This window comes from Zingiber officinale, chromosome 9A (assembly GCF_018446385.1).
Source record: "Zingiber officinale cultivar Zhangliang chromosome 9A, Zo_v1.1, whole genome shotgun sequence".
NCBI lineage: Eukaryota > Viridiplantae > Streptophyta > Magnoliopsida > Zingiberales > Zingiberaceae > Zingiber > Zingiber officinale.
In genome coordinates this window covers 7191399-7263487 of record NC_056002.1, presented here as the reverse complement: position 1 = coordinate 7263487, position 72089 = coordinate 7191399, and the positions used below count along the sequence as shown (strand labels likewise).

At 40.3% G+C, this 72089-nt stretch overlaps 1 protein-coding gene across 7 annotated transcripts; it reads right to left on the bottom strand.

Moving 5' to 3' along the window:
• Positions 1-28485: 28485 nt before the first annotated feature.
• LOC122021955 (protein MEI2-like 4) lies at positions 28486-42880 on the bottom strand. 7 transcript variants are annotated; one of them, XM_042580140.1, is made up of 15 exons: positions 42570-42880; positions 42289-42488; positions 39757-40096; positions 39130-39551; positions 38863-39021; positions 37188-37304; positions 36943-37094; positions 32793-32884; positions 32232-32669; positions 31296-31950; positions 30926-31022; positions 30764-30832; positions 30344-30523; positions 28888-29093; positions 28486-28634 (listed from the first exon to the last, which is right to left on the bottom strand). In XM_042580140.1, exons 3-14 carry the CDS (start codon positions 39944-39946, stop codon positions 28926-28928), a joined length of 2739 nt encoding a protein of 912 aa, XP_042436074.1. In that variant the 5' UTR covers positions 39947-40096; positions 42289-42488; positions 42570-42880; the 3' UTR covers positions 28486-28634; positions 28888-28925. The 7 variants fall into 7 exon arrangements, with proteins under 7 accessions (XP_042436074.1, XP_042436076.1, XP_042436071.1 ...); XM_042580142.1 differs by having other exon boundaries at positions 28486-28808; positions 36946-37094; XM_042580137.1 differs by having other exon boundaries at positions 28486-28808; positions 42570-42879.
• Positions 42881-72089: the final 29209 nt, after the last annotated feature.

Here is a 72089-nt window from a genome sequence, read left to right as displayed (position 1 = left end):
TATTACCAGTCGAGCACTCAGACAAGTCGGTCGACGAGGCAGGCGAAAGCCGAGAGGCAGCCAATGAGGCAGGAGGAAACCGAGCATCGATTAGCAAGGCAACCACTCATATTAGCGAGCTACAGCCTAAGCGCCCATCCATGGTGCCGATTACGGTCCCATCCGAGTCGGCCACTTCTGGTGAACCATTGATCCAACGTCGCAAGCAGCACCGAGTGGAATGGTCTTCCTGTCTGGTGACCTTGGCTCTTCAAGCCCGCCCTCAAGCACCGGCTTCCTGATCTTCTTCTGAGCGGGGGGAATCCTCCATTTCCATGATTCCTGAGAGGGAGGTTGCGCTGTCAACTCCTCCTTCTTCCGACCAGACCCCCTCACTGTCCGCTGTTGGTTGCTACTCGGAAAGCCTAGAGGTTCCACTGTACAAAAATTTTGTACAAAGGTCTGAACCTTTTCCTATCTACCATGTGTTCTTTTAAATTAAATTTTGGATCGCCTGCGGAACTTAACACGTTTGATCCAAAACTTAATCTATTTGTTCTTTTAGGTTTTGACTTGGATCTCCTGCGGAACTTAACACGTTCGACCCAAATCACCTTAAGTTATTAATTTCATTAAATATTAATTTCCATAATTGGTTCCCAGTACTGACGTGGCGAGGCACATGGCCTTCTTGGATATGGGAGCAACCACCACCGACTAGACAAAACCTTTTATAGAAATCTAATATTTAATTTCCTAAAATAACTTTAGGTTAACCGAAAAGAACAATCAAATCATAAGGAAAAATAAAACAAAAAAAAACACAACTCCAAAAAATATATTCGAAATACTAGAACGTAACCCTTTTGTATTTGGTATTATTTCCAAAAATAACTAGTATGATGCGGAAAGTAAAATTACTAGTTATACCTTTTAGAAAAACCTCTTGATCTTCTACCGTATTCCTCTTCTAACCTCGGACGTTGTGTGGGCAACGATCTTCCGAGATGAGAAACCACCAATGAACCTTCTTCTCCTCCTAGCTAGGTTCGGCCAACACAAAGAAAGCTTCACCAAGGATGAAAGAAAAACACCAACCAAGCTCCAAGGGATGCAAGCTTTCTCTCCTTCTTCTTCTTCTTCTCCAAGTAGTATCCGGCCACCACAAAAGCTCCAAAGGAAGAGAGAGAGGTTCGGCCACCACAAAGAGGAAGAGGAAAAGAGAGGATGGCCGGCCACACCAAGGAATAAGAGAGGGAGAGAAATAATAGAAGTTGTACCTCATGAAGGCACCCCTACCCCTTCTTTTATATTCCTTGGCTTTGTCAAATAAGGAAATTTATTTATAATAAAATTTTCTTAACTTTATTTGACAATAATTAATTAATAAAATTTCCTAATTAATTGAATTGTGGCCGGCCACCTCATGGAGAACAAATAAGCCAATTTTTAATCAACAATTAAAACTTCCTTATTTGTCTTTGGAAATTTTAAAAAATAAAATTTCCCTTTAAAATCCCTTCATGGTTGATAAAAAGAAATTTCTATAATTTTAATTTTCAATCATGTGAATAATTTTTAAAGAGAAAAAAAAATATCTTTCCAATCTACAAATAAGGAAAGAGATCTAATCTCTTTCTTTAATCTTTTGTAGATCCTTTTAAGAGAGATATTTTAATTTTAATTCTCTTTAATAAATTATATCTTTCACATAACAAAAATTAAAATTAAAAATCCTTTTTAATTTAATTATGGCCGGCCCTCTCTAGCTTGGGTTCAAGCTAGGGCCGGCCACCCTAAACCATGCTTAGGTCGGCCCTAGCTTGATTCCAAGCTAGCTTGGCCGGCCCCCTTTAGGTGGGTATAGAAGGTGGGTATAGTACTCTATAAATAAGTGGCTACGATAGGGACCGAGAGGAGGAATTGGTTTTGGTCTCCCGATAAAATTAAGCATCCCGTGTTCGCCCCGAACACACAACTTAATTTTATCAATAATAATTCATTCCACTAGAGAACTATTATTGAACTACCGCACTAATCCCAAATTACATTTTTGGGCTCCTTCTTATTATGAGTGTGTTAGTCTCCCTGTGTTTAAGATATCGAATGTCCACTAATTAAGTGAGTTACTGACAACTCATTTAATTAATATCTTAGTCCAAGAGTAGTACCACTCAACCTTATCGTCATGTCGGACTAAGTCCACCTGAAGGGTTTAACATGACAATCCTTATGAGCTCCTCTTGGGGACATTATCAACCTAGTATCTCTAGGACACAGTTTCCTTCTATAATCAACAACACACACTATAAGTGATATCATTTCCCAACTTATCGGGTTTATTGATTCATCGAACTAAATCTCACCCATTGATAAATTAAAGAAATAAATATCAAATATATGTGCTTGTTATTGTATTAGGATTAAGAACACACACTTCCATAATAACCGAGGTATTTGTTCCTTTATAAAGTCAGTATAAAAGAAACAACCTCAAATGGTCCTACTCAATACACTTTAAGTGTACTAGTGTAATTATATAGTCAAGATAAACTAATTCCTAATTACACTACGACCTTCCAATGGTTTGTTCCTTTCCATTTTGGTTGTGAGCTTCTGTTTATAATTTATAAGGTACTGATAATATCATCTTCTATATGTGACACCACATACTATGTTATCTACAATATAAATTAATTGAACAACTACAAACAAATGTAGATAAATTGACCAAATGTGATTCTTTATTTAACATAAATGTTTACAAAAGCTTAGGCTTTCAGTATACACTCCAACAATCTCCCACTTATACTAATGACTAAGCTGCCATATCTTCTACCATACATCTGATTCTCATTCCCTCCACATGTTTCGCCGGAAGGGCCTTAGTGAAAGGATCTGCCAAGTTATCCGCTGATGCAATCTTGGCGATGACAACTTCTCCTCGCTTCACGATATCTCGTATCAGGTGGTACTTGTGCTCTATATGTTTACTTGCCTTATGAGCTCGTGGTTTCTTCGAGTTTGCAACTGCACCGCTATTATCACAATAAATTGTGATGATTTTGGGCAAACCAGGAATCACATCTAAGTCCATTAGAAAGTTCCTGAGCCATACTGCTTCTTTAGCTGCCTCAGAGGCTGCTACATATTGAGTCCGAAACGCATTTCTGCTTAACACTCCTCCATGAAATGGCTCCACCTCCTAAAGTAAACACATAGCCTGATGTAGACTTACTGTTGTCCCTATCTGATTGGAAATCTGAATCCGTGTAACCCACAGGGAGCAAATCGTCTGCTTGGTAAACTAGCATATAATCTCTAGTCCTTCTCAGGTACTTTAATATATGCTTTACCGCAGTCCAATGTCCTTGTCCAGGGTTACTCTGATATCTGCTGACCATGCCCACGACAAAACAAATATCAGGTCTCGTACATATCATTGCATACATAAGGCTTCCTACAGCCGAGGCATAAGGAACTACTTTAATGTCTTCTATCTCCTTTGATGTCTTAGGAGACATCTCTTTAGATAGAGCTATTCCATGCCTAAAAGGTAAGAAACCTTTCTTGGAATCCTGCATGCTAAAACGAGCAAGGATTGTATCTATATATGAAGCTTGGGACAGACACAACATTCTTTTCTTGCGATCCCTTATTACTTTGATCCCAAGAATGTGTGCACACTCTCCTAAGTCCTTCATATCAAATTGTTTGGACAACCATACCCTTACGTCTGATAATACCTTGACATTGTTGCCAATTAACAAAATATCATCTACGTATAGTACAAGAAATACCACCACGTTTCCGTTACACTTCTTATATACACAAGACTCATCCAGACTTTGAATAAATCCATATGACTGGATTACTTCATTAAACCGGATGTTCCAAGATCTTGAAGCTTGCTTCAGTCCATAAATGGACCGATTGAGCTTGCACACTAGATGCTCTTTGCCTTTTTCAATGAACCCTTCTGGTTGCTTCATATGGATGTTCTCTTCAAAACTTCCATTAAGGAAAGCTGTCTTGACATCCATTTGCCAAATCTTATAATCTATATGAGCAGCAATGGATAAGAGTATCCGAATAGACTTAAGCATGGCTACCGGTGAAAAGGTTTCCTCATAATCGATTCCCTCTTTCTGAGTGTACCCTTTCGCAACAAGCCTAGCTTTGAAGGTTTCTACCTTCCCATCTGTCCCTCTTTTCCTTTTGTAGATCCACTTACATCCAACGGCTTTTACACCATCAGGTGGTTCTACAAGCTCCCAGACCTTATTAGAGTACATAGACTCTATTTCAGAATTCATCGCCTTTTGCCAAGATGCTGCATCTATATCTTGGAGTGCTTCGTCACATGTCCGGGGATCAGGTTCATGTTTACCCGGGATCAAGTCCGAAGACTCTCCTAAAAACATGAATCTCTCAGGCTGCCTTACAACCCTCCCACTACGAGGAGGCACTGTCTGCGGTTGTGTATCATGTGTGACACGTGTTGCAGTTTCTTGTGGTACTTCATCTTGTACTGTTGGTACTAAAGTAGACGTGTCCTCTCTTAGTTCTTCTAAAACAACTTTACTACTGGACTTGTGATCCATTATATAGTCTTCTTCTAAAAACTGGGCATTGGTGCTAACAATGACCTTTTGGTCTTTAGGACTATAAAATAAACCACCTTTCATTCCTTTGAGATATCCTACAAACACACGAACTTCTGTACGGGATTCTAACTTATCAGCATCTGGTTTCAGCACATGTGATGGACTACCCCAAATCCGAATATGTCTTAGACTGGGTTTTCGCCCATTCCACAATTTTATGGGAGTAGAAGAAACTGATTTAGAAGGTACTAAGTGCAGAACATACACTGCTGTTTCCAGAGCATATCCCCAAAACGAATTTGGTAATTCTGAATAACTCATCATCGATCTAATCATCTCCATAAGAGTCATATTCCTTCGTTCTGCTACACCATTCTGTTAGGGTGTTCCAGGTGCAGACAATTGGGATTGAATCCTGGCCTCTGATAAGTAATTCCTAAATTCTCCTAAGAGGTATTCGCCACCACGATCAGATCGTAGTGTCTTGATACTTTTACCTAATCGTTTCTCCACATCAGCCTTGTATTCTTTGAACTTATCAAAGCACTCAGATTTGCGGCGCATTAGGTAAATATATCCGTATCTTGAATAATCATCTATAAAAGAGACAAAATATTCAAAACCACCTCTTGCCTGGATAGACATAGGACCACACAAATCAGAATGAACCAATTCCAACATTTCTTTGGCTCTATACCCCTTGGCCTTGAATGGTCTCTTGGTCATTTTTCCTTCCAAGCAAGATTCACAAGTTGGAAAATTTTCCAACTCCACCGAACTCAAAAGTCCATCAGCTATAAGCCTCTGAATCCTACTTAAGTTAATATGACCAAACCTTAGATGTCAAAGATATGCTTGGTTTATTTCCGAAGGTTCTTTTCTCTTATTAGAGTTAGAAGATGAGTTACAAATTTTCATGTTTTGCTTTGTGGAAGAAATTGGATTTAAAGTATACAAATTGTCAACTAATGTACCAGAACAGATAATCACTTTATTTCTTTTAATAACTACATCGTTACTGAAAGAAACTGAATATCCATCTAAAAACAGTTTAGAAACTGAAATTAAATTCTTTCTAAAACTGGGTACATAAAGACAATTTCTTAAAACCAATTTTCTATTTCTACTAAAAGATAAGTAGACGTCTCCCACTGCAACAGCTGTCACCTTAGTAGCATTGCCCATGTATACGGTAATTTCTCCTTCAGATAGTCGTCGGGTTTCCTGGAACCCCTGCAAGGAATTGCAGACATGATCAGTGGCTCCCGTATTTACACACCAGGTGCTGGTAGATAACACCGCTAAACATGTTTCAACAACTAGAGCATGAGATATACCTTTGTTTTGGTTCCTACGAGGACAGTCCGCCTTCCAATGTCCTGCCTGCTTGCAGATGAAGCACTTGCCCTTCGGCTTCTTCACTCCAACTCTGAGACTTATTCACTATCTTTGCTGAACCGACTTGTTTCTTCTTCTTCTTTCCTCTCGGTTTAAAAGTAGAACCATTTTCAGCATAGTGAATTTGAGCATTGTGACGAAATAATCCTTCTGCTGCTTGAAGTTCTGTCAGTAGTTCCGCTAATGAATAAATCCTCTTATTCATATTATAGTTCAGGCGAAACTGCTCAAAACTTCTCGGTAGCGTTTGGAGGATCATATCGATCTGGGTTTCCCCATCAATTTCTCCTCCAAGGATCTGTATCTCGTTCAGATAAGCCATCATCTTTAGGATATGATCCCCTCTTGCATGGTGGCTGTCATTATCTTTCTCATGGCTTCTTGTCTAGAATCCCTATCCTGATGACCAAAGAGTTCCTTGAGATTGTTCATAATATCATAAGCTGTTGGTAAATCTTGATGCTTATGTTGCAATACATTTGACATTGAAGCCAAAATGTAACACTGCGCCATCTCATCTGCTTTTACCCATTTCCTATGATATTCAATCTCCTCTTGGGTAGATTCACCAGTAGGTGCTTCAGGGCAAGGCTCAGTCAGTACAAATTTATAGCTTTCAGCAGTAAGAACAATGTCCAGGTTCCTTTTCCAATCTATGTAATTAGGTCCAGTAAGTCTATTCTGTTGAAGTATGATGGGCAATGGGTTGAAAGTCATCCTAAGAATCACAAATAACTTTTGGTCAGAACTCTAAATTTAGAATAATATTGATTCCTCAAACAATACTATTTTAAATTAACCAACACCTCAAAACACCGTGAATTTTGTATGCCACGTTAGTGTGAACGTATACAAATTCAACATTTGTAAAAGGAGGGTTTTATCCCATTAATTTTATTATCTTGTCAACCTAACTTTTTGACAAATAAAATTAATAGTTGGTGTCTTTTGGTCACACAAATAATAGCAGTGACTCCGATGGGGAGGATACTATTAGATGTGTCTAAGTGTATACCATTACTTGACACTAAGTCCATTAATAAGATTATGCCCCTTCCGTTGGGGAAGATCACATGCTCTTAATTAACTTCCTATAGTCATCCAAAAATGGAAGTCTGTTCTAGTGATCCACAAACAAGCTCATCCGTTATGGAGGAAGGCACTCAGAGCCAACGCGCAAGCTTGTTTGCATCACTTACAAACCAGTAATGGAGACCATGGGATTTATTTAAAAATCCCTCTCCCACTTAGTTATTTATAAATGAGGAATTTTAACTATGCTAGCCTACTAGTCGTGTATACTAACATGCACACACAGCACAATATAAAAGCAATAAATAGAAAATCTAATTTTCAACTATTATGGCTTTTATCTATAGTTGTCCTCTGTATGTTGGCATCCCAAGCTGCTGCCATATTTGGCCACCGCCACCGGGTCTAGTTGTCGCATCCATCTTGCTCCTAGTTTCGCTGCGCCTCTGGTCCTTAGAAGGTTCCACGCTTTGCAAGATTTGATCCGCGACATAAATAGAATTTTATATTTTTGATCCTATATTCCATAAAAGGAATGTACATGTATCTAGATCAAAAATAAAATCCTAATTAAAACTAAATACAGCTCCTGCTGTATTTTTAATACAATCATGCACACACATATAAATGCCCTTGACATGTCCAAGGGGTCAATCACACACATAAAACTATAAGCCATAATAGTTGGATCCTGCATCCACAAAGTTAGCACATCCTACTATTATCCTGCCGAAATTATGTATGACATGTGCATAATTAAACTAATACCAAATACACAGAGGTAAAACCCTAGCTCTGATACCAATTGTTGGTTGCTACTCGGAAAGTCTAGAGGTTCCACTGTACAAAAATTTTGTACAAAGGTCTGAACCTTTTCCTAGCTACCATGTATTCTTTTCAATTAAATTTTGGATCGCCTACTGAACTTAACACGTTTGATCCAAAACTTAATCTATTTGTTCTTTTAGGTTTTGACTTGGATCTCCTGCGGAACTTAACACGTTCGACCCAAATCACCTTAAGTTATTAATTCCATTAAATATTAATTTCCATAATTGGTTCCCAGTACTGACGTAGCGAGGCACATGACCTTCTTGGATATGGGAGCAACCACCACCGACTAGACAAAACCTTTTATAGAAATCTAATATTTAATTTTCTAAAATAACTTTAGGTTAACCGAAAAGAACAATCAAATCACAAGGAAAAATAAAACAAAAAAAAACACAACTCCGAAAAACATATTCGAAATACTAGAACGTAAGCATCTTGTATTTGGTATTATTTCCAAAAATAACTAGTATGATGCGGAAAGTAAAATTACTAGTTATACCTTTTAGAAAACCTCTTGATCTTCTACCGTAATCCTCTTCTAACCTCGGACGTTGTGTGGGCAACGATCTTCCGAGATGAGAAACCACCAATGAATCTTCTGTTAGGATCTTAGATGGCTAGAGGGGGGGTGAATAGCCTCTTCAAATTGTTCACGTTTCTTTCTACAAACTAGAGTTAGCGCAGTGGAAATAAGAACAAGAAACGAAAACAAGAAGATCAAACCTCAACGCGTCGATGTAACGAGGTTCGGAGATAAACTCCTACTCCTCGGCGTGTCCGTAAGGTGGACGAGCCCTATCAATCCGTCGGTGGATGAGTCCCCGGAGAACCGGCTAATAATCACTCCTTCTGGGTGGAGAAACCTCGCCACAATAACTTGCAACAACAAGATAGAAATACAGCAAGAAATACAAACGATATGAATGTAAAACGCCTTGCTTGCCTTCGACTGGTTTCCGTTGACGAAGCAGCAACTTCACGGAAGAACAGCAGCAGTTGACCAGCCGGGGAAGCTCACACGAAGCTTTAGAAACAAAGAGCTCAAAGCTCAAGAGCACAGCAGCACTCAGCAGGAAGAACAGGAAGAAGAGGAAGGGAACAGTAGCTCCTCAATCCCTTTTATAACCTGCGAAGAAGACACAGAAGAAACTAGCCGTTGCTACGCAACGGCTAGGACGTGGACCGATCAGGCTGAAGCCTGATCGGTCTGGGCCTTGCCTGATCGGTCGTGGGGACCGATCAGGCCCTGTGCTGATCGGTCCCCAGACCGATTAGAAGGCTTCACAGAGAGTTTGCCCAACTCTCTGTGTGGAATTTGATCGGTCCCTGGACCGATCCCACCTATCCCTGATCGGTCCCGGGGACCGATCAGGCTCCATGCTGATCGTTCCCCACAATCAATCCACTGATCGATTGTTCGGAGGTCTGTCGCGAAGACACACCCAATCGATCGGCTGATCGATCCAGCTTGATTTTGCCCAAACCAAGTCCCAAGTCTCCCAAACCAACATCCGGTCAACCTTGACTTGTTGGTACATCATGCTTAGCATCCGGTCACCCTTGACCAGCTAGGACTCTCTCACCAAGTGTCCGGTCAATCCCTTTGACCCACTTGGACTTTTCTCTTCGTGTCAAGTATCCGGTCACTCCCTTGACCTACTTGACCTTCTCAACACCAGATGTCCGATCATCCTTGATCCATCTGGATTTTCCCTTGCCCGGCTTCACTCACCAGGACTTTCACCTAGCTTCACTCACTAGGGTTTTCACACTGCCTAACATCCTAGTTAGGACTTTCTCACTGCCAGGCTCCACTCACCAGGACTTTCCAACTGCCTAACATCCCAGTTAGGACTTTCCCACTGCCTGGCTTCACTCACCAGGACTTTCCACACTGCCTAACATCCCAGTTAGGACTTTCTCACTGCCTGGCTTCACTCACCAGGACTTTCCAGCTGCCTAACATCCCAGTTAGGACTTTCCCACTGCCTGGCTTCACTCACCAGGACTTTCCACACTGCCTAACATCCCAGTTAGGACTTTTCCCGTGCCAAGTCTCCATACTTGGACTTTCCGCGTGCCAAGCTACCTGCTTGGACTTTTCCCCGTGCCAAGTCTCCGTACTTGGACTTTTCCAGTGCCAAGTCTCCATACTTGGACTTTTCGCGTGCCAAGCTACCTGCTTGGACTTTTCCGAGTCAGGTCAACCTTGACCTAAGGTTGCACCAACACTCTCCCATCAAAATACAACTCTTCTGGTTTTGTCAAACATCAAAATACAACTCGAGTCAGGTCAACTCAAGTCGGGTCAACCAGGTCAACCTTGACCTAAGGTTGCACCAACAATCTCCCCCTTTTTGATGTTTGACAATACCTTTTAAGTTAGGCTAATCCAATAGCCTCAACTTTCCTCATGCCACTAGGTAATGAAACATAAGTTACAACCTTACATTCTCCTTCTAAGAAGGCAACCTCCTTCTTAGATAATTAAGGTCTAACTTAAACCTTCATTCTCCCCCTATTGGCACACATCAACAAACTCTCCCCCTGAAGAGTAAGTTATCGTTGTTCACAACTTCACTCGTCGTGATCAACAACCTCTCCCACTAACTCCAATGTTCTTCCTTGAACATTCTCTAGACATTCTCCATTCTCCTTTTTGACACACACCAAAAGGAGTGAATCAAGGTCAAGAGTTTCTTCCTAATGAAAGTCCCATACCTTTCATTGAAACTCTTAATTTCCCCCTTGACACTAGAGTCAACAATTAACTTAGTGATAATCCCATATCACTTAAGTCTTTAGAGTAAAAACTCCCCCTAAAAGTCAACTCCCCCTTGACTAATAGATAAAACTCCCCCTAAAGGTCAACTCCCCCTTGACCATTGCACCAACAATGTCTTGGAGAGTTTCAAACCTTTAGAACTCTAATACACCACTTCCATAGCTGCAATTTCAGACAAAACAGTCGAAATTCAGCAGGTTGGCACGCCCTGATCGGTCACCAGACCGATCAAGGATTCCCTGGATCGGTCACAGTGACCGATCCAGCATCCCCTGGACCGATCAGGCAACCTCCTGATCGGTCCACAAGTCTGATATCAGATTTCTGATTTCTTCTCCCGAAATTCAGAAACCTCTAGAAAATCACAGAAAATTCAAAAAATTGTGAAATTTTGAGGATACATTCCTCATACTACATACTATCAAGGAAAAATAGTTTTCTATGAAAATAGCTTCCATTTTTAAATCTTGATACAAAGTTCAAAAACTTTGAAATAGTTCAAGTTTAAGTCATCTTTGTATCACTTAGCTCAATGATGAATGCTATCACTAGAAAAGCTTCATCAAGGTTTTTCAAATCAATTTTAAAATGATTTTAAACCATTTAATTTAGGACCATAATCTTAGGGCTAAATGTACATGACTTGTACAAATGCTTTCCCTATGATCCTCAATTTAGAATTAGGCTCATCTAGGTACAAGAGCTATGCACCTTGATCCTAACTCATCATCCTAATATCTCACACACATCTAAAGTGTATCAAACACATCCAAGTCAATTTTGATGTGAGATATGGGTTTAGATATCTTAGACTAAGGTCTCATGCATTTTCTAAACACAAATTTGATCTCAATATCAAAATATGTTTTTCATCCTTAAATCAATTCAATTGATTATTAATGCAAGAGATGATGACATGGCATAAAATGGTATCATAAATGAAAACATGTGCCAATGTCATGATGTCATGGCATAAAGTTTGAAACTTAAATAAACATGACATAAAAACTAGCCCAAGCATTATCATGACACTTCAAATGATAATAAAACTAAACATGATGTCATGACATGTGAGGGCAAACAATCATGGCAAGATTTAGCATAAATAAATATACCTAGATTACCTATCTAAGTATCCTTAACCACTTGGCTAACTTCAAATTTAATCCTAGATTGCCCCAAAATGCCAAAATCCTAATTTTGACACTTCTTGAACTCTAGATTAATTCATGTCACTTAAAGATCAAATTTATCCTCAAAACTTGGCATGTTTCATTTTTCCTCGAGAGTTCTCTAGATTTTCCCAAATTGTGCCAATTGAGATTAAAAATGAAATTTCCAATCTTTAGGCACATTTAACTCTTCAAAGGAGTAAATGATAATTCCATTTCATTTTCAAAAGTTCTCAAAACCTTGAAAATGCTCCTTGAGTGTCAATTTCCTCAAAGTTGGGTTAACTACCCTTCTAATCGGAGTTGACACTCTCTAACCCATTTATGGGGTAGAGAAGATGCTCCTAGGAACCCAATACCTATTTGAGCTCATTGGGTTCACTAAATATTCACTAGGGATAACTTCCCTAGCAACCCTCCTAATGACCCTCTTAGGCTTTAAAGCCTTGGTCATTTGGGACTCATCAAGATCAACTCTAGGGGTGACTCCCCTTGTGACCTTGGTGATGGTCTTCCTAGCCCTAGATTTTGTTCCATAATCGAATGGAACATTATGATAAGTGGGCTTGACCACTTGGGACTTAGGTTTGTGACCCAAACCTTTCTTGTCCTTGGGCTTTGAAATTTGACCCTTAGACCCTAGAGTTGACTTCTCCAAGTTCTTAAGAGCCTTTTCCAAAGTATCAAGTCTTGACCTCAAGACTTGATTCTCCTTCTCTAATACCTCAAGTTTTAATTTGTCATTGTTCTTTGAGGCATTCCTAGGCATGTGTCTAGATGATTTGGGATTTCTACCTAGGTTCTCCTTAACCTTAGATGAGTTAATCCTAGTGTTATCATTTCTAGCATTGTCCTTACCTAGACTAACATGCTTGGCACCTAAGCACATATATCGATTCCTACGATTATCATGTTTATCATTCTTGACAATTGCAATAAGACTACTAGCATGTATCTTATTAGAAGTGCAAGAATGAACCTTAGAGGATACCTTAGGGTTTGCCTTCGCTCCCCCTTTACACGTGCTTGGTCTTTTGTCCTTGTGAGATTGCCTCTCCCTCGGACATTGACTCCGATAATGTCTCCTTCGCTTGCATTGAAAGCACACCACGTGCTCCTTGCCCTTGCGTTTTGGGACTCCGACTTCCTTGATCTTTGGCGCCAGTGGAGTCTTCTTAGTCTTCTTTGAACACTTACTCTTATAGTGCCCAAATTCCCTACACTCAAAACACATTATATGCAATTTACTTGAATTTAAAGTGTTTGAGTTACCTAGGATTGAGGATGGATGGAGATGAGCTTTCTTCTTCATCCCTTCCGGAGGTAGATGCCTCTTCTTGCTCCGATCTTGAACAAGAGCTCTCCTCCTCTTCTTCCTTGGATGTTGAGTAGCCCTCAACTCCCAATTTGCTTCCTCCATAATGTGAGCTACTTGGCTCACTAGGCTCCTCTTCATGGAATTTTTCCAAATTGTTCCACAATTCCTTGGCGTTGTTGTACCTATCTATCTTGCACAAAACATTATTAGGTAAAGCAAATTCAATAATTTTTGTTACCTCGTCATTGATTTCGGATTGTCGGATTTGCTCTTTCGTCCACTCCTTCTTCTTGATAGGTTTTCCTTCCTCATCCATCGGGGGGGAAAACTCTTCTTGTACACAAAACCAATTTAACATATTAGTCCTAAGAAAATACATCATCCTTACCTTCCAATATGTGAAGTTGTCGTGAGACTCGTAGAAAGGTTGAATCGTGACATCTTCTCCATAGAGATCCATCTCTAGCCCGTGCTCCCCCGGGTGTTGATCCGTCGAAGAGCGGCCTCGCTCTGATACCACTTGTTAGGATCTTAGATGGCTAGAGGGGGGGTGAATAGCCTCTTCAAATTGTTCGCGTTTCTTTCTACAAACTAGAGTTAGCGCAGCGGAAATAAGAACAAGAAACGAAAACAAGAAGATCAAACCTCAACGCGTCGATGTAACGAGGTTCGGAGATAAACTCCTACTCCTCGGCGTGTCCGTAAGGTGGACGAGCCCTATCAATCCGTCGGTGGATGAGTCCCCGGAGAACCGGCTAATAATCACTCCTTCTGGGTGGAGAAACCTCGCCACAATAACTTGCAACAACAAGATAGAAATACAGCAAGAAATACAAATGATATGAATGTAAAACACCTTGCTTGCCTTCGACTGGTTTCCGTTGACGAAGCAGCAACTTCACGGAAGAACAGCAGCAGCTGACCAGCCGGGGAAGCTCACACGAAGCTTTAGAAACAAAGAGCTCAAAGCTCAAGAGCACAGCAGCACTCAGCAGGAAGAACAGGAAGAAGAGGAAGGGAACAGTAGCTCCTCAATCCCTTTTATAACCTGCGAAGAAGACACAGAAGAAACTAGCCGTTGCTACGCAACGGCTAGGACGTGGACCGATCAGGCTGAAGCCTGATCGGTGCAGGCCTGCGATGGTCGTGGGGACCGATCGCCTGTGCTGATCGGTCCCGCCGATTAGAAGGCTTCACGAGTTTGCCCAACTCTCGTGGAATCTGATCGGTCCTGGACCGATCCCACTCCGATCGGTCCGGGGACCGATCAGCCTCATCTTGATCGTTCCCGGCATCGATCAATAAGCCTGACCTTACATTTTTTATCCGATTGGTCACGGACCGATCGGATACACAACGTATCACCTTTGGATCGGTCGCAAGCCGATCCGAGCTTGGTTTTGCCCAACCAAGTCCCAAGTCTCCCAAACCAACATCCGGTCAACCTTGACCTGTTGGTACATCATGCTTAGCATCCGGTCACTCCCTTGACCTGCTAAGACTCTCCACCAAGTGTCCGGTCAATCTCTTTGACCCACTTGGACTTTTCTCTTCGTGTCAAGTATCCGGTCACTCCCTTGACCTACTTGACCTTCTCAACACCAGATGTCCGATCATCCTTGATCCATCTGGATTTTCCCTTGCCCGGCTTCACTCACCAGGACTTTCACCTAGCTTCACTCACTAGGGTTTTCACACTGCCTAACATCCTAGTTAGGACTTTCTCACTGCTTGGCTCCACTCACCAGGACTTTCCAATTGCCTAACATCCCAGTTAGGACTTTCCCACTGCCTGGCTTCACTCACCAGGACTTTCCCACTGCCTGGCTTCACTCACCAGGACTTTCCACACTGCCTAACATCCCAGTTAGGACTTTCTCACTGCCTGGCTTCACTCACCAGGACTTTCCAACTGCCTAACATCCCAGTTAGGACTTTCCCACTGCCTGGCTTCACTCACCAGGACTTTCCACACTGCCTAACATCCCAGTTAGGACTTTCCCCATGCCAAGTCTCCATACTTGGACTTTCCGCGTGCCAAGCTACCTGCTTGGACTTTTCCCCGTGCCAAGTCTCCGTACTTGGACTTTTCCAGTGCCAAGTCTCCATACTTGGACTTTTCGCGTGCCAAGCTACCTGCTTGGACTTTTCCGAGTCAGGTCAACCTTGACCTAAGGTTGCACCAACACTCTCCCATCAAAATACAACTCTTCTAGTTTTGTCAAACATCAAAATACAACTCGAGTCAGGTCAACTCGAGTCGGGTCAACCAGGTCAACCTTGACCTAAGGTTGTGTAACGGCCACCCTTCTATCTACTCTCTAGGGTGAACATTACTTATCTACTATCTACACATAACTGGTATTACCTACTTTTAACACTAGAAATGCTTTAATCCATTTGTATAAAACATATCACATATCTAATAGAACTTTAAACTGCTCTGATATTTTAATTTCTCTTTTTTTTTTTCTTACTATTTAAACATGCAAATAAGTGAAGCAACAAGCAAGTATAACATATAGACAAATGAAGCTTAAGTAACTCTACTGTTTGCTACATCCTTTAATTATCTTGCATTCATTTCATTCTATATCTTAACAGGAATGAAAAGGAATTAATCAACCCTACTGCTCATTCCTTTCAACAAGAACCGAACAGCACACATTGAATCATCTTCACTACAGCATAAATAAATACTGGATAGCAACAGTTAATACTACAGCAGAATATTGCTAATGGTAGATTTCCATTTAAGCTAAACTCATATCAGATACCAATATGCACATAAAAAATACTAATCTTATATCCACCGAATCATCCCCATGCCAATTTCCTACATAAAGCAAACTCATACAACATACCAGCAATCACATAAGGCTACTGAGCAGTCAAAACCGAATTTTCATATGTATTTTCTTCCATAAACAAACCTATATAAAATTTCCAGCATGCATAAAGACTTCTGAGCATTTAACCAAGCATTTAACCATCCGAATAATCCCAGCAACTTAACCTTCCAGCAGTTTAACATTCCAGCAGAGTAAGAAGATGGTAATGAGCATAAGCATTTACCAATTTATTGATTCTAACACATAAATGAAGCAATTTAAACACAACCTAGCATTTCAGAATAATTCTCTCTTTGCAGAAATTAAAAGAGCACTAGCAGGTATAACAATTCAGCAAAAATCCCAAGCTTCCATAAACAGCCCCCCCCCCCCCCCCCCACACACACACATCATCAACGTCTCCTTGTCGCCTTCCTCTATAACACTTTAGCTTTTCCTTTATTTTTATCTATATCTGCAGTAGGAGGAAAAGTAGTATCTATAAGCTAAAAGCTTAGTAAGTGCTTTCTACTCACAAAATCTGATAAGGAATGCATAAACATAAAAGAAAACAGGGAGTACATGCTCAACATGAAAATAGCAGATAGAACTACATCATGCATCTCTAAAGGAAACAACCATTTAACTTGCTAGAATTTGCAACTGAGATAAAAAGAGCTTGTTCTGTTTGTTTCCAAGGTAATTCTTATATACTTTAAAATAATATTCAACTTTACTTGGGCCCGGCATTGTACCACTTTGCGCGCCTTTCTTAATGAGAATTGAGGTAGCTAATCCCAAAACCATTAAGACACTTCTAGACCTTATGTCTAGGGGCAACTTGGAGCCCATCCCTTTGACCTTGTGTCCGGTACATGCCCTTTAAAAGTAAAATACTTTTCTTGATATCCTTCTTTAAATACTTCTTCTAATAACATGCCTTGGCATTTATTTATGTGCTTTGATTCTAAATTCTGGAATTTAGGATCAGATTGTGACTTAGTCTTTCTTTACTTGCACTTCTCTCATTTATTCATTGCACAAGAGATTCTAAAGCATATATCACTAATATAAGCCAGTACTTATTCAAACTAATCTCCACAGAGTTTTAAAAACAACTGTACTACTGGTAAATAACATGGTATATTGCAACCGAATTTTAACGGTCCATAACAAAACTGCATGGAAAAGTTTTCCCTAGTTAGGCTCATGGCAGTAAAAGTTTTCACATCTCAAGCTTGTATAGACTAACCCTATTTCGAGTCTTAACAGACCTTTAATCATGCTGTAACTTGAAGGGAAATCTAACTACTTAATCATGCTTGAATTGTAAGGTAACCCATCTAATTAGCATGTTGTGGTAATCAAGGAAAACCCTCAAAAATTTCTGTCCGTGCACTAAAAACACATCAACAGATTGAAACCAACTTAAACCAATTTGCTAAAGCAAGGGTCAAAAATCCGAAACATATGCTAGCATGAAAAAGGTTACTTTTGTTCATTTCACAACAAAATGCAAAACAAAACCCCGAGAGCTACTCCTACCGCAGGTGAGAAGCACTTACAATGGGTTCTTGGACTTACAACCGGAGAAAGAGATCTAGGGTTCGAATGAAGTGAAGGTTTCGGCTATCCTTTCCTATCCGCGTGTTCTCCTTGACGAGGAGACCACGAATCCGCGAATAACTCCCGAAGAGAAGTCCTCGCCGGTCACCGGAAATGAGCCCTAGCGTCGTCGCCCCCTTTTCGCCCGAGGAAGAAGAATCGCGCCGTCGGGAGAGAAAAGGAGAGGAAAGCTTTGGTTTAGGTCACGGGAACAACACTTAACCCTTTATAACCTAGGTGATTCGGTTCCACCTATAACTTAAATATATTTGTTCACACACTTGGTTAATAAAACGAGCTCAGCTCGGTTGGTTGGGCCGATTACGGCTTGGGCCCGAGAAGCTGGGTTCGAATCCTAGCTCTTGCACTTTGTGTTGTTTTTTTTTTTTTAAACCTCCTCCTCCCGGTAAAAATGCTAACCGGACTCCAAAAATTGCATAAAAATACTCTAAAAATTTCTAAAAATCCCTAGAATATTTTAAAAGTATTTTCAGACATTTTCAAAGATATTTAGAACTCAAAGTAAGGAAAATTTGGGTCGTTACAGGTTGCACCAACACCTTCTTCTCCTCCTAGCTAGGTTCGGCCAACACAAAGAAAGCTTCACCAAGGATGAAAGAAAAACACCAACCAAGCTCCAAGAGATGCAAGCTTTCTCTCCTTCTTCTTCTTCTTCTCCAAGTAGTATCCGGCCACCACAAAAGCTCCAAAGGAAGAGAGAGAGGTTCGGCCACCACAAAGAGGAAGAGGAAAAGAGAGGATGGTCGGCCACACCAAAGAATAAGAGAGGGAGAGAAATAATAGAAGTTGTACCTCATGAAGGCACCCCTACCCCTTCTTTTATATTCCTTGGCTTTGTCAAATAAGGAAATTTATTTATAATAAAATTTCCTTAACTTTATTTGACAATAATTAATTAATAAAATTTCCTAATTAATTGAATTGTGGACGGCCACCTCATGGAGAACAAATAAGCCAATTTTTAATCAACAATTAAAACTTCCTTATTTGTCTTTGAAAATTTTAAAAAATAAAATTTTCCTTTAAAATCCCTTCATGGTTGATAAAAAGAAATTTCTATAATTTTAATTTTCAATCATGTGAATAATTTTTAAAGAGAAAAAAATAAAATATCTTTCCAATCTACAAATAAGGAAAGAGATCTAATCTCTTTCTTTAATCTTTTGTAGATCCTTTTAAGAGAGATATTTTAATTTTAATTCTCTTTAATAAATTATATCTTCCATATAACAAAAATTAAAATTAAAAATCCTTTTTAATTTAATTATGGCCGGCCCTCTCTAGCTTGGGTTCAAGCTAGGGCCGGCCACCCTAAACCATGCTTAGGCCGGCCCTAGCTTGATTCCAAGCTAGCTTGGCCGGCCCCCTTTAGGTGGGTATAGAAGGTGGGTATAGGTGGGTATAGTACTCTATAAATAAGTGGCTACGATAGGGACCGAGAGGAGGAATTGGTTTTGGTCTCCCGATAAAATTAAGCATCTCGTGTTCGCCCCGAACACACAACTTAATTTTATCAATAATAATTCATTCCACTAGAGAACTATTATTGAACTACCGCACCAATCTCAAATTACATTTTTGGGCTCCTTCTTATTATGAGTGTTTTAGTCTCCCTATGTTTAAGATATCGAATGTCCACTAATTAAGTGAGTTACTGACAACTCATTTAATTAATATCTTAGTCCAAGAGTAGTACCACTCAACCTTATCGTCATGTCGGACTAAGTCCACCTGCAGGGTTTAACATGACAATCCTTATGAGCTCCTCTTAGGGGACATTATCAACCTAGTATCTCTAGGACACAGTTTCCTTCTATAATCAACAACACACACTATAAGTGATATCATTTCCCAACTTATCGGGTTTATTGATTTATCGAACTAAATCTCACCCATTGATAAATTAAAGAAATAAATATCAAATATATGTGTTTGTTATTGTATTAGGATTAAGAGCACACACTTCCATAATAACCGAGGTATTTGTTCCTTTATAAAGTCAGTATAAAAGAAACAACCTCAAATGGTCCTACTCAATACACTCTAAGTGTACTAGTGTAATTATATAGTCAAGATAAACTAATTCCTAATTACACTACGACCTTCCAATGGTTTATTCCTTTCCATTTTGGTCGTGAGCTTCTGTTTACAATTTATAAGGTACTGATAATATCATCTTCTATATGTGACACCACATACTATGTTATCTATAATATAAATTAGTTGAACAACTACAAACAAATGTAGATAAATTGACCAAATGTGATTCTTTATTTAACATAAATGTTTACAAAAGCTTAGGCTTTCAGTATACACTCTAACATCCGCAATGTAGTCCGGGACCATAATCACATCGTCGGTTTCCTATTTTTCACCCCCACCGCACCACTGTCCATTATTCACTCCTCCCTGATGTCCAAATCTAAGGGTCCGGCTACTTCAGTGCCCTCAACTCCGAGCGGTGGTAGACACATCAAGGTTATCCTCCATCTGTCAATCAACGAGTGTCGCCAACTAGACGACGTCGCACCATGCTCCCCGTAGCATCAAATCACCATCCAAGGTCCTCTAGCACAAGTCTGAGTAGATGCTAGAGCCCGAGCATCGACAATCTTGCCCGGGGAGCTTGCTAATAGTTTCTCCCATAAATCGACTGGTAAGTTCATTAAAGTATTTTCTTTGCTTTTCCCGATCGACACTAACTAACTCCATTTGGCTTGCAATTTTGGGTGGAGAGTATGGTTATGTGTCAGCGGTTGGCCTTCCTCGAGCATGAGAACCAGCAGCTTCAAGTGTCGGTCGAGCAATCGAACACCTAACGGAGTCAAGTTGAGTAGTTAACCGCTGAGGTTGCCCAACTAAAAAAGACTTGGACATGAGATCCAAGCAACTGTTGGGGTTCGAGCAGACGCTTTCAGTTGAAAAGAACAAAAGTCATGATCAAGCACTCTAACTCGACCAGCTAACCAAGCAAGCCCATCACTTCAAGTTGAAGATAAATTCTGTCAATGCCAGAAAACTCTGAGCCATTGAAGATCTAGAAATCAAGAACAATGAGGCTCGGGTCTTGGCATAAAAACTAAAAGAGGCAGAAGAATCCCTTGCGGCCGAGCAGGTCAGTCGAACAGCGGAGCAAGCAGCGAGTGAGCTCCAGCTCGAGGAGGAAAAATGAACAATCGATGAGCAAGCTACCAAGCTAGTTGCACTGAAGGCTGAGTTGCAGGCGTCCCAGGCTGCTTTTAACCCGATCTGCAAGAATCTTTCTGGATGAAGTACCTTTGCTCCTCGGAATTCAACGAAATGTTTATCGACCAGACACTCCGCCTTTTTTACTATAGTATCGATAGGACCCTCCAACAGTTGAAGGATAGTGGCTACATCTCCCCTGATTTACCAAACAAAATTATAAAGAGGGAGAAGATATCATATTCGCTTCCCAAAGACGTGCTTGACTACTTGGCATAATTTCTTATTTAAGTTTTTCACCCTTTTCTTGTACTGCCAAGCGCAACTTGTAAAAATTTTCTAAATATGAATCAATGCATTTCTGTTTGGCTCTCTAGAGCTCTTTGTTTTTTAAACTTATCCTTCACATAAGAGACTTGGCTTTGTATACCTATCTATGTAACATGTAGAACGTAAGTTGAGCTCGCCCATACTACGATCAAACGGCTTGCGAGTCTTCGACACTTAGCGCGAGGGCTCCGCTCGCTTATAACACGGTCGAACGACACGTGAGTTTTTTACACTTAGCATGAGTTATTAGCTCACTTATAACTCACCAGAAAGGGTCGAGAGTTTTTGACACTTAGCACAAGGACTTTGCAAGCTTATAACTCGCCCAACCGGGTCGAGAGTCTTTGACACCTAGTGTGAGGGCTTTGCTCGTTTATAACTCGCCCGACCGGGTCAAGAGTCTTTGACACTTTAGCACGAGGGCTTCATTCGCTAAAACATGGCCAAACGGCACATGAGTCTTTGACACTTTAGTGCAAGGGCTTCGCTTGCTTATAACACGGCCGAACAGCTCGTGAGTCTTTGACACTTTAGTGTGAGGATTTCGCTCACTTATAATATGGCCGAACTGCTTGTGAGTTTTTGACACTTTAGCGGGAGGGCTTCACTCGCTTATAATACGGCCAAACGGCTCATAAGTCTTTGACACTTTAGAACGAGGGCTTCACTCGCTTATAACACGGTCGAACGACATGTGAGTCTTTAACACTTTAGCACGAGGACTTTGCTCACTTATAACACAGCCAAACGACGCGTGAGTCTTTGACACTTAATAATTTTTCTTCAAAAACTTCCTGCATTCATTGAACTAATATTCTTACATATTACATAAATTTATTCATAAACTTACTACCCGGTCCGATAAGGCTATAGATGGTTCGTGCTCCATAATAATAAGATCCTGAGCTGGGCTTCAAATTGCTTTGTACGGTTCATCCCATGGGGTCTCCAGCTTGGTTACGTCGCCGACCAGCTCCAAACTAAATTGCTGACCTGGAAAGATCTTGGAATCACCCTCCGATTGTAGTTCTGTTTCATCCTCTATCGGTACACCATTAGCCGAATGGTCGCTTTATCTCTAACTTTGTATATTAAGTCTAACTCCATGAGACGCCGCTCGGGATTTTCTTCATTTTAGTAACACACCCGATCGAACTCAATTCCCATCTTGACAGGCACTAATGCTCCCCCCCCCCCTCCCGCGCGCGCGAGTATAGTAGGTGGAATGGGGTTATGCCAGTAGCTTCCCTAGGCATTGTGCAGTAAGCCCGCAGTATGCTCGGCAGTTCATCTACCTATCTTCCCCCTACGTGGTCGAGTCGAGTCTAGAGTCCTCTGAGGATCTCTCTATTGGTGACTTCCGCCTGGCCATTGCTTTCTAGGTAAGTTACTGAAGTGAAGGTCTGCGTAATATCATTGCTGGCACACCATTCTCTGAGCCTCCGTCCTTGAAATTGACTTCCGTTGTCGAAGACAAGTTTGTGTGGGACGTCAAACTGACATATAATGTTTTGCCACAAGAACTTGATGACAATCTGATCGGTTATCTTGGCAAGCGGCTCGGCCTCTACCCATTTAGAAAAGTAATCTACTACCACAAGAAGGAATTTTCTCTGTCTAGTCACCATGGGGAAGGGTCCGACAATGTCCATACTTCACTGGTCGAATGAGCAAGAGACCACAAATGCCTTTAGCTCCTCAGTGGGCCTATGTGATATATTCTAATATTTTTGATAAGATAAGCAGGTTGCTACCGTCCGAGCAATGCCCACTTGCAAAGTATGCCAGAAATACCCTGCCAATAGGATTTTCCTTCCCAACGAGAGGTCGCCCAAATGACTGCCATAAGAGCCTTGGTGAGCTTCTTGCAAGATGTACTGAATGTCCTTTGCCTCGATGCACTTCAACAGGGTCTCAAGATAGCCCTTTATATAAGTGATCTCCAACTAATGTAAATTGTCCGACTCTCTTTTTTATTAACCGAGTCTACTCCCGGTCGACTGGCACGCTGCCCGATCGGAGGGACTCAATCATAGGAGTCTGCCAATCACTAGAAGTCTCCCCTTCGGTTAGCCTCTCAATGTGAGCTACCAACATTATTTGCTTGATCATCTTATCCAGGACTATAGGGGTTAAGGAACTTGCCAATTTTGCCAACTCATCCACATATTGATTCTTCGCTTGGAGGATTTTTTAGATAATTACTTTTTGAAATCTGGCTTTTAATTTTTCATAAGCCTCCACAGATAGCCTTACCTAGGCATTGCTTATTTCAAAAGTTCCCGATAACTGCCGTGTTGCTAGTTGCGAGTCTGAGTGGATAAGGATTCGGGTGGCTCCCACGTGCCAAGCTGCTTGCAGTCTGGCGATCAACGCTTCGTACTCTGCCTTGTTGTTTGTGGCTCAATAGCCCAGTTGAACAGATGGTTGCATTCGATCTTCACGTGATGATATCAGAAGTATGCCAACGTCGCTGCCTTACCGAGTAGACAACTCATCCACGTATACCTTCCAAGTTGCCTCTGGCTCGGTATTCTGTACCTCAGTCACAAAATCGCCTAAGGCTTGCGCCTTGATCACTGACCTATGCTGATACTATATGTTGAACTCGCTCAACTCCGTGGTCCATTTGATTAGCCTGTCAAATGTTTCGAGGTTGAGGAGAACTCTTCCTACAGTACTGTTAGTCAGCACAATTATTGGATGCGACAAAAAGTATGGGCATAACCTTCGAGCGGCGAGGACTAGCCCGTACGCCATTTTTTCAAGACATGTGTAGCGGCATTCAACATCTTTCAATATGTGGCTCAAAAAGTACACCAACTGTTGTTCAACTTCATTCTGTCACACCAACATTGAGCCGACTGTTCACTCTGTGGATGATAAGTACATCTAGAGTGGCTCGCCAGCGATGGGCTTTGCTAATACAGGTAAGAAAGTTAAATAACTTTTGAGCTCCTCCAGTGCCTTATCACACTCGACGCCCCATTAAAACTTCGTAGCTCAACATAAAACCTTGAAGAAAGGGTGACTCCGATCGAACGACTTGGATATGAACCTCAATAAGGTGGTAATTTGTCTGGTCAGCCGTTGAACTTCCTTCGGGTTACATAGAGGGGGCATGTCTTGGAGAGCCTTCACTTTGCTTGGATTTGCTTCGATCCCTCGCTTGGTCACGATGTAACCAAGGAAATGTCTGCTCCTTGCTCCGAATAAACATTTACTTGGATTGAGCTTGATTTCATACCTTCTCAACATTCGTCAAATCTCTTCTATGTCTGCACAGAGGTCGACAACTCAGAGGAATTTTAGCAAAATATCATCAACATATACCTCAACGTTTTAGTCGATCTACCTTCGGAACACCTTATTCATCAGCCCCTGGTAGGTGGCTCCAGTGTTCTTCAGGCCGAACGACATGACATTGTAGCAAAAGGTCCCGTCAGCCATGATAAAACTAACCTTCTCTTGATCCTCCTTTGCGAGCGACACCTGATAGTAATCCTAGTACACATCTAGCATGCAGATTAGCTCATAGTCAGTCGTGGAGTCCACCATCTGATCTATGTGCGACAACGGGTAGTAGTCTTTCGGGCAAATCTTATTTAGATCATGAAAGTCGATACAAACTCGCCATTTGTTATCTGGCTTGGAGATTAATACAACATTGGCGGGCTAGCTCGGGAACTGAACTTCGCGGATGTGTCCAGCCTCAAGTAACTTATCTACCTTCGTTCAGATGATTTGATTCTGCTCCGCACTGAATTCTCTTTTCTTCTATTTCACCAACCTTGTGTCCGGTCGGACGTGTAGTTCGTGTTATACGACACTCGGTGAGATTCCAGGGAGCTCATGAGTCACCCATGAGAACATGTCGTGATTTTTCCTTAGACAGGCAACCAACTCCGTCTTCTTTTCTGCACTCAGATCGACGACTATGAAAGTAGTGGCCTTCAGCCGAATAGGATGCACTTAGACCTCTTCTTTTTCGTTGTAGATGAATGCAAGAGGCTCTTCTATAATTGCATTTACCTCTAACCTTTGAGCCTTCTAAGCGGCATGTGACTCAGTATTGACCATTTCGACGTAGCATCGCTGAGCTGCTAGCTGGTCGCCTTTAACTTCTCCAGCCAAGTTATCCATGGGAAACTTGATCTTCTGGCATAATGTGGATACGACCGCTCGGAACTGGTTCAGCACTGGTCATCCTAGTATGACATTGCAGGTGGATGGGGCGTCCACCACAATGAAATTTGTCGTCCTCATCCGTCGGAACAGCTCCTCCCCGAGGGATATGGTCAGCCGAGCTTGGCCAATCGACAACACTTCATTGCCCATGAACCCATATAAGGGCATTGTCATGGGCTGGAGCTCACTCCACTCGATTTAAAGCTGCTTGAATGCCTTTTTAAATATGATGTTCACCGAACTTCCTATATCCACGAAAGTACAGTGAATATTATAATTAGCAAGTGTTGCCCTGATGATCAAGGCATCATCGTGCGGGACCTCTACTCCCTCTAAATCCTGGGGACCAAAACTAATCTCCAGCCTCGCTGCTTTCTCTTTGCTACACCCGACAACGTGTATTTCCAGTCATCGGGCGTGGACTTTCGAGCCCTGTTGGAGTCACCGTCAATCGGGCCTCCCATAATCATATTGATGTAGCCCCAAGCGGCATTGCTTCGGTTCTCTTTTTCCCAGTCCGACGGGCGTGACCACTTGGTAGGTGCCCATGCAGGCCCCTCGTATTCTCTCCATGGGGGCTGCTATCAGTGCTGCTTATCTCCCAATCTGCTTTCCTCTCGCTGTCCTCCTGATCGGCTATGATGGCGGCGATCAGGTGTCTGGGACCGGTGGCAATTGAAGGTGTCAGTCAGTGTGGCTTCGGTTTGAGTTGATAGGAGTCTCTGGTGTTGTGTGTTGGTGACCGATGATAGGAACAGAAGAGCAGCGTCCACGGTCTAGGCTCAGCGATCTTCTCCTGCTTGGCCTCCACATGCTAAAACGTGTGAGTTCGAGGCTCTGGGTGTTGCTGCAAGGTGCCCGCTCGGGCCCCCTTAGGTGGCTAGCCGCTTGGCGCTTCGGGACAACGGCTGGCTCGAGGATTACTTCTTTCTTCCTGAGCCGCCTGGACCTCTTCGACGTTGATGTACTCAGTAGCTCGCCCGAGCAAATGATTGAAGTCTCTAAGGGGTTTCCGGATGAGTGATTGAAAGAACTCTTCTTCTACAAGTCTTTGGGAGAAAGAACTTATTAAGATTTTCGGAGTGACTGATGGAACTTCCATGGCCACCTAAAAACCTTTTAATATAGGCCTGTAATGCTTCCTTGGGCCCTTACTTGACAGCGAACAGGTTGATGTTAGTCTTATGATAGCAGTCGCTACTTGCAAAGTGTTGGAAGAACGTCGTTCGAAAGTCCTTAAAGCTACATATTGATCTGATTGGCAGCCATATGAACCATCTCTGGGTTGATCTGGAGAGCATGGTGAAGAATACCCGACATTTGACTCCATCGGTAAATTGGTGAAGTATGGTCATGTTATCAAATTTGATCAGGTGATCTTATGGGTCGGTTGCTCCTGTGTATTCCCCGATCGTCAATGGCCTATAGTGTTGCGGCAGTTGGTCATCCACGATCTCCTGGGAGAACTGTCGATTGATCTGCTCGGGGGAGTCGTCGAGTCGGGGCGCTTTCCCTTTCCGTTTGTATCGGGCGAGCGCGTCCTTTGATGAGGAACTTTGCAATTTTTCCGCTCGGCCTTACTCTTTTGATGGCGTACGAAATACGCACGGTGATAAGGGATCGGCATGTCCGACACTTCTCCAAAGGCGTCGGTCAGCCTGTTGTTCAGCTTGTGAATTATTGGGTTTTTTGGTCAGCTCCTTGGATCAGCTTGCTGACCCATCCTTGAGACTTGATAATCAGCTGCTGCCTGCTGCTTCTCTACCATCTTTGCCACTTAGACTTGTATCAACAGCTCCAGGTCCTTTGTGTTAGCATCACAGTGGTGAGTTGTTCAACGTCTTCCATCTTTTCATTTCGGATGCAAATGAAGTTTTCACTAACGACGTCAAATTTGTTCCTGTCCGAATGCGAAGAAGACAGAAAGCTGGGGATGTGATTAGAAGTTTGACATGGCGAAGACTTTATGTGCTCCTACAACAAAAAGCGTTAGTGCCGAGCCGGGAAGGGGTTCCTGGTGTTGGCTCTCGAATACTCAAGTCAGTGTTCGACGATGTAGAAAATAGTAGGATTGTTGCAACAAAAGTGTGTAGAATTATGAAGTTACACATACCTCTTCCTATATATGGGAACATCTTTTTATAATGTCACTGTAGTGCTTATGCACACATCTCAAAGCGTACACCCGTTTTCCCAAGTGTTCTATGAAAAGACAAGCCAAAAAGTGTCTCTGTCATCTTTCCTTAAGTGAGCAAGCATATCTTTGATATAACGCCTGGAAGCTTTTATCAAACTATTTGCATATGGAACATGCTCTGTTGTCAGTGACACAAATATTTAAAAGAGTACGAGGAGATATACGGGTAGGTTCTATTGTAGGTCAACCGATGGCCGCTCAACCGGGACACCTGCTTAACTGTGCTACCCTGAGCACTCTCCCTTCACTTAGCTTTCTCGTTGTCGGAGGGTTGTCTCTCATCCGAACGGACATGACTCCCGCTCGACAAGGACGACAGTCAGGGATGTACTACCTGTTTGTCTGTTAACTTCGAATTATCCGTTTGAACTTGCTCGTTCGCTCGAACATGTCGTCCGCTCAACTGTAACTTATCCACTCAGTCAACCTTGATTCTTTCCTTAACTTTGACTTTCACGTCAATCGATATTTTCTACTTTATCCTATCTTTGATGAATCTCTTTTCATCACCATATCATTTATTTTAGATAAAATCTCGCGTATCTATTTTCTATTTAACTTAGCGACATAGGGATGACGGAGCCCATTTGATTTTGTATCAACAATTTCAAAAAGTCGTAACTTATGGCGAGGAAAAATAATCATACTTTAAAATGGCTAGAAAAAAAAAACGATTGGGTCAAAGTCTACTATGCAAATCCATCTCATTTGACATGTAAAATGATTTAGGAAGAGTGCAATTTTATTACTACGTGTAAATCAACTGCTAAAAGTATTGAGAAAAGTCAGTTCAGACATGTAGCTGTAATAACGGGTTGTTCTTTGCTCTTGAGTATTAAAAGATTATTTCACATTCAGGTTCATGTATTTCTCATAAAATAAGAGATTATTTCTTTCCATGTCCAACTTATGCACCTAATTAGGATAAAGCCTATGCAAAGATGATAAATTGACCTCCGATTCCCCCAGCTCGATCTTAAACACACTGATAACAAAGAAAAGGAAATCACAATAGACAAATACATTAACGCGATCAGGCATTCAAAAGTCATGTGATGTAGACATCTATAACATCATAAACAGACATACGGAGCTTGGCAACGCTCACAGCGTCATAACACAAAGCATCCAACCTTGCATCTGAACAGGTACTGCATTTGCAAGCAAGCGGGAAAAAAAGGTGAAAAAAAAGGGAAAGAGAAAATGTAGAGAAGACCTTCGAAACCGCAAGAATGATCCTATTTGTGCCCTCCTTTGAAGTTTCTGCACATTGTTTTTCCTCTTACGGCAATCCAAAATCTAAAGGCCCTCCCAAGTCCCAACTCCTTTTTCATTGAGATTTCAACTTAGATAACCCAGGAAAATTGGAAGTCAAAAACGTGTACAAAGATGATTAATGTTTACCTGGAATCAGCAGTGGCAGCTAAAATGGGTTGGATCACTCAAGAGTCCTTGGTCGAACCAGGATGCAAACCTGAGGGTTCTCTTCTCTCACAAGAAGCTTCATTTGCTGAAGTGAGCATACATCCCTGAGGGTTCTCTTCGCTACCATTATTAATCCTCCATCTTCCTAACTTTGATCTAGTATTAGTGCCAACGGGGAAGGGCTCCTAGAAGCACAAAATAAAACACATGACTAAGGAGCTAGGGATGTGCCAATGATATGCTCCAAAATGGTGCATGGTGCACTCTTGAAGATGAACTCAAAAGGATTACAATATGAAAGGTAGATGAAACCATATTAAGCACTAATAAATATAAACAAAGATAAGCATATCGAGCAGCAATTATCAAATATCCCCATATATAGACTCGCTCAAGGAGCAATGGTTAATATGTTTGCTATTAAGCTTGAGTACTTTACAATGAAGGTGTAGCAGCACATTACAATTCTCTCCTACATGAAATTGAAACTTCTACACATGAATATGAATAACAGTACTTCAAGAATTGAGATAAATGATGACAAAAGCAAGAGGGGAGCTATGTTCAATGTTCCCTTGTTTTTCCAGATTCCCAAATAAACAAACACTGATTTGACCTGTAATTTTCAATTCCTTCCCCTTCATTTATTTTATGTTTTATTGAAGTATGAAACTCTGCCATACAAGCATCCTGTATGGAAATTTCAATTGGGGTGTGGCAAGTGGATCATTGTAAGGCCATCTAAATTCTGAGAAACTCAACAGTAATTGCCATCATATAATAAATGATGATTTTAAGATCATGGTCTCATAAGCAACTACGCAGCTCAGGCTATATGAACATAGTATCCTTGTCAAAATACGTCAAGGTCTGGTTTGGATCTTCAAGTTACATAAAGTGGAATCAGAGCAAGGATGTAGTTAAGATTGTGATCCAAACCTTAGAATCTTATTTTAATGAATCATGTTAATAGAAATTAAAGAGCAGCCCGGTGCACGAAGCTCCTGCCAATAAAGGATCTTGGAGAAGAGTCTATTATATGCTGTCTTACCTTGAATCATCTTAACCGAAACTATTTATGAAAATTTAGATGACCAAGAGTATTTTAGACAATCTAAATATGTTCAATAAATGTTGTGCTCACATAGTTATGCTAATAACCTCCTAATCAAAATTTTGTTTCTGTATCTCAAAAGTGATTCCACCACATACTATATTAATCCTCCTAAAGAAAAGAGAATAAAACAGTTGAGGAAATAAAATAATGCAATTCCTGATTAGGTTAGGGTTACCACCACATTAATTACACAATAAACCACAAGCAACAAACACAAGAAATATATCTGAGATCCGAATACCTGGTATAAAAAAAATTAAAATAAATAAATAAATAAAAAGTCTGAGCAATGAATATTATTAGCACACAATGCCTTACCTGATCTCCAGCATTTGGGCCATCTGTATGAAAAAGTATAGGACGGCAGTGTTTATCTTCGTTCATGAGACTTGAGTTCTGGAAATGAGCAATAAGAGCCGATTTCCCTTGGATTCTACCGTACGCAAGTGATGCGACCTTTTCACTATTAAATTTCTCCCACTTTTTACCATTAAATGACTGCAGAAGATTGAGTATTTTAGCAGTCTCAAGTGCAATTGTTGAACACTGTTCCAGAAGAACAAACTAGACATGTCCTAAGGTAAAATTAAGTAGAAATTTAACAAAAGAGATGCCAGATTTATCTTGAAAATTATTGAATAGTTATTTAATAATTAATATTACTAATATTTAATGGAAGAATGGAAAATGATGTCTTCATTTTTGTTAAAAAAAATTGGCCTAAATCCATTAACTTACCTGATGGAATTGAATAATATGCTTTGGATTGATCATGTTGATAAATGCATAACCAACATTACATTTGTTCTGAAAAGTAGAAGAGAAAATATACTTCAGTTCTCTGATAATTGGTACCAGCATGCACATCAGTAGGAACTTAGAGAGAGGTTCTGTCATAACCTTAAAATCAATTGGCAAATAAATGAAGTCGTAAGTTCCTCGATGGTTTTCATCAATAGCAGCCAACAGCATCTTCGATGTGTACCTAAATAAAAAACTAAGTAGAAGATTTACCAAGAGAAAAGGCAACCAATTGGATATGTTGCATTTAGATAAAGGGCAGCCCGATGCACGAAGCTCCCGCCATGTGGGGTCCCGGGGAAGGATCCATTGTATGCAATCTCACCCTGCTTTTTGCAAGAGGCTGTTTCCAGGATTCGAACCCGTGACCTTTTGGTCACATGGCAATAATTTTACTGTTACGCCAAGGCTCCCCTTCATATGTTGCATTTAGATAGTCAAGGCAAATATAGGTTTAGAGAAATCATACTTGTTAGGAATGTTTTTAATCATAAGTGTTGTCCGGAGGTCTTCACCACGTATAATCTGTTCAATATCTAGTTCGTACTGCTTTTTATTCTCACCCTGATCAGCATTTGTGTCACTTGTTCGGCACCTGATACGGCCAGCACGGACATCAAATGAACCTGGCATAGAGACCAATGGATTTTTTCCATGGAACATCAAACTCCTTTGCTGTGATGTAGATATCCCAATAGGTGCATGAGATATACAAGAGTTGAAGCAGTTCCCACATGAATGAGGAAAGAAGTTACAGGAAGCAGGTGGTAGAGATTCCAATTGAGGAATTGATGCCAGGCCCTTATTTCCTAAAGATTCCGGATGAAAAACAAGTGGTTCCATGGAATCCCCAGAATAGGCAAGTCTCCTATCCCAAAGTGATGGATTGACAGCAGGTGCTGAACCAACATGATGATGTAAAGGAAAAACTGTGTTTAACATTTGAGGTTGTGCTCCAGAAATTCCATGAATATGAGATGACTGACGAGCAGGAATGCTGCCTATGAATGGCGGAGAATTTGACCATGACATGGTAGCCGTTGTTTTACTTTGGAATGCGTTTGTATTATTCCCAATATACTGACATCCATGTAGAGGACAGCTTCCATTAGAAACACCAAAAGCTGTAAATAATCAATTAATTTAGGTAACATCAAGCAAATAATAAGGGGAAGAGATCTTCAACTTTCTGGGTTAATTTTTAAGATGGTAATAGCAACCAGAAACTGAAAAACCGCTGAGAAGTTCAAAATACATCTAAATCTAAGATTCAGTAACTTATTGTGACTGAAAATAAGGTGCAGATACCACTACGACCGCAAATTGTTGCAACTAGAAACGTGTGGCTATCTATTAATGCCAATAGCTTCTAACCTGTCCACATGAACTATGGTTAATTTATTACCTTTTTTTGGATCCAACAAAATACCATTGTAGCTACCAGAGCTTGCTATTTGAAGTGGTCGTTTATCAATTCCTTCTAAAGGCTTGGAGATGACACCAACGCCCGTGGCTGACATAGTATTTGATTCATAAGGAATGCAACTAGCTATTCCCTTTTGATAAATAGGAAGGGAGTGAGGATGAAGGCCATGCATGCCTTGAAGTCCAAAATTAAGCAGGCCCAAGGAACGACTGAAGTCGACATTGGCACCTTCTTTTGTGTGATTACCAACCGAGGCAATTCCTGCAGTGGGAGATAAATGATGTGGAATTTTAGATGACACGTCATAGAGTGTGGCCTCCACAATTGGGGTAATTGGTGCTTTAGCTGCTGAGTTTAAACCCTGGATAATTCTGTTTTCAAGTCTGTTGGGTGTGACTGATCCAAGAGAGGATTGCCCTAGGAAAATAGAAAAATGGATCAGTTATGTCGTTCAAAAGAAATGCCTGACAAATATGAAGCACAACTAGTTACATGTCAATTAAAACAGTAAAGAACCCAAAAAAACCAGCACACACTCACCAAAGCACCCAGCATGAGAGTTAGGGAGGCTTCCTTGCCAGGTAGTATTTAGTATATCATGGTTCTTCTCTGAAGAAAATTGCTGCACCGAGCTGATAATTAAGAAAAGAATCTGTCAACAATAAGCTAAAAGAAATTGAAACTTATGCATCATTCTCGTGTTTAGTATGTTGATCGTGGATGAAAGTTTTGACAAGGTAACTTAAAATATATATTATATTTCTGGACTACATGCTATCTAAATTTTATATAAAGTGTTGGTCCGGGTCGACCGGCTGGAGAGGGTTGAGTTGCCTGAAACACTAAAATACCTTTCTCGATCTTTCAACTCAGGTTAACAGCAATAGCATAAAGATGATAAAATTAAATAATAAGAAACTAAAGAAAGAGACACCAAAATTTACTTGGTTACAACCTAGGTGGTTGTTAATCCAAGCCAAATGAAAGCTCTTAAAAAGTCTCCTTCACTGAAGGCGGAGAAGCCTGTTACACTCGTTAACAGCTCAGACTATTGCTAGGAAATCAATACAAGTTGTTTCTTTCCTAGGTCCAGAGGTCTTTTATAACCCCTAGAAAACCTTATCCGCAGGCTGAACGTGCTTTCCATAGGGCTGAAAGACGCCTCCAGCGAGGCAAAGAATAAAACTTTATCCTTTCCGCCAACGGCCATATTGCTTGGTCGAAGGCGCCTTCCATGGCTATGGAAGGCGTCTTCCATAGCTGGTTGAAGGTGCCTTCTGCCTGAAAGTCGCGGAGGCGCCTTCAACTCCTGTTGAAAGCGCCTCTAGCAGCTCCATAGCTCCACTCTAGCTCTTCCGCTGCTCCGTTCGCCTGGGTGATTTCGGCCAACCGAAATAAGGTTCATCCGAGCTTAATTTCGGCCTTCTCCTCGAGCAGGGTTCCGCTCTGGCTTCTTGTCCCTCGAACGTCATGCACGTCCTTCTCGTCCACCGGCGTACTCTTCCGCAGTGTCTCATCCCTCGAACGCACCGAGCCCGTCGGCTCTTTCCCGTGTCGTCATTCTCTCTATTCGCGTCTTCCGCTCGACTTCCTGTGCTCCTAAGCTCCTGCACACTTAGACACAGGGATCAGAACATAACAGGACCTAACCTAACTCGGTTTGATCACACCAAAAACAACCTTGGGTTCCAACAATCTCCCCCTTTTTTTATGTGAGCAACCCAAGTTAAGTTAGGGTAAACAAATATAAAGTTAAGGCAATAAAATTACAAGTATGCAATAAAGTGCAAAAAGATTTTCAAATTAAATTTTAAATTTTAACTACTACCTCCCCTAGACTTAATCTTCCCTTCTCTCCTTTTGATCTCATAAAAAATTAGGGTAACACAAAAAACCTAAGGGTAACTTTCCAAAAACAAAAAGTAAGTTTTTTGAAAATTTTGAAAATTATTTTGATATCACTTTACAAAAATTGCAACAAATTTTGAAACTTTAAGTATTTTGAAAAAAATTTCTAAGTTATGAAATTGACAATAAATTCAAAGCATTATTCTAACTAACTATTTCATGTTTATCAGTTTGTCAATTAACTATTCAATTCAGTAATTCGCTTCCAGGCTGTGGCGAGGCACTAGGCCTTTTTGATTATTGGATCATTAACCACTTCTAGAAAAAAACCTCTTAAAGAATTCAAATATTTAATGTACTTTCTGAAAGCCCTAAGTCCAATTATAATTTAATTTAGACAACTGAACTCAATAGAGGTTCCTTCCAACTGGATTAATTAAAAATTTCGGGGGTACGTAACTTTTGGGTATTTTTCCGATTTGACCCCTGTGAAATCTAAGATACCAGTTCAAATTTTTATATTTCCTAATATTTTTATTATATGAGCATGCACTATTTTTCAGATATTCTATTTCTGTTTTCAATTTGTCATTTTCTATTTTCAAATTATCATACAAATCTAGTAGACATGCTTTGGACAATTATATTTTCAAATCTATGTTTTCTTTTTCTAACTTGCAACAATTTTTTGATAAGAACTTAACAAATTTGAATAGCATATCAGGTGGAAGAGATCGTACCTGACTTATATTGTCGATCCCGTCATCCGTAGCTCCCCCTGAACTGTTGCTTTCTTCTGATGTAGCTCCCTCTTCATCGATGCTCTCGATGCTCATTTCGGAAGAGTTTTCTTCGTGTTCGTCTTCTTGATGACTTGCCATCAACGCAAGTCCGAAAAAGGCTTTGACCTCCGATTCGAACGACGTTTCGTCCCACGTCGCCTTTAGGGTCTTGTATTTGTTCTTTTGAACCGGTTTCTTGTTCTTGCCTTTATCCTTTTCGTTGATCTTTAACTTAGGGCAGTTGTCTTTAACATGCCCTTCTTCATTGCAGTGGTAGCATCTGATTGTCCTTTTCTTTCTACACTGCAGATGGTTAGATTTTCGAGTTTTAAATAATTTTTTAAACTGTCTTACCATCATTACTGTTTCGTTGTCGTCAAGAGAGGATTCTAAAATTTGTTCGTCCATCTTTGCCTTGAGGACAATATTGTGCTTCAGCTCCTTCAGATCTGCACATCTTGTTTCGTGGACTTCAAAGGTAGAAAATAATTCTTCTAACGTAGTTGAATCTAAATCCTTAGATATGTAATAGGCATCTACTAATGATGCCCATTTAGTATTTCTAGGGAATGCGTTAAGCGCGTACCTTAGCAAATCTCGGTTACTTACCTTTTCTCTGAGATTCGTGAGTCCAGTAATGAGCTCATTGATCCTTGAATGAAGGTGTGCAACTGTTTCGCCTTGTTCCCGTTTGATGTTACTGATCTGGTTTTTTAGCAGATCCCGTCTTGCGAGTTTCGCCTCCGAGGTTCCTTCGTGTAGTTCCAGGAACTTCTCCCAGAGCTCCTTCGTAGACTCGTAGGCACCGATCCGATTGACTTCTTGTAGCAGTAGAACACTTAGCAGATAGAACTCTGCTTTGTCATTTGCCACAAAATCAGCTTGCTCCTTTTTGGTCCAGTGGTATTTATCTTTAGGGTGCTACAAAACCAAACTCTATTATTAAAATAAATCGAAATCAGTCTTGAAAAATACCTCCATCTTCTTTTTCCAGTTAGCAAAGTCCCCCTCGAACTTTAGTGGGTGGATGCTTGAACTAGCTATCTCGTGTGCTTCGTTCGACTGTTAGTCCTCCTTAAGCAGTTAGGCTCTGATACCACTTGTTGGTCCGAGTCGGCCGGTTTGAGAAGGTTAAGTTGCCTGAAACACTGAAATACCTTTCTCAATCTTTCACCTCAAGTTAGCAGCAATAGTATAAAGATAAAATTAAACAATAAGAAACTAAAGAAAGAGGCTTCAGAATTTACTTGGTTACAACTTAGGTGGTTGTTAATTCAAGTCAAATGAAAGCTCTTTAAAAAGTCTCCTTCACTGAAAGCGGAGAAACCTCTTACACTCGTTAACAGCTGAGACTATTGCTAAGAAATAAATACACAAGTTGTTGTTTCTTTCCTAGGTCCAAGGGTCTTTTTATAACCCCTAGAAAACGTTATCCGCAGGCTGAAGGCGCCTTCCATAGGGTTGGAAGGCGCCTCCAGCGAGGTAAAGGATAAAACTTTATCCTTTCCGCCCTCGACCAAGCAATCTGGCCGTTGGCGGAAAGGATAAAGCTTTATCCTTTGCCTGAGACACCTTCCAGCCCTATGGAAGGCGCCTTCAGCATGCAGATAAGGTTTTCCAAGGGCTATAAAAAGACCCTAGACCTAGGAAAGAAACAACAACTTGTGTATTGATTTCCTAGCAATAGTCTGAGCTGTTAACGAGTGTACGAGGCTGCTTCGCCTTCAGTAAAGGAGACTTTTTAAAGAGCTTTCATTTGGCTTGGATTAACAACCACCTAGGTTGTAACCAAGTAAATTCTAATGTCTCTTTCTTTAGTTTCTTATTGTTTAATTTTATCTTTATACTATTGCTGCTAACCTGAGGTGAAAGATCGAGAAAGGTATTTTAGTGTTTCAGGCAACTCAACCCTCTCCGGCCGACCCGGACCAACATAAAGAACATCCCATTTTTTTAATTTGCACTCAATCTGTAGTGCTTTCCAAACATTGTAGTTTAAATAAATGCAGATGTAAGATTTTAACATGTCAAATGGCAGAAAACTGAATTTGTAATAGTACCACCGCTTTGCAACACCAGGGAAACTGGGCTCAAGCTTAATTTTTTTGCCAGCAATGTCACTCCTATTTAGAGCATGAAGAGCAGCTTCAGCAGCCCGAACATCATAAAATTCTATGAGCTTTAGGTGATGTTTATGGGGAATTTCATGTATCTACAGAGTTAAATTGAGGAAAAATTAATAAAAGGACAGAAAACTTTAGTACCAACTATAAAAATATTATCAACACCAAGATCTTAACATCACCTCTTTGATTTGACCATAAATACCGAATTTCTTATGAAGATCATCATTTGTCACAGAGGAATCGAGATTGAACACCACAAGTGTACCTTGATTTATGTCTTTCTCTGAGGGATTGTCCTATCAATAGATTTCATGTTACGTGAGAAATCTAGTCAATCTTTATGCATTAAGAAGTCAAAGGCAATGGCAGAATTTAAGGTCATTAGAGCTTCTATAATAAACACATATAGTTCATGCAACAGAACAGCTGCACATCATTCTTAGCAAGCACATTAGCAATGAGAAGATAAACAAAGTCATAAGTTCCCCATTCTCCCGGGGTTGGAAAGACCAAAGCCAAAGTGGCAACACTTCTAGCTTAGACTCAGAGAAGATTAGATCTGATCCTATTCATTGACCCTATGAGTTGTTTTGACATCAGATTGGAGGAGACAAACGAAGTAACAAACCACTATTTGCTGATCAAGAGGTATACAATAGAAAATGACAACAAAGTCTGAGCATACAAACAGTCTGAGCATCTAAAAACAGAAAATGAGGCATAGTCAGGCATTATCAACTGTCAGAAAGCACCTTTGCAGCACGCATTATCATGAAAATGGTGCCAGTATTTTTTGGAGAATAGAAATTCTGATATCACAATATTACAAAATATTGAGAGTAGGATATGAGGGATGATACAAGTTATCATCCACCACTTAAACCACACTGTTAATACTTGCTATTTTGTCGGTTGACCCAGAGTTTTCAAGCTGCTGTCATGTTAGAGAATTCAATCAGTGAAAAGATATGATTCAACAGTTGTCTTCTGTTCATATTTCGGTCTCCCTAAGAACCAAAAAGATATGATTCAGCAATTGTCTGTTGTTCATATTTCAGTCTCCCCATGAACCATAAAGCAAGCCTTGACCATCCTCAAATGAATTGATTAGATATATTCCAAAAGCAACAGGACAAATGACTACTGTTATGTTGATAGGAGGGAGTCAACAATGTTGACTGCCCTCAGTTTATAGTGTAAATTGCATTCCAGGGGAAAATAAAAAAACATTTACCAGTGAGTCTCATCAGTAGTGATATGATTGCAGAATCATTTATTGGGAAAAAACATGCAAGAGCATACAAACATGACACAAAAACATGCCCATTCATCTGACCTCTTGAGAAAGAATGCAAGAGTTTCCTTTTCTAAAGAACATAAGAAGTATCAGAAGTTTCCCTTGTTTTGATAGAAGTAGAGAAAACAAGATATCACCTTAGATCACTAGCATGAAATCCACCAAAACAACTTGAATTCTTTCTGATAACTAATAGCTCATGGCTGTAGGTTTTTAATCCTTAATGCATTTGCTATTTTGTATCAGAAACATTGTGAAGAGAAAAAAAAAATCACAAGCTTGATGATGCTAGATTCATCGATATGAAAAATTCATGAAGAGATGTTAATCCATTCCTGCATCTTATACATCCATGAAAAAAATCTAAAGAACACCTAAAATACTTGATAACCTATCTTTGTTAAGGACTCCAAATTAAACATTCGATATAAAATTAAATTTCAGATTTACCTACAATATCTTGCTCATTAAACATTAATGTGTAACCTTTTTATCATATGTAATACATAGCAAATATTTCATTTCAAACAATAACAGAGGAGGCAGCAAATATTTGCCTTTGGAATAGAGAAATGAATATCCAGCTTCTGATGATTCAATGGCTTATTTTGAAGTGCTCGTATTGCATCTTGTGCTGCCCTGATGTCAAAGTAAGATATCGTAACAAAGCCACGATGTTTGCAAGCAGTATAGAGTGTGTGCATGTCCCCATATTGCTGAGCAAGTCAAGCACATAACAGTTAGGAGTCAAAAACAATGGACATGAAAGAACCACAGGAAAATAAAATAAAATAAAACAAAGAAATATTTGAGTAAAGAAGCACCTCAAACAGAGCCCTCAATTCACCATCCAGAACACTGTTGTTAATATTTCTAACAAAAAGAGTTCGAGAGGGATGTTCACCAGAAAATGTGTCATTTGGTTCCCCCTGTTGACCAGCAGAATCTCCACCCATGATAAGTTCAGTTCTTCTGGTACCACTGATATTGTTGTCAGATTCTAGTTCCATACCACCACCACTGTAGAAAATATCATCATCAACATCATTCCCGTTGTTGTATTGGCCGAGATATCCAATATCATCAGTAACACCAAAAAGTAATTCATCATCATCAGGAAGAAGATTTCCAATTGTTTTAGCTTCAATTTGAGCCATTGATTCAAAAGGCTCATCTTCTTCAAAGTTTGAGTGACCCAACTCAAATGATTGACCCAAGGAAGTGATGCTTGATGATAATCTCACTGCTAGAATGTGAACGATTATAATGAATCAATACAAAAAAAATGAAAAAAAAAATAATAATGCAACTTGAAGAGATTCAAGTAGAACTATGATTGTTGACAAGTATTCCTTTCTAGGGCTTAGCACTCATTCTAAAAATAACCCAAGCAACATAGCAGCATTATCTAAATAAAGTGTCAAAAAGTAAAGCATTGGAGGGAAACACACATTTTCTATTGAACATGTCTGATAAAGAGCTTGAGAACAGTCCATTTTCATAATGAGATCCACATAGGTTCGTTAGGCTTTCTTCAGCAAAGACGGGAGATGAGGCCAACAGATCAGGCTGCAATCTAGAAACATGGTCTGAAACTCTTGAGCCAGCAGATATGCTGGCCATTCTTTGTGGTTCCTTCATATGATGCTCAGGATTAGATTCAGTCTTCTAGTCATTGAGAATGTAGGAACTTGTAAATTCAGAAAACATGGACCCTGCTCCAATCCTATGCAGTTCATCAAGCGGCGATGATGATATAGACTTGCTCTGATGACATTAGACGCCTTGGCTCTGGGAAAAAAGTCAGTCGGAATTTAATCAAATAGCATAGATGACATAGATGATAAGCCAAAAAATTAAATGCGGTCCAGGTTCTGAAGCATTCACAAACAATTTTAAATAATATAATCAAAAGCTAATGGAAGTTCAACCTCAACCCATATATTCTTATCCAATCAGAAAGAAAAGAAAATATTCCAGAGTACTGCTTCGTAACATCCAAAAATTCAGCCGAGACCTTTCATATGTTCATGCTGAATGTTGGAAATGTAGAGGAAAAGATAGATACTTTTAAATGGTCAGCAGCTGGGAGAAAGACCTTTTCAGTGACTTCCGCTTGAATGGAGTCTCAGGTAAACTAGTATTGCAAGTAGCAGAAACCATAGTTATGAAACCTGAACCGGACTGGCCAGTCCAACTGGGAAAACCTAGACCGGACTGGCCAGTTCAATAGTTGTCTATTTGTTTTCGGATTTTGAAAGAAGAAAGATGTAGAAAATGAAATGAAATGAAATAGTGAACAAATTACAGACGTTATCAATATTCTTTCCTTTAAATTTTAATGTATTTTTCTTCCTTAAAATTTAAGAATAGTGTAGTAACTAATATTATAGTGCATTTGTCTTCTTTTTATTAATTTTTTTTTAATACATAGGAGACTAATGTGTTTCTAAATTCTTTATGTGTTGAGGAAATTAACATCATTTAATTGATAAAAAATTTCTTGCTTAGTAAAAGTTGTAAAATTTTAGGTGTTTAAAATTAATATTCAATGATTTATCATATATATTATTTGAAAACCACATGTTTCTAATTTTTATTAATATTCATTTTTAAATTCTAAAAATTAGATATGTAGCTATGATTATTAATGTTCTATATCCGATTTCTGATTTTTATTTAGTTTCGTAAGGTTGATTTTCTATCGATATGCAATTTGACCCATTGATACCACTACTTTAACCCAGTGATTCACTTTTCCTGTTTGATTCCCAGTTCCGTCAGGCAGACGCTAACACGGCGGAAATTCAGAGGCATGAGTGACTCAAGCCTTCTACCTAGTTCTCAGAGGCATGACATATTACTAATTAATAGACATTTTGTAACTTGGCATCAAATGAATAGCAGAATGCTTCATACATAAAACTGATAACATAATAGAATTTGGTCATGCACATAGTAGAAACTGATAACATAATTGGCTGAATACTTCTGCCTCGTTATATTAATTAGATGATCAAACAACTACACGGCAATAAATAGAAGATAAAAAGCAAGTTCAGAAGACATATAAAATGTTGTTCAAAATGAAATTATGGGGACAAATTTCTTAACACGCCCATATCTAATTAGAAGCAGACACGGGAAGAATCGTAGTTTCACATTACAACTTCAAGGAATATAATGTTCTATTATCTTGGAGAGAGTATTATTTATTTATCCTAAATCTGAATTTATACGACAAAAGGCATTCCAAGAACATCGACATCAACTTTCCTAAATATAAAATTTATCCTAAATTTTATGTTTTATATAAAATTTTTTTTTATCACCTATCCTATTAATTCTTTAAATTTAGATTTCATAAATAATATTTTTCTAAATTATAAATAACAGTGAAAGTGAAGGCTAATGACCATAAATATTTAAGTGAAAACGTGCAAGCTCCTGAAAATAGAAGGGGAAAAAAACATGAAAGATGCCTCATAGTGCAAGAGATACGGACTTGGTTGCACGTAGTCCATGTTTAAAGACTTGCAACTAACAAGCAAGCACTAGTTGAATTCAAATTTAGGGCCCCAAAACTCCTTTACATGGCCCTCCTCCTGACTTCTTCATGGCCCGTGGCCTCGGTCGGGACACCATCTCCATAAATTCTCGAGATTTACGATTTTCACTGAATATTTTTTAACAAAAGAAAAGAAGAGGAAAAGGGTAAGTGGCAAATCCAATGGGTCCTCGCTTCGTCTCTAGCAAATTAAGGACCTTCTGTTCATGACTTGAAAAAACAAAGGAAAAAAAAATCTTTTCAGCAAGAAAATTTCAAACCAACACAGAAAGTTTAGTACCGATGCACAAGATCGTTGCAGCAACACAAATGTAAGGGGCAAAGCCCAACCCAGAAAAACACTAGAAGCAACTCCAAAGGAAGAAACACAGAGGATCAAAGTAACGGAAAGAAAGAGAGAAATTCACATTCGTACCAACATCAATTCAAGCTGAGAACCTTCTTGCCTTGCCTCAATCCTAGCCAATACCAAGCAGATCAGCGGCGAACATCAAAATTCCATCTAAGAACCAGCAGAAACGAGGAGAAACCCAAGTCAGCAAGACGGCTCCTCCCCAGATCGCCCCGCGATCCCTTCCCTCTCGCTAAGAACCCACGCAAATGGGCAACCAAAAGCTAGGTCCGACACGAATTCAAAAGCAGCGATCAGTATAAGATGAGAAGGCTACAACCGGACAGAATCTCCAAAGGAATCACCTCGGCATCCATACCAATCGCGAGCATCCGACACCTCCGATGCCAAGCTTCCCTCCTTCCAATGTGAGTTAAAATACCAAGGCCAGCTGCAGCTGCGAATAAGATACTGATCCTTTCGTCACTTCGCGTGAATTTGAGACCTTTTCAGCTGTTGCCTCCGGCGAGATCTCCAAATGGATCCGGCAGAGACAATTACCCAGCGATCTTACCGGTTCTCCGGCCAGCGAAGGAAGACGAAACGGAAAAAGAAAGGGAGACAGCGAGAAAACTTGATATTTAACACGAGCGAGCGAGAGGGGAACGGTGGTGAAGAAAAGACACGGAGATGGAGACGGGAGCGGAAACGGCACGCCGTTATTTACACTCACGGCGTCGTCTTCGCGTTTGGGCCTCCCTCCCTCTGGAAGCGGGTTAGATCGACACGTCGCTCCTATTTAAAGTTACCGATCCACCCTCGTTCGAAGGCTGTTAAGGTTGTTTGATTTGTCAAAGCAGGGCCCACGAGCTATCACAGCAATTCCACGCGTCACGTTATCCTGTGGTTTTTCAGGCGTGTTTCCTGTATTCAGGGGGAGAGCTGCTGGCTTCTCTAAGGTGATTGCGCCATCTGCTGTCGCAACCGGACAGCGACTGGTAAAATGGTGTGGGATCCATATGCGATAATCCTTCGTCTTTGATTTTGATCGGACGAGTCAGATTAATTGCTTGCTTGATGATAAGATAAGCCTCGATTAATTGAGTGCAATTAATGAAAACAACATAAGTGAGTGGTTTACCATCGCACTTTCCTAACTTTGTATTAAGATAGAAAGGATAATCTAAATTGTGTTTAATAGTTCTATTGATTTTATAAAGTTTGATGTATATTTATCTTTTATATATATATATATAGAGATCTCTTTAGCGCTGATGCAGCAATAGATTTTTGAGTTTGTCTGTGTGTATAAAGTTTTCTCCTAAGAGAATCTTAATATCAAACAAGCATATAGAAGGGGGAATGGTGCGTTGACGAATACATTTAACAAATAGAGTTTTTATCATATTGTTGAAATGTTTGAGTGGCTATAACAACAATGAATTTTTATAAAGTCATGCAAGGTGCTTGTCTTAGAAATGTTGGCAACGAATATGCACTATAAGAGCATATGTACTTCTTTTGATAAAAAAAATATATGTCATTATACAAGTCAAACAAAAGAATTGACCATTTCGAAACCAAAGCAATGGTAAGAAAATGTATGGATTTTTAGCATATTGACAAGTGCAAAGAATTTTTTTTTTCAAAAAAAAATACTTTATATTTTTAACTGCTTGCCGCATGATAAGTCTTATGATAGTCGCGAATCCATTTCCTTTTATTTCTAATTTGTGATCAATCCTTCACAATTGATGAAAGTTTTCAATGATGGTTGGTAATGACGGAGTCAAAAATGGTAATCCATTCGGGTTAAAAATATCATCCGAATGGATCTCAGGCTAAAAATCCTTTCGTTCCATTTAATAGGGTGAAGTTTAGATATTGAAGTCCAAGTCGATCAATATTGATCGGATACAGATACTTACGTGTGATAGATGAAGTCTAAGTAGATCATAAATGATCAAATACTTAAGACATGGATGAACTCTTGGCAAACTAATGTCAACCGAATATTAAGCAATGACAAAATTTGACCATATCAAATTTACCGACTTAAACTTCACTTCTCATGCATAATGTCTGCTCCTTAATGACTTACTTGGACTTTTCTCTTACCAACTATCCGTTAGACTTTCAATCACCAAAATCCGATCAAACATCACCAACTAAGACTTTCCTCTTGTCAACTCTTTGTTGAACTTTCAATTAATAAGTGTTTGGTTAACCGCGACTTATTTGAACTTTCCTTTTGTCTGAATTTTTGATCACCAAATGTCTGGTTAATCGTGATCTACATAGAATTTCCTCTTGCCAAATTCATCTTTGGACTTTCAATCACCAAATGTCCAATCAACCATGATTTATTTGGACTTTTTCTTATTTGCTAATTAGTGTCTAGTCAACAGTGTTCCACTTGGATTTGTCCACTGTTGTTCCTGCCTGAAACCACCGAAGGGTGAGCCACCAATGAGCTATCTTTCATGTTGATCATGTAACCAAATAACAAGGGAGGGAGGGACTGTCAGGAACACCTACAAAGCTTAAGAAAGAGAGAGAGGATTAGAACCCAGGTCGGGGAGGTGCCTTGGCTCATTCACTCTGAAGTTTAAGTCAAGTCTTCAATAGGGGAGGTGGAGAAGAACAGTAATGAAGGAAAATGTTGGTGGTTTGTGAGTATGTGCACGTGTGTAGGTGTACCTTTGTCCGCAAGAGTGGGCTCCTTTTATATCATTGGTGCCTGATACTTCTCTCCTCTAGGTATAATTAATTGATGGAATGTCATACCCTGATAAGGAAGGTGTCACATTATATCTATGATCATGTCACCCACATTCTGTACTGTAGAGGACCGTGTTGTTGGTGCAGGGAGTATCAGAATCGAACTTACATTTTGATGTTGTCAATGATTCAAAGTTAAGTCTTGTTGTGATATAATATGTTTATCAAGTATGAAGACTAAAAGACTTAACGAGTCTAGAAGACCAGACACCGGGTTGAAGCTCAATTAGGTTAAAGAACCAGATAACTGGCAGAAAGCCCAGATATATTAGAGAGGATCAGATATATGGTAGGAAATCTAGTTAGGTCAACAGGACCGGACAACTAGTTGAAATAAGTGAAGATAAGAAATTAAAGAGAGAGTTTCAGTGAGGACGAATCCCAGTAGCACTATAGGCGATGGTCCAACTTAGATACAACCTAGAAATCTAAGTTAAAACTAAAACTAGATCCTAGTGTTGGTTAAACAGGATCTAATTCACAAACATATAAATTGTTCATGGATTTATGCTAACTCTATTTTGTAGAAACTTTTATTATTGGACTAGCATATTTTGCAGAAGATTGAAGTGAAAAGTCAAGCTATAATGAATAGTACTCCATGTGCCTCCGTTGATTGGAGGTACTTTGATTGAATAAAAATGCCTCAGGTAACTAGAGGTGCCCCAAAGAGGAAGTAGTAGAGGTACCTTGAATGACGAGAGGTGCCCCCCAAAGCTTATAAGTGTGAAGGATGAACTTCGACGCATGAGAGGCACCTCAAATCCATTGGAGACACCTCAGATCCTTTGGAGGCACCTCAAATCCATTAGAAGCGTCGGAAAGAGGATAAATGATGTTGTCTTCAGATTGAATCGACATATATGGAGACGCCCTAGATGAACTGATACACCCCCAATGACTTATAAAAGAAGTCTTTGGTCACAGCTCAAGACATCAATTTTTGATAAAACTTTTACTCGATTATGTTGCACCTTCATCTTGCTATTACTGTGTTGCGTCGTACTATGTCAAACTCACACTCGAGCCAACTTCTACAGCAAGAACCATACCGACATCGAGTTCTCAAGCTCCCATTGTCAGTAAAATAATTTATTGTTGATTATTATGTTATTTGCATAAAAAGTATAGTGTTATACTTTCTTCATCATTGTATCTGATCGCTCTGACCGAAGAACTTTCGAAAAGAATTTAGTGAATTTCTCATCGGAAACATCCCAAGGGGACATAAGCCTTAGAGTAATAATCATTGGGCTACGAACCAAGTAACTGACCGTGTGTTATTCTTTGTCTTGTTTTACTCAATTTTTATTCTTCTATGACTCAATTTTTGATAAGTTTTTAAATTAAAAATTACATGTGATTCACTCCCCACCCCCTTCATCAAGTGCAAATGATCCTACACCTGCTACATCAAGTTATCGTACGTCATGTGTGCTATGATGTTCCACATACTATGTCAGCCCATGTGATATTCCACATGCTATGACAACCCACATATTGTTCCACGTGCTATTGACCATTTGTAGTAGTTGGGCTGGAGGGTTTGGCATGTTAAGTTAAGGGGCGTGAGATCGGTGGAGTTGGGCAAATTGAGCAAGAGTGTTGGTTCGGTGGAACTAAGTCAACTAGGTAAGAGTGTTGATCCGGCAGAGCTGAAAAGTACATTAAATAATTTTTAATGAAATGATTAGAAAATTAACTAGTAATATATACTATTTATTTATAGAACTTAAAGGAAGCTTTATCTTCTTAGGAAGAGGTTTTATATATAATCATTGTGGCAAAAGGCGAATACGTTCGTCCCCAGCGCCCCCGCCAACTCGTCCCAAGGCTAACACAGAGGAGGTAAATCACGGGCGGCTACTAGCCTTTGGAATAGTGACTAGCACATAAGGGAGGTATTTACCTTGACTTTGTTGAGATTCGAACCTTAGACCTCATTGTGGCAACACCTTATGTGCTAGCCACTAGACCCATCCGAGGGGACATATATAATCATGTAGTTGCATATAGTAGGCTTTCGGATCAATTGGGATAATCGATTGGATCATACCAATCAATTACTATAAGATATCAATCGATTAATAAGCCTAATTTCATGTTGTTAAGGCTGATTGAGTAATTTCCATTCGAATTGAATTATTATAATTTTCTTGAGTCTATTTACACAACATGCTACTAAGTTGAACTATTGTATCGGTCCAAAGGAAGATACCTTAGGTAGGTTTAGTACATTTTGTGTTGGTAGACGTATATCTATGCTAAAAGTAATCGACCCAAAGGAAGGTTACTTTTATGCCAGATATATGCATAAGGTAGCTTACAACTATAGAACAAAATACTATTTTGTTCAAATCATGCACAAAATATGTCGTCCCAAAGGAAGACATATTATGTAGCCGATTAAGGTTGTTGTGAGTTATGGATAAAAATATAACTCATATAAAGTATCATGTTATGTGCACAATGGGTCAGTCCAAAGGAAGGTGCATTGTGTGACTAATTAAAGTTTGAGTTATATTAAAGAGTATCGCTAATAAATAATGTGTCAGCCCAAAAGAAAGCACATTACATTGTACTTGGTATATCATAAAGAGCTCATTTATATACATTTAAAATTTTATTTTATTTGTATAATTTTATATTACTTATATGTTCTTGACTTTAGTTAAATTATTAGCTTAAATAAATTTCTCTATTTAATTTTAGTGCAATCCGTAACAGCCAACATTAAATAACATCTCAACACTAATTGGTTCGAATTTTGATGAATGGAAAGAATACGTGACCGTAGTCTTAGGCTGCATGAACTTAGACTATGCATTAAGAAATGATCATCCCGCACCTCTGACCAGTGCTAGCACTATAGAGCAGAGGGTTGAATTTCAGCTGTGGGAGAAATCAAATCGCATGTGTCTGAGTATCATGAAGTTTTCCATATCGACACCAATAAAGGGCTCAATAACCGAGGGAGGAGATGCTAGGAGTTTCTTGGACCAATTGGCAGACTGATTCACCTCAAATGAAAAGGTCGAGACTACCACACTTCTTACAAAGTTGGTAACCATGCGGTATACTAGAAAATGAAACATAAGGGAGAGACTGAGGCTTGAGACACTTGAAAGTGATCACCTAGTATCTAGATCTCAAGGTTCAAGCAAGAAGAGAAAGATGATCAATAAAGGAAAACGAAAGCAGACTGTAGATTCTGGGAGTTTTCAAAATTTTGTTAGTTCGGAAGTTAATTTAGTTATAGTACCCACTGACACTTGGTGGATAGATACCGGTGCTACTACTCACATAAGTGTCACTATGCAAGGTTGTCTCAAGAGCTGACTTCTGTTTGATGGTGAAAGATACATCTATACAGGAAATGGAAAGAAGGCTAAAGTCGAGTCATTGGTGTTTTTAGGCTTTATTTATGAACTAATATTTTTTTGGATTTAGAAAATACATTTATTGTACCGTCTTTTCGATTGAATTTAATTTCAATTTTTTGTTTGGACAAATCAGGTTATTCTTGTTCATTTAGAAATGGAATTTTCAGTATTTTCTTTAATTCATGGTTGGTTGGCAATGGTTCCTTGGTTGATAAGCTTTATAAATTGAGCACCTTTACTCCTACGGTTGACAACATAATAATGCATAGTATAGGTACGAAACGTAAATTGACTGACGATAATTCTTCCATGTTGTGGCATAGGCGTTTAGGCAGGCCCGACTCAAGACATATGCCATTAAGGCCTATGCCTAGGGCTCCAACATTATTGGGGTCCATTGATTAAATAATTAAGTAAAGACATTTAAAAAAATTAAATTGAGTCATTACTATTAATTAATGATAGCATACACATTAATAAATTGTTGGTACAATATTCCCTAGGTCAAGGTTGACCTGGTTGACTGAGCTTGAATTGGGTCAAGCTTGAGTCTTGATGTTTGAGTTTCGATGTTTGACAATACATGAAGACAGTACATGGAGATTGCAGGTGCATTTGTTCATGTGGGGAGAGTATGAATGAGAGTCAAGTAGATTAAGGTTGACTGGATGCTTGACTGGAAAATCCTGGTGAGTGAAGCCAGGTGAAAGTCCTAGTGAGTGAAGCAAGGCAGAAGGAAGTCCCGGTGAGTGAAGCGGGGCAGTTGAAAATCCTGGTGAGTGAAGCCAGGTGAAAGTCCTAGTGAGTGAAGCTAGGCAGGAGGAAAGTCTCGGTGAGTGCAGCCGGACAGTTGATAATCCTGGTGAGTAAAGCCAGGTGAAAGACCTAGTGAGTGAAGTTAGGCAGAAGGGAAATCCTGGTAAGTGAAGTCAGGTGAAAGACCTAGTGAGTGAAGCTAGACAGTAGGGAAATCCTAGTGAGTGAAGCAAGGTGAAAGACCTAGTGAGTGAAGCTAGGCAGAAGAAAAATCCTGGTGAGTGAAGTCAGGTGAAAGACCTAGTGAGTGAAGCTAGGCAGGATGGAAAGTCCTGGTAAGTGAAGTCAGGCAAATGAAAAGACCTAGTAAATGAAGCTAGGCAGGATGGAAAGTCCTGGTAAGTGAAGTCAGGCAAATGAGAAGTCCTAGTGAGTGAAGCTAGGCAGAAGGAAAATCCTAGTGAGTGAAGCTAGGTGAAAGTCCTGGTAAGTGAAGCCAGGAACAGGAAATCCAGATTAATCAAGTTTGTGTTGGGACCAATTATGTAGCTAGAGGGGGGTGAATAACTCGGTGCGCTCGTCTTGCTCTTCATTGCTTGTTTCTTCAAGATATGCAACGAAAAATACAGAAACAAACTACACAATGCTAACAAGGAGGGTTTACTTGGTATCCACCTCACAAGAGGTGACTAGTCCAAGGATCCACACCCACTCACGCACCCTCCACTAAGAAATCACTCCTTTTCGGTAACTACCGAAGACGGAGAAGCCCTACAAGCTCACAGTACAAGAAGAAAGAAAGGAAAACAAATACAAGCAGTAGCTTACAGGTTTTACAACTGAAAACCCTAACCCTAGCTTTCTTCTTCAGCTGTAGATCCGCCTCTTGACTTGGAAGACCTCCAAGAACCTTCAAGAACTGGCGATCTAAACTTTGTGGAGAAGCTCTGGGAGCACAGTGAAGATCTGAGATGAATCGGTGAAGTGCTACTGAAGGAATCGAACGCCTGCAGCTAAATACGATGCCAACGGTCGGATCTCAATAGATTGGATTACTCCCAATCGATCGGGGAGGCTTTGGATCGATCGACCTATCGATCCAGAGCGCCTCTGTGCTCTCTGAAATAGCCTGGATCGATCGGTCGATCGATCCAAGGCTTATTGCATGAAATCGCGCCTCCCAATCGATCGACTGATCGATTGGGATCTCTGGATCGATCCACCGATCGATCCAAAGGGGCTCTGTTTGTGTGACATTTCTCCCGAGTCGATCCACTGATCGATTGGGATAATGCCTGTCGCGGGGACTCACCCGATCGATCGGCCGATCGATTGGGCATGATCCAATCGATCGGCTGATCGATCCAGATTTTGGTTTTTGCCCAAAACCAAGTCCAAAGCCCCCTAAACCAACATCCAGTCGATCATAACTTGTTGGTACATAAAACCTAGCATCCGGTCACCCTTGACCAGCTAGGACTCTCTCACCAAGTGTCTGGTCAATCCCTTTGACCCACTTGGACTTTTCTCCTCTTGCCAGGTATCCGATCAATCCCTTTGACCTACTTGGACTTTTCTTCCTCGTGCCAAGTATCCGGTCAATCCCTTTGACCTACTTGGACTTTTCTTCCTCGTGCCAAGTATCCGGTCAATCCCTTTGACCTACTTGGACTTTCACCTAGCTTCACTCACTAGGATTTCTCTTCTACCTGGCTTCACTCACCAGGTCTTTCACCTAGCTTCACTCACTAGGATTTTCACTTCTTTCTGGCTTCACTCACCAGGTCTTTCACCTTCTGCCTAGTTTTACTCACCAGGACTTTCACCTACCTTCACTCACTAGGATTTCCTCACTGCCTAACTTCACTCACTAGGTCTTTCACCTGGCATCACTCATCATAATTTTCCAGTCAAGTATCCGGTCAACCTTGACCTACTTGACTCTCCATCACAATCTCCAAACATGAACAATTGCATCTGCAATCTCCATGTGTTGTCTACATGTATTGTCAAACATGTATTGTCAACATGTATTGTCAAACCATCAAAACATAAATATTAAGACTCGAGCTTGACCCAATTCAAGCTCAGTTAAACTAGGTCAACCTTGACCTGGGGAATATTACACCAACAATCTCCCAACAGTCTCCCCCTTTTTGATGTTTGACAATACCTTCTTTAAGTTAGGCTAATCCCATAACCTAAACCTCTTTTATGCCACTAGGTAATGAAGGCATAAGTTAAACCCTTCATTCTCCTCCTAAGAGGGCAAACTCTGTTGGTGCGGGAAGCATCCGACGATCAAACTCGTATTTTGATAATGGCAAAGGATTCAAAGTTAAGATGTTTAGTGATCTAACAAATCTGTTAAGCGTTTCAGGAAAAGACCTAACTGTGGTTAGGCAAGGTAAAAACCCTAGGGGGTGGTAACCCTAGGTCATAGGGGGTGGTAACCCTATGCAGAAAATCTTAGCAGGTCGAAGGCTTTAGGCAAAAGTCCTAGGGGGGTAACCCTAGGTGGAAAGTCCTGGTGTCGCGAACCAAGTGAAAGACTGGACTAGCCGGGAAGCGGATGTCCAGCAGAAAGTCCGGAAGCTTCGAGTGCTGAGCAAAAGTCCAATCGATCTGGAGGATCGCACTGGCAGCAGGTAAATCTCCTGAGTGGAGTGTTGGGTTCTTCGGGCCGCGAAAACCGCTTTTTCGCGTTGCGGAAACCCCGAGTCACCCAAAGCCATGGATCTCGTGCAAAGATTCGTAAACAAAATTATCGAAAAAAAAACCTTTTTCTTGTACGAGTTTGTAAAAACTTTAGATCTACACTAAAGTTAAGATCATTACCCTTGTAGCGAAGCCCTTCGCATTCCTGCTTGTCCAAGATGTCGTCGGATCTCTAGTTGTCAAAGTAGACAACCTCTATATGTATCCACACGGACACAATTAGAAGGAGATGACCAAAACACAAGGTGTGCTAGCACCAATGGAGTGTTCGGCCAAGGAATGGGAGAGGGAGAAGAGAGAGCACCCAAGGGAGAAGAAGAGTGAATCAAATCAATGAGAGGAAATTCAAAAACCCCTTAGCCATCAAGTGGCCGGCCACTCTAGGAGGTGTAACCCCCACATTAATTCCAATTAATGTGGAGACCATTAAGAGTTATAACCCCCATGAGGTGGCACTCTAGGATGATGTGGATCAACACTATTGGTCCACATCTTGCCACCTCACTAAATGATATGGCAACAAGTGTAACCTCCTCATTTAATGTGGGTCGGCCACATTAAATGCTATGGAGGCTTGTAACCTCCATGAGGTGGCACACATTGATGATGTGGAGCAATCCTATTGGTCCACATCTTGCCAACTCACTAGTGATGTGGCAAAAAGTCAAGTCAAACATGACTTTTTCTCTTCCTCTCAAATCAAGTCAAACTTGATCAAATCTCTCTCATGGTTGATCTAATCCAACCATATGATTCAATCCAACTTAATATAATGAATCTAATTAATTAAATTAAGTTGATTTAATGAGTCATAATCTAAATTAGACTCATTGAATACATGAATCAACTTGAGTCCAACTCAATTAGCCCAATTTAGATTACTCTTAATCAAATATGATTCATCAAATGAATCTAATCTTCTTGGTTCATCATATGAACCAAATCTCCATCTAATTGTCCTTAGTGTGTGACCCTATAGGTTCTTGTAACGTTGGCAATGCCCTAAGCCCATTTAGGAGCATAAGTAATGAGCGGTATCTAGCAACACATCATTACTACCCAAGTTACAAGAATGTCGAGATCCGACATCACCTTGTGACTACCAATTGTGACTCCTCACAAAATATGTGACATTGTCCTTCTATCCTAGACATCTAGATTGATCAATATGAGGCATAGACCGTGTCATCCTCTAATCAATCTAAATCTTGAACTCCAAGTAGACTCACTCGATCAAATGAGCTCAACATCTCATGTTTACTCATTTGGGCATGGCCATGCACTTAGTGGTCTCACTCTATCAAGAATACCGATGTCGCTCCCGTCATATGGGAGGGATAGATCTCATCTACATCACTCACATCCCTCTACATAATTCGTTATATACCCAGTAATCGCCTTTATAGTCCACCCAGTTACGGGTGACGTTTGACGAAACCAAAGTACATAACTCCTTATGTAGGGATCCATGGTGACTTCAGGTCTAAGGACTAATAGTCATACTAATAGCCACATGAGAAAGTATATGACACTCATATAACGATCCATGATACTTTCTCATGATGGGTCATTCAGTATACATTCTCCAATGTATACCCATGTGTCAGCATGATATCTCTATATCCATGACTCGTGAGATCAAGTCATCGAGCTGACCTACATGCTAGTCTTATTGCATTAACATTGTCCCTGAATGTTAATACTCGACTAGGAATGATTTAGAATAGTGTTCCCTATATCATCTCACTATCGATTCAACTAATCGATTGATATAGGTATGAACCTTCTACTCTAGGACGTTACTATACTTATTTTATCTGGCACTAATACAAATAAACATAATAACCAAAAACCAAATGCCTTAATATATATACAAGAATATGATATACATGAGTTCATACAATCATCAAATGATTGGCTTTAGGGCTCTAACTAACATGGAGTAGGTGAGGACGCGTTCCCCGCAGAGGGAACAGTAGGCGTCGGGTCGACCTAGGGTTTCCAGTTGGAAACTCGAAGTCAGACTTGGACAGTCCGGAGACTGTCAAACTTTCACTTTTACATTATCACTTATGTGTTATGAGATAACTTTATGCTACAGGGTATTTTTGTGTTTAACATATCTTGCAGGGACCAAAGTGTAAAATTGGCCTCGGATGAACAACACCGAGGCGCCTCCATGAAGCTTGGAGGCGCCTCGGGTGAAAAACCTGAGCTGGCTGTGAAGCAAGTTTGGAGGCGCCTTGAAGGAAGTCAAGGCACCTTGGACAGCTTGATGAAGGCGCCTTGGAGAGGCTGAAGGCGCCTTAAACCTGATAAGGTTCGACCAGTTCAGCCCTTATCTCCGCGGTTGACTCGGCTCATTCAAGGCGCCTTGGTGAACAGTAGAAGGCGCCTTGAACACCCTTTATAAGGGATCTCGACCAGCAGCTCAGAACAAGCAATTCCAAGTAATCTCTCTGCGACCAGCTGCTAACGACACGATCCCGAACTGCTGTGACAACCACCTGACGACCTGGAGCTCCGAAACTTCAGTTTTTCTCACTATTGTCGGTATAATTCAATTGTTTATTGTTAGATATTGTACTTCATCTTGTAATCATTTTTATCGAGCTTATAGTTGTTGCCCACGCAAAGCGATCAAGGATCGTGGGCCTTCGAGTAGGAGTCGATCTAGGCTCCGAACGAAGTAAAATCCCCTGAGTCTTTCTGTGTGATTGTTCTCTGTTTATTCCACTGCTTTAACTCTTACGCCTTTACGATTCCGATAATCGAAACAAAATAGCCGCGAGCGCTATTCACCCCCCTCCCCCCCCGCCCCTCTAGCGCTTCTCGATCCAACAATTGGTATCAGAGCGGGGTGGCATTGATTTGGTGCAACCACCAATCACACAATTTTTTCGCGGTGTTTTAAATTTTTCGGAGTTAACTGAAATTAGTATTATTACTATATTCCAGTTTTTTTTCATTCGTATCGATCTCGGTCGAAGTTGGTGCAACACCACTCAAGTTAGTTCTTTTTCAATTCTTTACTCCTGCACTATTAATCCAAGACTTAGTCTTGGGACGTATTTCTTTATTTTTATTTTGCATATTATCTCGATGGCCCAACAAGAGGGTTTCAGCATCGTCCATCCCCCGCTCTTCTCCGGAGAAGATTTCGGGTACTGGAAGGGACGGATGGAGACGTTTCTAAAGATCCAGTTCGAGATGTGGATGATCATCCGAACTGGATTTCAACTACCAACTGAGATGGTAAACCTACTCCCTGCGAAGACTGGGAACCCTCCCTCATCAAGAAAGTGGAAGCCAACGCCAGAGCTACCTGCACCCTCCAATGTGGATTGACCAAAGAAGAGCTCAACAGAGTTGGTCCATTCTCATCAACAAAGGAGCTTTGGGAAAAGCTAATTGAATTTCACGAGGGAACCTCCGACACAAAGGTGAGTAAACGTGATTTACTACTTAATAAATTATATAATCTGAAAATGCAGGAAGGTGAGACGGCGAGTTCACTACATGCAAGAATTCAAGACATCCTCAACTCTCTCCATGAAATCGGGTAAAAGATAGAGAATCGGGACATCATAAGGTACGCACTAAACTCGTTTCCGAGGAGCACATTGTGGGCATCAATGGTAGATGCTTACAAAGTCTCCAAGGATTTATCTTCAATAAAGTTAGATGAATTATTCTGTGAGTTTGAATTACATGAGCAGACTAATGTACAGCCGACCGAGAAGGGGGTTGCTTTGATTGTAGGTGCCAGTCAAACACGCGAACCGAGAGCACGACGAAGAACTGAACCTGAATCAGAAGAAGATCCCGACTCAGACGATGAAGACGACGAACTAACAACCGAGCTCGTGAACCTCGTAAAGAAGCTCTACAAGAAAAAGAAGGGCTTCAACAAGAAAGATCTAAAGAAGGTGATACAAACCAAGGAGGTTCAACCAAGTTTGAAAGGTAAGTTCGAAGTTATCTGCTACGGGTGCAACCAGAAGGGGCACATCAAGGCCAACTACCCAAATCAAAAGGAAGCTAAGAAGTAGAGAAGCAAGAATGCCCTGAAGGCGACGTGGGACGAATCTTCTTCGGAAGACGACGACGACGAACTTAATCAGACAAGCCTACTTGCTCTGATGGCCAGGGACTAGATTGACGGATCCGAGAGCGAGAGTGAGTCGGAGGCCGAGTCCGAGCGAAGCTACGGATCCGTATCCGATTCCGAAGGGCCAGATCCCGCTGTAAGTATCCCTCGTCTAAATAATCTAGTCAATTATTTGTTGCGCAAACTAGCTAAGTCGAACCTTAAGGTCAAGTCACTTCTAAAGGAAATAGTAGTCCTTAAAGAAGTGACTAACTTTAAATCATTACCTGACCAAGTTCAGACTGGAAATTCAACTCAAATTCAAAAACTTGAGAAAGAAAACTCTGGTCTGAAAAATCAGGTCAAAAATTTAAAAAATACTTTAGAACGGTTTTCTTTAGGTTCCAAGAATCTTGACTTAATGCTTGGGACACAAAGAGCCATTTATAATAGAACTGGGCTAGGATACAAAACCAAAAAGAAATATAAATCTTATTTATCCTTAATAAACAAACCAAATAGTAAGGTAATCCAAGCATGGGTCCCCAAGTCCAAATTGGTCAATCAAGTTGGACTTGATCAATACTGGGTCCCGAAGGATCAAATACACTAATTCGATAGGTCATATCGAGGCTATGATCCAGGGAGAGTTAACAGAAAAATCATTAAAATTAAAATTTAAAATTCAAAGTCAAATTCAAAATCAAATTAAAATTAAATTATAAATTCAAAATTCAAAATTCAAAATTTAAATTCAAACTAAAAAGTTAAAATTAAATTAAACCAAAAAATTATATTTCGAAATCAAATTATAAAATTCAAAATTCAAAGTCAAATTCAAAATCAAATTAAAATTAAATTATAAACTCAAAATTCAAAATTCAAAATTCAAAATCGAAATCAAATTATAAATTCAAAGTCAAATTCAAAATCAAATTAAAAATTCGAAATTAAATTAAAATTCAAATTTAGTTCAAAATTCAAAGTTCAATTAGAAAATAATTCATCTTAAATAAATTAAAAATAGAAGGAGGATCCAGAATATCTAGCACCCCCAATTAAACTGCCCGACTGGGTAACTGAACTTAATCTACCCGACAGGGTAACTGAACTTTACCTACCCGGAAGGGTAAATAAGATTTGAATAAAAAGGGATAGGTTTAACTTGAAACACAGTACTGGTGAAGTTTTTGGATGATAGTACATTGGGGAAGCTTGGGCATCGCATGTCTAGAAAGATATGGCTTCGACCTAGTGCATTTGGCCAAGTGGAACTGACCGAAGCTACCCTCAAATGTATCCTAACTAGTTAGACTAAGGTTTAGTACTAAGTTCAATGGGTAGGACTATTTGGAAAATTTCGAAGGCATGGTTACTTTAATGATGTCCTTGCGATTCACCATAGCCCAGAAGTTTATCCAAAGAATGTCTACTTGTTGAACCCAAAGTTAAACCTGAATCTAACACAAAGTTAAACCAGACCCTAAAATTCAACCATAATTCATCTCACAACAATTATAGGATATCCTGATTGAAAATTTAGATCAGGTGAGATGACTAAGGAATAAAAATTAATTCAAATTAAATTAGAATAAACATTAATTCAAATTAAATTTGGAATAAACATAAAGTCAAATTAAATTGGGAATACAGATCTTATTTTCAAAATTAATAAACTTAAAATTATTTTCAAATTTAATAAACTTAAAATTATTTTCAAAATTAATTAACTTAAATTATTTTCAAAATTAATTAACTTAAATCATTTTCAAAATTAATAAACATAAAATTATTTTCTTAAATAATTTTCAAAATTAATTAATTAAAATCATATTTAATAAACTTAAAATTATTTTCAAAATTAATTAACTTAAAATTATTTTCAAAATTAATAAACTTAAAATTATTTTCAATAAACTTAAAATTATTTTCAAAACCTAATTAGCTTAAAATTATTTGTTAGAAATCATTAACTTAAAACCTTTTCAAAATTAATTTAAACAAAAAAAAAACCGCGTGGCGCTTATTAGAGGCGCCTCCCACCAAAGGGAGGCGCCCTAGCAAAGCGGCGGGAAAATTCCCGCCGCATCGTCTTAAGGCACCTCGGACCAAACTGAGGCGCCTCAAACAAACCATTCAAGGCGCCTTCATCAATTCTAAGGCGCCTTCAACCTCGAGTTTTCCCTGAACAGAATCCTTTCTATTGCATTTTCCGGCCACGTTCCACACGATTTCCGTGTGCGATTTCTAGCAACCAAGGCGCCTTCAACCAGGTTTTTCCTCTCCTACATCTAGCAATGCCTCCTAGGTATAATCTCAATACTTTCCAATCAATTTTTACACAATATTTGTGTTTGTTTTGCCAATTTTTGTGTAAAATGCTTAAAAATAGGAAGCGTCGTCACGTTGATCCTACTCCAGCTAGACTTCCATCAGCAGATATCAGATTCTCTACTATACATCTTAGGGATACCTTTGCTAGGTACAATTTTGATCCTATCAAACCTAGATACATAAATAGGTCCTTTTTTACCCAGTTTTGCCAGCCATCTATCCAGATGATAGAGCACTATCAGCTGGACCAACTAGTTTACTGCACTGATACAGTAAATCAGGAATTATGTGCATAGTTCTATCACAACCTTGAGAGGGTTGATGATAGTACGTACTCCACCAAAGTTGCTGGCACTGACATTGAGCTTACTCCCACTTTGTTACACACCACCCTAGGACTTAGGGCTTCAGAGTCTACTTTCCTATGCTACCCCAGTAGGGAACTGTCATTTGACGATCCCTACTCCCATATTACGTTAGATACTATCTATACGTATTTCTTCAAGGAAGAGAGACCTCTTGGCCTGACTGAGTTCAGGTCAGTCTCTCTTCGGGTTCAGGACTATGTGATGTATAGGGTTCTGACAGCATGTATTTTGCCGATCTCATCTCGGGATGTCCCGAAGATGCGATCTTCACACTCATTTTTTCTTGTACGCCTTGTGTCATCGATTAGATATCGATATAGCCTTGCACATGTTCCAGAAAATCATTTGTGCATCTGGGACAGTCACTTCCAGAATAGTACACACGCCTTATTGTCATATTTTGACACGCTTCTTTTCTACCATAGAGGGCATAGATGTGACCAGAGGGACAATCATCCCTCTAATCATATATGACGAGCTAGGGTCCCGTAGTTGTAGACTAGCACATGCTGGGGTCACCGCTGATGGAATTCTAGCCTGGACAGGACGACCACAGCCAGCTGCTGCCCCTATCGCTCTAGAGGCCGAGGATATACTAGGCGAGGGAGAGGAGTGAGCCGACTTCTTAGTTGAGGATTTTTTTCGCGGATCCTTCCTCGTCTGTCGAGCCATCCACCTCAGCCAGACTTTCAACCTCTGCACCACTCTCCGTCGAGGATAGACTTGCTCGACTCGAGGTCGACTCCATCCAGACATGACGAATAGTACTCTCCCTTCGATCCGAGATGGCTACCGGATTTACCTCCCTCCAAGATGAGATACAACGTCTAGGTCAGCCAGCACCCGAGTAGCCCCATGCACCACCTCTCGCTGATGACCTGCCAGCTAATGCTCCTCGAGTAGATGATCCTACTCTTTGATATGACCCTTTTATGCATTGTACTATGAACTGTTGACTATGGAAACTTATACTTCACTATCTATTTGTTTTGTCAAACCTTCTTGATGTGATATCTACTTATTTGCATGCTTGCTAGTCAACAATTTACTTAGTTTCAAATAATCTGGGTCTACTTATTTTTAATAACTCTAGGAAAATATTTATTTCAAAATCCCAATTTATTAGATTTTTCAAAAGTTGGACTTAGCCTAGGCTTTCCCCCTAGATATCATGTTCCCCTAAACTTAAGCCAGAGCATCTCACAAACACCTAAGTATACCTTGCTTGTGTTTGTAAAACATAGAACGGCGTGAGATGCATAGGGTACAGCCGGGACTCACGAATGCTTATTTCTGTGCATCAATATGAGTCTGGGCGTTAAATACTTTATTAACAGTAATCCAGTCAAGTCTTCCAGTCTTAGTCAAATCTAACTGGACTAAATGACTTAACTCGACTAACCAAGTGAAAGCTGTTGTCCTCTAGGCAATCAGCAAGTAGCTACAGGTTAGACAGTTGGTGAAGGAAATGGATCTATTAAGGTTAAACATGCTTGTACTTTAGGGCTCTGATACCTGACCAAATCATATTCGATAATTTGAAATTTCCTTAATTTGACTCATGCTTAGACTTAAGGATCAACTGAATAATTAACCTCAATTTTTAGCTACTCCCTCTTTGTTCTAAATATTCACAAGTTCTTAATTTTACCCCTATTTTCAAAATCAAGTGTTGTGTTATTCAAGTTAAGCTAAGTTTTTTTAAAACTTAAGCTATATTTTAGAAATTCAATGTTTGCAAAAGACCTAGCAACTTTCATTTTTTTTTTTAAAAAAAAAACATAAACTTTTTAAGCTAAGATTTCTCACAGAATCATTCGTTACTTAAAAGTATTAAAAAATATATTTTTGCAATCTTTAAAAATTTCTGCTAAGCAAAAGTAGCTTTCAAAATTTTCTTTCAAAAATCACTTATAAAATGTGTTTAAAAGGTGTTTTCAACATTAAGCTAAGTCAATCTCCCTTACTTATTTTGTTTCACTTAGCCTAAGATCCTTGTTTCACTTAGCTAAACAATGAAATCACTTATAAAATGCTAAGTGTTTTTGAAATTCTCTTTCTCTCTTTAGAAATATATTGGCTATTTAATTCTCAATCTTTCTAACAAACAATTGTTTTTGGAAAATCATTGTCTATTCTACCAAAGCTAAGTATTCCATTACTTATTTTTGATATATGGCAAAGGGGGAGAGTAGCCAATTCAAAAGTAGTCAATTCAAAATTAATCGCAAAATATCATTTAAAGGGGGAGTAATACTTAAGGGGGAGCTTTACAAGATCATTTTTGCTCGCCTTAAAATTTTTTTTTGCTTTACTTGCATATTTGTTTACTTAACTTTGAATTTGAGTTGCCATAATAAAAAAGGAGGAGATTGTTGGTGCGGGAAGCATCTGACGATCAAACTCGTATTTTGATAATGGCAAAGGATTCAAAGTTAAGATGTTTAGTGATCTAACAAATCTGTTAAGCGTTTCAGGAAAAGACCTAACTGTGGTTAGGCATGGTAAAAACCCTAGGGGGTGGTAACCCTAGGTCATAGGGGGTGGTAACCCTATGCGAAAAATCTTAGCAGGTCGAAGGCTTTAGGCAAAAGTCCTAGGGGGTAACCCTAGGTGGAAAGTCCTGGTGTTGCGAACCAGGTGAAAGACTGGACTAGCCGGGAAGCGAATGTCCAGCAGAAAGTCCGGAAGCTTCGAGTGCTGAGCAAAAGTCCAGTCGATCTTGAGGATCGCACTGGCAGAAGGTAAATCTCCTGAGTGGAGTAGGTGAGGATGCGTTCCCCACAGAGGGAACAGTAGGCGTCGGATCGACCTAGGGTTTCCGGTTGGAAACCCGAAGTCAGACTCGGACAGTCCGGAGACTGTCAAACTTTCACTTTTATACTATCACTTATGTGTTATGAGCTAACTTTGTGCTGTAGAGTATTTTTATGTTTAACATATCTTACAAGGACCAAAGTGCAAAATTGGCCTCGGATGAACAGCATCGAGGCGCCTCCATGGAGCTTGGAGGCGCCTCGGGTGCAAAACTTGAGCTGACTGCGAAGCAAGTTTGGAGGCGCCTTGAAGGAAGCCAAGGCGCCTTGGACAGCTTGATGAAGGCGCCTTGGAGAGGCTGAAGGCGCCTTGAACCTGATAAGGTTCGACCAGTTCAGCCCTTATCTTCGCGGCTGACTCGGCTCATTCAAGGCGCCTTGGTGAACAGTAGAAGGCACCTTGAACACCCTTTATAAGGGATCTCGACCAGCAGCTCAGAACAAGCAATTCCAAGTAATCTCTCTGCGACCAGCTGCTAACGACACGATCCCGAACTGCTGTGACAATCACCCAACGACCCGGAGCTCCGAAACTTCAGTTTTTCTCACTGTCGTCGGTATAATTCAATTGTTTATTGTTAGCTATTGTACTTCATCTTGTAATCATTTTTATCGAGCTTATAGTTGTTGCCCACGCAAAGCGATCAAGGATCGCGGACCTTCGAGTAGGAGTCGAATCTAGGCTCCGAACGAAGTAAAATCCCCTGAGTCTTTCTGTGTGATTGTTCTCTGTTTATTCCGCTGCTTTAACTCTTACGCCTTTACGATTCCGATAATTGAAACAAAATAGCCGCGAGCGCTATTCACCCCCCCCTCTAGCGCTTCTCGATCCAACAAATTCCCTCTTAGATAATGAAGTCTTAACTTAAACCCTACATTTCTCCCCCTATGGCACACATCAAAACAAACTCTCCCCCTGAAAAGTTACTCAACGTTGTTCATAACTTCACTCGTTGTGATCAACCCGATAATGAAAGTCCCATACCTTTCATTTTCCTTTAACCCTACATTCTTCCCCAATGTAGACAAATGCCCATCCTTGAGCATTTTTAACTTAAACAATGAAGATATCCACTCTCCATTGTATTCCAATACCCAACCTTGAGCATTTTCACTAAAGAAGGTAAAACCACCTTCCAAGGTGTATGAAAATAATTTTTCATGTCCTTAAAGAGTAACTCCCCCTAAAGACATGGTCGTGAATTTCTATCATTGCACCAACAATGACTTGGAATCCCTAAACCTTTAGGAAATCCAAATTTAGAAGTTTGAGGTTCAAAAATTCAATATTGAAACCAAACCTCAACCTAACTTCTATCTAGTCTCCCTTAACCAATCCATCCTTGTTTTCAACCTGAAAACACCCTTTTCATGTATACAAATGTATTTTGAGGGGTTAGGAATGGTTTCCTAGACTAAACAAGGGTCAAACCACTAAAAATCAGCTTTCCTAGCTGAAATCAGGTTCCCCAATCGATTGGAGTTGGGTCCCAATCGATTACACTGTCTTGAATCGATCCACTGATCGATTCAGCCAGTCTAGATCGATCGACTTATCGATCCAGTGAGCTTCTATTTGCGAGAGTGGCCTTCTCAATCGATCGGCTGATCGATTGAGGCACTCCAATCGATCGGGTGATCGATTGGAGACCTGAAATTGCTGAAATTCAATTTCAGCCAATTTCAGAAACCCCTAGAAAATTCTACAAAATTCCAAAAATCATGAAAATCGTTTTAGACATTATTTAGAGCATATATTATCATGGAAAAATAGTTTTATAAGAAAATACTTCATATTTTCCAAGATTGACACAAACTTGAAAACTTACAAAAATCTTAGTGTTTTCTTCCAAGTTTGTGCTTAACTTTTCAATGGTGATTACTATCAAAAGATAGCCTTCACTAAGGTTTTCCAAAAGTATTTTAAAATGATTTTCAAAACCAATATCCCACCATGTTCCTTGGTCTTAATGCACATGACTTGTACATTAGCTTTCCCAATGATGGGAAAACACATAACTATGTGTTTTGATAAACTTAAAGCTCAAAAGAATGCACTAAATCAACATCTTGAGTTTTGTTCATCATCCTAACATCTCACTTATATTTAATGTGTACGAAACCACATACAAGTCACCTTATAGTTCATAGTGAGATGTAAAGTTTGGTTTTGCCCTAATCTAGGGATCATGCATATCTATCTAGGTATTTTTGAATTATAGACTGTTGGGACCTTAGATGGCTAGAGGGGGGGTGAATAGCCTCTTTGAAAAACACTAAACACAAATTTCTTCAAGAACTTTGTTAGCACAGCGGAATTAGAAAACTAAAACAAGAAAGCACAGCACACTAACTCAGAGATTTACGAGGTTCGGGGATAACTTGCCCCTACTCCTCGGCGTGTCCGTAAGGTGGACGAATCCTCTTGATCTTTCGGTAGATCACACCCCGGAAGCTATCCGGCTAAAGGATTCTCCTTCTCGGTGGAGTAACCTCTCCACAAAGTCTTTAACGGCAGTAAGAAATTAAGCACAAGACTTACAGTAGTGGCTCAAGTGAAATGATCAAAGGAAGCTCACAGCCACAATCAGCGAAGAACAAGCACACTGCTTCAATCTTCCAGAGAGTTTTTCTCCACAGTGTTTTTCACAGCAAGAGCACAAAAAGCATTGTCCCGAGAGCCTCTCCTCTCCACCTTCATATGCCTCTCTGCTCTGTAACGGATCTCTGCCAAACCTGCAGCAAATCCCTGCAAATCCCTGCAACCGTCCACGACGTCGCCAATCACGCTTCTTCCTTGTCTGATTGTCTCAGCTCCCACCAATGGCATCCTCGTTTCCACTGGTACCTCTGAGCTTGAACCTATCAGCACAAGTCAAGCTGATTTCGACCAAACGGTTGCCAGCAGATCGCAAACGAGACGTTGCTACCAAAACTGGTTTGTCCGCAGCGAGACACAGCAAAAGCTTTTTCGTCGCCTTCTACTAATGATCCTTAATTTGAATTCACCCAACATCAAGTAATCTGTAACCTGTAACTTCGAGAAAGCTTACAGCAGATGGTTAGAAACGAAATAGGTAAAAAGCAATTGCGAATCAGAAACAATAAGAGAAAGCGCATGCAAAACAAGCCATACTGTGGATCGGTCAGCAGACCGATCCACGCTTCTATTTATCGTCACTGATCGGTCTGGTGACCGATCAGGTTCTTGTCTGATCGGTCCCAAGACCGATCCACCCCTTCACGCGAATCTGCCACCGAAGCCTGATCGGTCTGTGGACCGATCAGGACTCAGCTGGATCGGTCCGTAAGACCGATCAGTATCCACCCAGCGCTACTGAGGATCATCTGATCGGTCCCCGGACCGATCAGTATCCACTCAGTGTGCTACTGAGTGTTATCTGATCGGTCCCCGGACCGATCAGTATACACTCAGTGTGCTACTGAGTTTTGCCTGATCGGTCTACAGACCGATCAGCCGTGCCACTGTGCCACTGGATCGGTCTGCAGACCGATCCAAAGCTGTGAGTCTCGAGTCAAGCTTCCAAGCTTGCTGCCCTCACCCCTGACGGTCCAGAGAGCGTGCTACCGAACCCTCTCCGACCATACATGCCAAGCTTCCACACTTGGACTTCCCAATTGCCTGGTTTCACTCACCAGGACTTTCCAATTGCCTGGCTTCACTCACCAGGACTTTCCAACTGCCTAACATCCCAGTTAGGACTTTCCCACTGCCTGGCTTCACTCACCAGGACTTTCCAACTGCCTAACATCCCAGTTAGGACTTTCTCACTGCCTGGCTTCACTCACCAGGACTTTCCCGTGCCAAGCTCCTCGCTTGGACAATCAGGTCAATCAGGTTAACCAAGTCAACCTTGATTAGTAATTAATCTGAGTTAATTTAATATCTGATTCAAACTTAAATCAGTGTCAACATCAAAACAACATCCAGGTCAGACTGTATCAACAATCTCCCCCTTTTTGTTGTTTGACAACACAATTTAAGTTTAGATCAGAAAAACTCTCATATCCATAATTTCAGGGAAATTAAGATCTCCCCCTAAGATGGATATAACTCAGTTACCTTCTCCTCTTTTTTTATATTGATTCAAAGAGGTCAAATCGTCTCTAAACTTAATTATTCTCTCCCCCTTTGTCAAACACCGAAAAGGTGTAAAATAATGAATAAGACTGACAAGCACCTCCCCCTTTTAACCAATAACGCCTCAATCTTAATCCACATAAAAAAAATACGGTATATGAAAAACAATGGCATATGAAACATCATAAGTGTATCATGAATAGTGAAGCATCATAAATAGCATGAATATAAGAAACATAGCTAACATCCAGTTCAGATAAATGTATCAAAGACATAGTATCAACAAAACAATCAAAACATAGAGAATGTCAGCCAACATCCTCATCAAGAGGATCATCCGCAGCATCAGCTGGAAGAGTGGAATCCTGAAGAGGCATGCTGCTGCCTGAGGGTAGCTCGCCCGCGGAGTGCTGAGGAGGTGGATGGCCGGCCATCCATCCTAGAAATGCCTGATGTGTCGCCAACTGCTGTCTCTGTAGAGTATCGAAGCGCTGATCAATCTGGAGGCGCAGGCCATCGAACTCTGCAGCCACCATCTCCTCGTGGCGGTCAAACCGGCTCTCCAGCTCAGCGATCTGCCAGCGCAGATCTGGATCCTCCTCGCCATATGCAGCAGCAGGAGGACGAGCAACCTGTCGTGGAAGTGGTAGCTCACCCAGTGCCCTCCCATCCTTCCACCTAACCTGCCCATCCTGACTTAGGATTCCGGACTTGGAAAACGCACGTTTCCCAAGTCGACAATCCTGCCTGACCATCTTCACTATCCTCCCCCTAGAGACGTCAATCCCCATGGACTCGAGCCAATCAGTAATTATATGCCCAAAAGGCATATAGATGTTGTCGCCGCTCGGTTCGCTATGGGATATGATAGACATATAGACACTCGACATAATATCAAAATCTAGACGTCAACGTAACCCATAAAGCATCAGACAGTGATATGGTCGAATTTCTGCCAACGGTTTAGAGGTGATAGGTAGAAGACATTGTGTGACAACTTTGAAAAGGATGTAGTCAGGAGCAGAGAGTCTAAGGGCTGCAAATGTAGGAAAGTCGTCATCTAACTCATCTAAACCATCCAGTCTCGGATGACCAAAGAAGTACTCATGGATTGAGTCAGAAGAGACATTAAGAGGATGAGGTACGGGTTCAGGCAAAACAGGATAGATGGAGAACACCGTCCCCGAACACAAACGACAACCTAAATACTCAAAGAAGGCAATTATGTTGAGATCAACGTTTTGCTTAGCCACTCTTGTTCTATAACTACCATCAGGAGTCCGATGAAGGTTGTTATAGAATTCAGATACTAGATCAAAGTTGATGTCCCTTTCTAGAAAAACCAAAGAATCGAGCTTGTAGTAGGCAATGGTTTCTAAAATAGAGGGACAAGATTCCTGCATGAACTTCTTATCAACAGATCGACAAGGGAGTAATTTGAAAGTCCTCTCCTTAAATGATTTTTCAAATTGTTGGTTGGGGAATCTCCCCGAACTAGCCGGTTGAGGTCGGGAGGTAGCAGGAGCTTTGGACTTGGATTTGGATTTCTCGGTTGGTTCCTTAGAGGTACCCTCACCACTAGTGGGTTTCTTCCTAACCATTTGGACAATGGGAAACAAAGAGAGAGCACCGGCCATGGGCAAACCACCAAACACAAACCACAGTCACCGTAAGAAACATGATAACGTGAACTGCCAAAGACAATAACAGTAGAGATTAGAGATCGAGAGATTACCTCGGTGCCATTTTGACCTTCGGCTTTTAGAAGACGATGGGTCGAGAATACGGGAGGAAGAAAGGGGCGTCGGGGCGTCGGTCGGCTAGGGTTGTGAGAAAGAAGAAGATCGGGAAGAGAGGAGGTCAGGAGGATTTAATGAGGGGGTAGCGCACAGTGTAATCTGATCGGACGGCTGTCCGATCAGGATTGATTTTAACGCACACAAAAAGGGTCTGATCGGTCCCCTTGACCGATCAGGAAACCCTCTGATCGGTGCTCGGATCGATCAGGGGCCTTCCTGCGAACCATAGAGAGCTGATCGGTCCTTGGACCGATCAGAGATCGAACAGAGAGGTTGAAGAGGTTGAGACTCTCCTGATCGGTCCCTGGACCGATCAGATGTGAATCGTCGCGTGAGATCAGTGAGCCAACAGAAAGCACGAAGATATCTGGAGGACCCCTGATCGGACTGTGGACCGATCAGAGAGTCTCCTGATCGGTCGTGAGACCGATCAGTGTCTGATAATTCAGATTTCTGATATCTGAATTCGAGCAACTGATTTCACAGTCGTTTCTCTCGAGAATTCTGAAAATTCAGAACTTCTCAAAATCAGAACACAGAACTTAAACATCTACGAACAAGAACATTTCCTAATTGCAAGCTCTGAAAGTCCTAACATTCTAGGTTTTTTTTTATTAAGTTACAAGTTAGTTTCAGACATTTCAGAGTTTCAAAACCTGAAATATCCAACCCTGTCATGTTTAGTTTCAAATTTGTCAAAATATATCCTAAATTACTATTCTTACATTATCAACTCATCTTATCATTAAAGATACCAATCCAAAGTATCAATCAACACATCAATCATGATTAGATAATATCTAGACAAAAGTCCAACCAAGATTCCTTGGTTGGAATATATGAGTAAGATCTAGGAGTCAAATACACATGAATTATGTAATGACCTTCCCCATACTCAATTTATGTCTCTTCAACCTACTTATTCAAGGGATGCATAGTACATTTTGAATAAATTGGTTGTTCCTAGCATCTCACCCCATTTCTAGCAAACAAAAACAATTTGTTAAACCTTATCGTTTGTGTGAGATGTCCCCAAATTGCCCAAATCAGTTTCCCAATTACTCTTGTCATTTTAATAGTCCTTATTGATCATGGTGAAGTTCTAATGACCTAAGGAGCCAAACACATTCCCAACTCCCTCCTTAAATGACTAAATTCATTCTCCGGAAGGGGTTTTGTGAAGATATCGGCTAGGTTTGACTTTGACTCAACATATGTGAGCACAATGTCTCCCCTAGCTACGTGATCTCTTATGAAGTGATGACGCACTTCAATGTGTTTGGTCCTCGAATGATGGACTGGATTTTTAGTTAAGTTGATTGTGCTAATGTTGTCGCATAGCACTTGTACACCCTTATAAGAGAGTCCATAATCCTCTAGGGTGTGTATCATCCACAACAACTGTGATACACTCTCTCCCATGGCAATATATTCAGCCTCGGTCATGGAGAGAGCAACACAATGTTGCTTCCGACTTGACCAACTAACTAAACATGAACCTAAAAATTGGCAACCTCCACTCGTACTTTTCCGATCCAATTTGCACCCAGCATAATCGGAGTCGGTATAACCTATCAAGTCAAATGATTCAGTACGAGGGTACCAAAGACCTACTCTAATTGTGCCTTTAAGGTATCTCAGAATTCTCTTAACTGCAATTAAGTGAGATTCCTTGGCACAGACTTGATACCTAGCGCACATGCCCACAGCAAAGAGTATGTCCGGTCGACTAGCTGTGAGATATAGAAGACTACCGATCATGCTTCTATATTGCGTTAGATCAACTGATTTTCCACTCTCATCATTGTCAAGATGAGTGCTCGTCGCCATAGGAGTGGATACTTCCTTAGAATCACTCATTTTGAATTTCTTAAGCATCTCTTGAGTGTATTTTGCTTGATGGACATAAATGCCATCTCTAGTTTGTTTGATTTCTAGTCCAAGGAAGAATGTCAATTCTCCCACAAGACTCATTTCAAACTCACTTTCCATGTGAGTGATAAATTCATTTAAATAGCCCTTGTTATTTGAGCCACAAATTATGTCATCGACATATACTTGGGCTACAAAAATATTTTCACCATCTCGACGAAGAAATAGTGTTGGGTCTATTTGACCCCTTACAAAACCCTTTTCTAATAGATAAGTCGACAACCTTTCGTACCAAGCTCGAGGTGCTTGTTTTAGCCCATAAAGAGCTTTCTTGAGCTTGAACACGTGGTTTGGAGCTTCGGTATTCACAAACCCCGGTGGTTGTTCAACGTAGACTTCTTCTTTAATGAAACCATTTAAGAAGGCCGATTTAACATCCATTTGATAGAGCTTGAAACCTCTATGTGCAGCAAAAGCTAGCATTGAACGAATGGACTCCAATCGTGCCACAGGAGCATAGGTCTCATCATAATCGAGGCCTTCAACTTGACTATAGCCCTTGGCTACTAGTCTTGCCTTGTTTCTTACTACCTCTCCCTTTTGGTTTAACTTATTTTTGAAGACCCATTTAGTTCCAATAATGGTGGTCTTCTTAGGTCTAGGAACCAAGTCCCACACTTGGCTTCTTTCAAATTGACCTAACTCATCTTGCATAGCTATGACCCAATCAGGATCATGCAATGCCTCATCAACTAGTTTAGGTTCGATTTCTGAGATCAAAGCAACCTCATTCGACTCATTTCTGAAGAATGATCTAGTCCTAACCCCTTGTTGGATGTCTCCCACAATCTGGTCTTGTGGATGACTAGAGGCTATCCTAGATTGTCTTGGTGTTGATGGTGCCTCATGAATGGTCTCACTAGGCACAGGCAAGGACTCAATATCTGGCAAAGGATCAGATTGAGTTCTTTGTTGCCTTTGTTCATCAACATCAGAGTCAACTTGACTCGTTCTTCATTTTGATCATTCAAACTTAGATTTCTAAGTTCAAATTGAATTTCTCCTATAGCCCTTGATTGATCATTTGAGTTAGGGATTTCTTCAAAAGCTACATCAGAGGACTCTTCAATCAATTTAGTCCTATTGTTGTAGACTCGATAGGCTTTGCTGGTGAGCGAGTACCCAACCAGTATCCCCTCATCAGCCTTGGCCGAAAATTTTCCAAGATGGTCCTTGGTATTTAAAATAAACACCTTACAACCAAACACCCTAAGATGTTTAATTGTAGGTGGTTTCCCAAACCAAAGTTCATGGGGAGTCTTTCCTAAAACCTATGTATCGAGTCGGTTTTGCACATAGCAAGTGTATTCACAGCGACCACCCACAAGTAACTCGGTAGTGAGTACTCATTGAGCATGCTTCGTGCAACCTCTTGTAAGACTCGGTTCTTTCTCTCCACAACCCCATTTTGTTGTGGGGTCCTTGGAGTTGAGAACTCATGTCTATACCCTTTTTCTTGACAAAATTCTAAAAACCTATGGTTTTGAAATTCACCACCATGATCACTTCTAATGATTTTAATTGTTGTTGATTTTTCATTTTCAGTTCTTCTACAAAAGGAAATAAAAATATCTATAGTTTGGTCCTTATGCTTCAAAAAGAAAGTCCATGTGTATCTAGTAAAATCATCAACGATTACCAAGCAATATCTACTTCCATTCAATGATATTACACTACTGCAGTCAAATAGGTCCATGTGCAATAAATCTAAGGCAGTAGATGTACTTACAATGCTTTTACCTTTATGAACACCTTTTGTTTGCTTACCCATTTGACATGCATCACATAGTTTGTTCTTTTGGTACTTGATGCTTGGTAAGCCTCGTACTAGTCCTTGGTTGGCCAACTTCCGGATGTTCTTCATATTGACATGTGCCAACCTTCTATGCCAAAGCCAAGACTCTTCTTCTTTTGACATGAAACACTTAATCAAAGCATTAGTAGCACTTTTAAATGATACTTGATAAATATTATCAACCCTTGTGCCTACTAGTACCGTGTCAAGTGTGTCAATGTGTTTAACCAAACATTGACTTGAATGAAATTCAATTGTGTAACCCGAATCACACAATTGACTGACACTTAGGAGATTAAAAGTCATCCCCTTGACTAGAAGAACATTCTTGATGTGGAGACATTCGGATATATGAATGTCTCCAACCCCTATAACCTTAAGACTACCATTATTGCCAAAAGACACATTACCTCTATTTTTATTTTGTATGGTAGAGAATAGTGACTTGTCCCCTGTCATGTGCTTGGAGCATCCACTATCAACAAACCAAGTTGATAGACGCTCCCCCACCAATGCCTACAAGACACGAAAGACGGATGTTTTAGGTACCCAAATTCTGGGACCTAATGCATCTACAATGAGAGACTTAGGCACCCATGCCTTAGTCACCTTCTTCGTAGTCTCATGAACCCTAGAAACATGTGTTCTATGAAATTGGGTTCTTGACACTAAAGAAATAAAGCTAGACTCCTTAGGTTGGTATCCTAATCCAGCCTTGTTGTAAACCGCCCTTTGGGCATTTAGAATCATGTCTAAGGTCTTAGAGCTGGTTGAGAATTTCTCAAGCATTTTCTTGAGCTTCTCAATTTCACCCTTCAAGGTTTTGTTTTCATCCTCTAGGGCCTCTTGATAAAGGTCATCGACCTCATCTTCCCTAAGGGCCCTTAATTTCTCTATTTCATCTTTTAGCAGTTTAGTTTCTGTTTTTGATTTTTTAAGGGAAGTAGACAAATGTGCAATTGTTTTATAACACTTTTCTAAATGGGGAGATGTTACCTCTTCATCATCCGA

Excerpts from the sequence above, each read along its gene's own strand:
- LOC122021955 (XM_042580140.1), bottom strand. The coding sequence starts at position 39,946 with ATGAAGGAACCACAAAGAATGGCCAGCATATCTGCTGGCTCAAGAGTT. Across the intron at positions 39,552-39,756 it reads AGACATGTTCAATAGAAAAT|CAGTGAGATTATCATCAAGC; the intron begins GTGTGTTTCCCT and ends TTCACATTCTAG. Across the intron at positions 37,095-37,187 it reads TTTATGGTCAAATCAAAGAG|ATACATGAAATTCCCCATAA; the intron begins GTGATGTTAAGA and ends TTAACTCTGTAG.